This window comes from Asterias rubens, chromosome 17 (genome assembly GCF_902459465.1).
Source record: "Asterias rubens chromosome 17, eAstRub1.3, whole genome shotgun sequence".
In the NCBI taxonomy this organism is placed as follows: Eukaryota; Metazoa; Echinodermata; class Asteroidea; order Forcipulatida; family Asteriidae; genus Asterias; species Asterias rubens.
In genome coordinates, this window is record NC_047078.1 from 7,023,414 (window position 1) to 7,073,884 (window position 50,471).

Here is a 50,471-nt window from a genome sequence, read left to right on the forward strand (position 1 = left end):
GTTTAATGTAAATCTGTGCAAATTGTGTTTTTTCCCTACAAAAAGTACATAGACCCTTTAATATCAAAGTGTCTTTCCTGTGGTATCTGAAGCGGATATATGTATAGCTGTCGTGAAATTAACAGTTTCTCAAAATTGAACCATACCTTCTTAAATTATAGTTCAAGTTTTGGTTTGATCATATTTTAACTTGAAGACATAACTGTGAAATACAATGTGACTATAAAATCTTCAGAAAGACTAGAACAAATTGGTTGAAATCGAAATACAATATTTTTTTATATTTTTTTTACATCAATCTTAAAAGAAAATGCTTCCCCTGACTTGTGTTGCACTTCAAGAAATTTGAGAATGCTCTGTTCAAAGACTTTTAAGGAGTTTTGATTCTAAGTTAAAGGTTGATTGCACAGTACAACTTTTGCAAAAGATCTTGCGGGGGAAAAGAGGAACTAATGTTTCTATTGAAGTATGGAGTAATATGGAGAAATATGGTTCTTAATTGGACTTGCCAAACTGAACTTAAAGGATCTATGTAACTTTTGTAGGACAAAAAACATCATGTCCACACAGATGTAAACTAAACTTACACAGTTTGAATATAATGATAGTAGAAAGCTTACCTAAAAATACTACGTGCTGAGGTGCTGTAGTTTTGGGGAAATGAGTAAAACAATGTCATGACAATAATTTTCGTCTCATGAGACGAAAATTATTTTAATCATTTACAAACGTATTTTCATGACATTGTTTTACTCATTTCTCAAAAACTACAGCAACTCAAGTAATATTTGAAGGGAAGCTTTCCACTATCATTATCTTCAAACCCTGTAAGTTTAATGTAAATCTAGGGACATTTTGAAAAGGTACCCAAATCCTTTAAAGTAACACGTTGACTTGGATCGGTCGAGTTACCGTTTGTTATAAAATGCATATGGGTAGAAAGATGTTATAAAAGTAGAATACAATGATCCACACAAACATGCCTCTAAACTGCACGGGTTTCCGTTTACCTCGTCGACAAACACGGTCGGCCATTTATGGGAGTAAAATTTTTGATTCCCATCAATGGCCGACCGTGTTAGTAAGCACAGTAAAAGGAAAACCACGCAATGTTGAGGCAAATTCGTGTGGATCATTGTATTCTACTTTTAAAACATCTTTCCAACCATTATGCATTTTATGCTCATCAATGTACCCATAACTAAATAAAGAAAAAAATTACCTATTTCAATAAGAACAAAGATCATGTTTTTAACAATAAGTTGTCTTACTTTTAGTTTTAAGTAATTAGTAGTATTAGTTTAATCCTGTTTAGATATGTAGTTTAAATGAATAAACATTTCTTGCTGGCAAATGTAATTGTAACCTTTTGTCAAAAATGATATTTTTTTTGTCTGTGCTCTTGGTGCATGTAGGCCCTACTTTCCAAGAATTAGTTGCGTGTCAGTGTTAAGATTAAAGGCCCTGAACACCATTGGTAATTACTCAACATATTGCCAGCATAAAACCTTTATGGTAACGAGCAATGGAGAGCAGTTGGTATAAAACGTGAGAAACGGCTGACTCTGAACGTAAATGTTTGAGAAAGAGGTTTTCACTCAATAATAGACTTAAGCTGTTCGCCTTTTATTAGCCTATCTGAAAGCAAAGTAATGCAACATTGTGTGTTTTTCTTTCATTATTCTCTTCAAATTCGATGACCAATTGAGCTAAAATGTTCACAAATTTGTTGTATTATGCATATTATTTTGGATACACCAATTGTGAGAACACTGGTCTTTGACAATTTACCAAACGTGTCCAGGGCCTTTAAAGGTATGGGACACTATTGGTAATAACTCCAAATTAGCATACAAACTAACTTTGGTAACAAGCAATGGGTAGAGGTTGATAGTATAAAACATTGTGAGAAACGGCTCCCTCTGAAGTCTTGAGTTTTCCAGAAAGAAGTAATTTTCCACTAAAATATTTTAATTCGATAACGAGACCTCAGAATTCGATTTTGAGGTCCCGAAATCAAGCATCTGAAAGCACAGAGCTTTGTGTGACAATGGTGTTTTTTCTTTCATTATCATCATGCTACTTCAACGACCAATTAGTTCAAGTGTTCACTCAGGTTTGTTATGATACATCAAGTGAGAATACTGGTCTTGACAATTACCAAACGTGTCCAGTGCCTTTAAGTGATGCTTGGATTTCATTGTTGGCTTGCCTGCCTGTAACTAGCTGTACATGATGATTCAGATCGTGTACTAATTCACAACTTCCTGTCACATTAACGCACACAGTAAGTGCATTCGAAATACCTGTTAACGTTCCTTCTTTATAACTGGAACGGGTCGTTTTTACTATTCTCTGACTTTGTTCTGCCAGTAGTAAGAACTTCAATGTCAACATTTTGGTAAGTGTTTATAAGAAGTCAATTGCTCTTGTCTAGTTGCAATAATTGATATTATACGCTCCGGCGAGGGTCGAAGCATCGACGCGTTGCAACTATTGTAACTTATACATTTTGTCTTGCTCTATGTACAGTTCATTCTATACTAGCATTGGTTTAGGCATAGATCAAATTGTTGTATGAGTTTAGGTTGCTCTTTGGGGTAAACCATGGTGCAGTATAGGCATATTAATTTTAAGACACTTTTCCTAAAAGGGTTTGCCCCAAGTGTTCCGGGTACTGTTGGCTGCAGATAGTGCCACATAGTTTTAAAGCAAGTCTCACTGATAATTCAAGCGTATCTCTGCATCTGGAAACCAATGATTTTTAACTGCTAATAGCATACACTTTGAGGTGTGATTATTGTGTTAGTTTAAGAATTGCATATGAACTTAAGTTGATACAAAAACTAAACCAATGACTAGGTCAAGAAAAAACAAAGTGCGGAACAACTGAAAGTAAGTGGTTCTAGGAACAAAAGTGCAAGTCCATGGCTTCACAACTAGATTTCATAAAATAAAAATTCAAACAATTAATTGTAGGAACATTTGTTAATTGGGGAAGTTTATTTGTTTGTTTTACTGCCCCCAGGACTGATTTTGAGGACTCGTTTGTTAAATTCACTCCAAGAGATTGATTAAATAAGAGAATGAAAGTGTAGAGACGAGTTTTTACGCGGCCGTTTAAAAACCGGCAGGGTCGTTGCATGCTGTCTGATAAAAGCCCGAGCCGAAGGCAAGGGCCTTTATCGCACGACAACGACCCTGCAAGGTTTTAAACGAGTCACTACGCTTTTATTCCCATTCATAAATGCCCTTTTGTTAAAAATAGTTTAAAAAAGACAAATATTCGAGGTTTGAAATATGTTTCACAAACTTTGTGAAGAGTCTGTTGCGCGTGGGTTGTGTGTACGCACGCAATTAGAAATAGATTACGCGCTGTTAGCTATGAATTGCGCGTTCCGCGTTATAAACTTGCGCGTACGACACCGACACGCCGAAGCCAGCTTAATTGTTATAAACAGCTCCAGCTGGTCATTATCAAAGGTTTTAACACCCCCATGGACACGCTCTCCACCAATTGGAGTAGAGAAACTGTCTGGGTGTATATGAACTGTTCTTTAATTTGTGTCTGTTCTCTTTTGCAATATTTCAAAGGTACATATATAGGACGTCAATATAGGCTCCCACCATGGGGAGTGCTGCTACTGAGAGTCTGTTATCAGCAGCTATGAGTGGAGAAACAAATAAACTCAGACGATGTATACAACAGGGAGCCAACGTCAATGCTAGGGATATACAATTATTGGTATGTATTTTAACATTTAATGTATACAGCGGGATCTTTAGAATAATATTCATTTCGGTTTTACCCCAAACACTGAAGTGTGTTAAGCAATGTATAGGCCTGCTTTCTCGAGTTCTGTGCAAAAAAAAAATAACAGGCATATATAACTCAGGTGGGATTCAAACCAAAAGACCTTTGCATTTTTAGAGCAGTGTCATACTCTCCTAATGTAAAAGAGTGAATACTTCACTCTCTGGTACGAGTGTCACTCTTTTTGAGTGAATTTTGAATGAATTTCAATCTAAATCGAGTTGAATAACCCACCTTTCACTCCAAAAGAGTTGTCCACCATAATGACTCTTTGCAAGAGTGGTATGGCGGACAAAACAAGTGGTTTTTCAATTTTTTACATTAAAGGAACGTTACAGAATTGGTAAGAAACAAAAATCATGAAGATCACAGATTTACATAAAACTTACATGGTCTAATGATGATGACAGTAAAAAACATCCATTGAAATATTTCTGTCTGAAATGTCATATTTGATGAGAAATAAAACATCTAACTACGCGTTTCGAGTTTATCGCTCAGTGAGCGTTTTATTCATTTTTATCTTGGCATCAAATCAATGCAAAATTTGTAATCGGTTTTCCACTATTCTTTCGTGACCCAGATGGCCGATCGATCTCAAAGGATCTACAGGTTTGTCAGTTTATGTATTTGTGGTGGATTACTTAAAGTGCTTACACTGCCAGCAACTGTTTGGTTTGCAAAAACCAATTCTGTAATGTTCCTTTAAGAGAGTACCAACTAGACCACTGAAACATTGTCAACGTTTATTAATGAGCTCCAGTGACCACCTTAAAATATAGTTCAAGACCCCTTGCTCATAGAGATATCATTTAAATGAATGTCATACAAAGTTTTTAACCAAGTCTGGTGAATTTAAGATTAGTTTTCTTGCCATTGTCAAGAGCATTACAATGTATAGTGTCTGTCAGACAAGGGCCCAATTTCATAGAGCTGCTTCTAAGCACAAAAATTTGCTTTGCATGAAATTTCTTCCTTGATAAAAATAGGATTACCAACCAAACTTCCAAGTATTTTTTCAGGATGTGCAAACAACAGCTGAATACCAGTAACAAGCAATATGCAACAAATGGAAATTGGTTGGTAATCCTGTTTTTAGCAAGAAAGAAATTTCATGCATTTTTTTGTGCTTGGCAGCTCTATGAAATTGGGCCCAGATGTGCTAACCCCAGGAGAGGACATTCATTTGAGGGGACATGGTTGTCTTGTGCATAAAGCGCTCGCCTCTCACCAAGGTGACCCTGGTTCGATACCTGGCCAGGGCCATATATGTGAGTTGAGTTGTGCGTTGGTTCTCTGCTGTGCCACCCACAATGGGTTTTCCGGACCATCAGGTTTTCTTCCCTCGGGAAAAATCAAATACTTTCGATCTCAGGCAGTGCTCCGTGGTTGTGTGGCTGGCTGCCAAAGGGGCCCTTGCTTGCTTGCTTCCTCGAACACGTTGTAGCCGCGCCCTTGGCAATTCGGCTCTTAGCTGCGAGTAAGGATGAGCACCTCCTAAATTATTAAAATGATTATGAACACTCTTACAACAACTCTTACTGACATTACTGGCATGTAAATTAGAAGAACAAAAGGGAAACGATATTCAAAATGATTGAGATTTTGCTTTTCTTTGGTTAAAGTAATACTTTTGATTTGTATATTCAGTTTGCCAGGACTCCATTGCACTATGCTGCTGGTAGTGGCTATGATGCTATCTGTGATATACTAATCCAGGCAGGTGCAGGGGTAAATGCTGTTGACAAGGTATGTGAGTTACTAATATTGGGGTCACACTTGGGTGATGATCCCCCCCCCCCCCCACCTCTCGCAAAAAAAAAATTGTGAAATATCTTTGTTTCGTCTGATGCCCCAGTGGCGTGTCATTGCCTAGCGGTTAAGAGCGTGTCATGGCCAAGCGGTTAAGAGCAAGTGATTCATGCTCTTGTGTTCAGCAGAGTGTGGGTTTGAGTCCCTGTGAGTCGTGACATCTATGTCCTTAAGCAAGATACTTAATCATGATGCGTCGTCCTTCTGATGGGACATAAAGCCGTTGGTCCTGTGTGTTGTGTAACACACGTAAAGAACCCAGTGCACTTATCATAAAGTGGAGGGGGGGGGGGCACGAACATCAATAATGCCATTTGTTGCGCAACTGAAGTTTGGTTGTTTATACACTCTAATAATTCCCAAAACATAATACTTGTTTCTGAACAATGTCAGGTTTTATAACCAGGAATGTTGTGTATGTCTCTGCTGTATATAGAATGGGAGGAGTCCTTTACACTATGCTGCTAAGAGTGATCATGTGCACATCTGTAAAGCCATGCTACAAGTATCGGCATTGCTAGAGCAGACAGATCAGGTACAGTTATATCTCATGAAGTTGAACTAAGAAAACTTAACTACAACATAACTTAAAGGCTGTGGACACTATTGGTAATTACTCAAAATAATTATTAGCATAAAACCTTACTTGTAAAGGAGTAATGGGGAGAGGTTGATAGTATAAAACATTGTGAGAAATGGCTCCCACTGAAGTAACAGAGTTTTCGAGAAAGAAGTTATTTTACACGAATTTGGTTTTGAGACCTTAGATTTGTCTCAAAATCAAGCATCTGAATGCACACAACTTCGTGTGACAGTGGTGTTTTTTCCTTCGTTATTATCTCGCAACTTCGATGACTAATTGAGCTCAAATTATCACAGGTTTGTTATTTTATGCATATGTTGAGATACACCAAGTGAAAAGACTTGTCTTTGACAATTACCAATAGTGTCCAGTGTCTTTAAAGGCAGTGAACACTATTGGTAATTACTCAAAATAATTTTTAGCATAAAAATTTACTTGTAACGAGTAACGAGTAATGGAGAGCTGTTGATAGTATAAAACATTGTGAGAAACGACTCCCTCTACTGAAGTGATAGAGTTTTCGAGAAAGAAGTAATTTTCCACAAATTTGATTTCGAGACCTCAAGTTTAGAATTTAAGGTCTCGAAATCAAGTATCTGAAAGCACACAACTTCATGTGACAAGGGTGTTTTTTTATTTCATTCATATCTCTCAAAGGTTTGTTATTCCATGCATTTGTTGAGATACACCAAGTGGGAAGACTGGTCTTTGACAATTACCAATAGTGTCCATTGTCTTTAAACCTGGCAAATGGATCCAGGTGTCACAGGTTTAAGGCTACAGCTAGGGCTAGATCTGTCAGTGTTGGAAAATAGGCAGACTCAGGCGATTTAGCCGTAGCTGTAGCGGAAGTTTTTCATTGTTGTTTTTTACTTGATGCTATTTTTATAAGAAATATACAATTAAACTAAGATGTTAATGTTGAGTTCATTTTCATTTGTTAGTGCAAGGATTACAATCATGATTGAATGAATGTGTCCCGAGTATAACAACTTAAGCCGTTCCCTTTTGGGATTCAAAAATCTTTTTTTTCCACCCATGCGGGAATGTTTTTAGCCATTAACAAACTATTTTGTTATTGAAACTCAGTTTCGACAGCCATATATAAAGATGCTTTCTTGAATACATTAACAGTTTTTAATGGCACTGCTAAGCTTCTGAAGCACAATATTGTGGCGAAACAGTCGCATGGGGCGCAATTGCTGACCTAGTTCCAGAGCTATCGCCAGCGGTGCCAGGCACATGTACTGTGTGTGCACGACGCGTGATCCCCGCGTGGGGATCACATGGACAGCATGTGCTGACCACAGGCCGTAGCAGTGGGTATTTTTAGGCTACATTTTAGTTGGCTTGGAGGAAAGAACAGATTCAGAGAACAGGTCAGTAATTGCGAACCCAGGGCTCGATTTAAGATTTATGTTAATATGAGAGAAGGAATTAAAGAGAATCATTAAAAGGAGTTAATCATCAAGAGAGAACAGGGAATCAAAATAAACCACTATCATTATCAATGAGATATTTTGCTTGAAAACAGTTATTTCTTTTATTGTGCCAGTTATTATTATTGTAAAGCTGCAGCAAAGACTTTTAGACCGCTCGAGTCGACGTTACAATATTAAGACTGTTGGAAAGCCATAATGGCCGACTATCCAACCACACCAGGGGCCTTTCTCAAACTCTGGCTCGGGCTCAGGCTTCGTGTGCTAATGTTCGTGCAATACACCCTGATCCCCAAAAAAGCAGGTTAGAGGCCCAAGCTGCATTTCCACTGCATGCGCGGCGCACAAGCCTAAGCCTGATGAGAGGAGCCTAGGCTTAGCTTTGAGAAAGGCCCCGGGGGTCGATTTCACAAAGAGTTAGGACTAGTCCAAACAAATTGCATGGGTAGTCCTAAGTTAGGACGAGTAACTGGTCCTAACTCGAGATAAGACTAGTCCTAACTCTTTGTGAAATCCACCCAGGTCTTTATCTCAAACTCAGAAGATAGAACTGTTGCTGGTCGGGCTGATCTGTCCCTTCATTAGAATCAACTGTAAATTAATCAGTTAAATTTTCCACATTGAGTTGTATTTATAATTCATCACATTGTACATTGAATTCGGATTGATTTTGATATTCTGAGGGGTTTGTGAAGTGAGGACCATTAAATTGCAAATGGTGCTACTTCATATTTTACCATTGAATTTTGTATCAATTGGCACAACATTTATTTGGGTTAATATAGTCAGTCACAGGTATGACTGTTGCTGGAAGACTACTATGTTATACAGTTGTACTGATTTTGCTGTGTTTCACCTTAAAGATTTCAATATTCTTGGCCTTGCCTTGCCTCCACACACGTATTTCCCACTAATTTTGTTTCTTTTTCTGTTTTTTTTATATATATATGCATTACATTGTAGTATGGTAATTTGTGGAAATGTGTCTGTGGAAATAAATGTGAATTGAATTGAATTGAACGGAAGTGCATAATAAAGGGTTCCTAAATAATTGTTATCCTCATCTATCCTGATTTAGTTTGGTGATACCCCTTTGTTAACTGCAGCTTCTTGGGGAAGTAGTGGTGTTTGTCAAGCATTGATATCAGCAGGAGCTAATGTCACAGCTAAAAACCAGGTACAGTAACGGCCTGTTTATAGTCAAGCGCGCGATGGTCAAGCGATGGAAATCTTGACGCACGACGAAAATACACAGTTTATAGTCATCGCTGAGGCATATAAACTGTGTTTTCTGGTGACCAAACTGTCCATCACAAATAATTGTGTGAATGAAACTGCTCCCTCTTACCTTACTGAGCTTATCACTCCTTACCAGACTAATCGAACACTTCGTTCCAGCTCAGATACAAGGATTCTCACCAAACCATCTGCCATTGGCTTTTATGCAGCTGCACCAAACCTTTGAAATCAAATCTGCATACTATTTCACTGGCTGATTTCAAAACATCCCTTTAATGGCAGTGGACACTATTGGTAAATTACTCAAAATAACTATCACCATAAAACCTCACTTAGTAACGAGTAATGGAGAGCCGTTGATAGTATAAAACACTGTGAGAAACGGCTCCCTCTACTGAAGTGATAGAGTTTTCGAGAAAGAAGTAATTTTCCATAAAATTTGATTTTGAGACCTCGAGTTTAGAATTTAAGGTCTCGAAATCAAGCATCTGAAAGCACACAACTTTGTGTGACAAGGGTGTTTTTTTCTTTCATAGTTATCTCGCAACTCCGACGACCAATCAAGCTCAAATTTTCACAGGTTTGTTATTTTATGCATATGTTGAGATACACCAAGTGAGAAGACTGGTCTTTGACAATTACCTATAGTTTCCAATGTCTTTAAACTCAGCTTTTCCATACTTGTTTTGCTTATAGGCTATTTGTTTCATTCTCATTTCTTTGTATTGTTAATTGTTTGATTGTTTAGTATTGTTGTAAAGCATTGTTGTATAAATGCTTAGGTTAATATTATAATGTGCTTGATGACTGATTTGTCTTTTACAGCATGGTCATAGTGTTTTACATGAGGCATCAGCTGCTGGCCATGTGGACACTTGTAAGACACTCATTAATGCAGGAGCTAGTCCATTTGCATTGGATCAGGTAACTATTACATCAACAATTCGACCCATTTAAAGGCACTGCACACGTTTGGTAATTACTCAAAATATATATGAGCTTAAAAACTTATTTGTAACAAGCAACGGAGAGCTGTTGATAGTTTAAACGTTGTGAGAAACGACTCCCTCTGAAGTAACAGAGCTTTTGAGAAAGAGGTTATTTCTCACTAAAAAATAATAAAAGACTTTAGGCCAGAAGCCTTTGAAAGCACACTATTTTGTACAACAAGGGTGTTTTTTCTTTCATAATTTTCTTGCAACTTCATTAACCAATTGAGTCCAAATTTTGACAGGCTTGTTATGTCATGCATTTGTTGGGACACACCAAGTGAGAATACTGGTCTTTGACAATTACCAATAGTGTCCACTGTCTATAAAGGAACACGTTGCCTTGGATCGGACGAGTTTCATGCCTTTAAGGTAAACCGTTGGTTTCCCAGATATCACTAAAGAACTGGAGGGATTCCATGCAGGAAGAATAATCGATAATATTGGAATACACAATATGAGAAATTGACACTTTACTACAAAAAAACACAATCACTTAAAGGCACTGGACTCTATTGGTAATAACTCAGAATGAATGTTATAGCATAAAAACTTACTTGGTGATGAGTAATGGAGAGCTGTTGATAGTATAACACATATTGTGAGAAACAGCTCCCTCTCTCACTCAATTATCAAAAGATGTCAGGTCTGAATCCTATTATTAGGCATTAGAAAATATACAAATTTGTACAATAAGGGTGTTTTTCTTGACCAATTGAGTCAAAACTTTCACAGATTTGTTATTTTATGCATGTTGGGATACCCCAAGTGAGAATACTTTTCTTTGACATTTAGGTGTGTGTCCAGTGCCTTTAAAGCACATTCTGAAGAAGGGAATCTTTTTTATGGTTGTTGGAAAACCGTGGAAGTTCTTTTAAAGGCAGTGGACACTATTGCTAATTGTCAAAGGCTAGCCTTCACAGTTCGTGTATCTCAACATGTGCATAAAATAAGAAACCTGTGAAAATTTGAGCTCAATCTGTCATCGAACTGACGAGATAATAATGAAAGAAAAAAACACCCTTGTCACATAAAGTTGTGTGCGTTTAGATGGTTCTAAACCTGAGGTCTCAAAATCAAATTCGTGGAAAATTACTTCTTTCTCGAAAACTATGGCACTTCAGAGGGAGCCGTTTCTCACAATGTTTTATACCATCAACATCTCCCCATTACTCGTCACCAAGTAAGGTTTTATGCTGCTAATTATTTTGAGTAATTACCAATAATGTCCACTGCCTTTAAATCACAACTTTACTTTTAATTGAACTTTTTGTGGGCCAAACAATAAAATTGGATAACAAATGTTTCATTTTCACAGACTGTTTAGCTTATAACTTAAATTAATAATTTCTTTAATTGATGTATTGTGACTGAATAATTGCGCTCTCCCTGTTTTTGGCTGAATCTATTAATACATTTCATTTATTTTCAGTTGTGCAATACACCACTGCACTCTGCAGTTTCCAGTGGTAAAATCAACACATGTCGTATATTACTGGATAAAGGATCAGATGTCAATGCACGTAATAAGGTAAGTGTAACCATTAAATCATGGTTGGAAAGGCTGCAAAACTAACGTCTGGATGAGAGGGGGGGGGCTGGAGTTTTAAAAAATAAATAAATGCCAACACCCCCCCCCCCCTCCAGACTTAACTTAATCCTAAGTAAGAACGAGTAACTCATCCTAACTCGAGATAAAACTCAAGTCTTAACTCTTTGTGAAATCGATCCCTGGTTGTATAGTAGAATGCAATACTTTCCCAATTCTGCTGCTGACCAACAGAGCTTTGGCTCTGTGAACTAGATCGCTCGGCCACAACACACCACAACCCTGTGAAAGCGCTCACATTTTGTTACAGAATTGTTTTTTTACCCATGATCATGGAACATTTGTTTATAAATGTTCTATGCATGTTTAATACTCGTTCCCCTTCATGCTTCATGTACACACACTTTTAAGTTGGTTGAATAGACTAATTGCTATAACTGAACCAATGGATTGCACATACATGTAGTGTCATCATAGAAATAGAACCCGGAGAACGCTGAGCTCGACCACCCTCTGTGTCGTCTGTGGACGCGTCGTACCAATTCCATCATCAATACCATACAATTATCATCGTGTGACACGCGCGTATGGCAAAATGAGAAGATGTCAGGGCACATAGACCATTTCTAGTGTTTTCATTGGTCAATGATGATGTCATTGTATGGCAAAATTGTATGGCAAAATATTTTGCCATACACGCGTTACGAAAATGGTGTGTGCGCGTCCATAAAAATGGTCTCACAACGAAACCGCACGCACAATGAGACACTCAGCGTTCTCCCGGTTCTATTTCTATGAGTGTCATCGACCGCCATTTAAAACTTTGCAAAATACGTGCTGTGCCAACTACCAGCCAATGATAGCCTTTCACACGTACACATTTCAACAAAGATTGATTAGAATTTGAATTAAAATTAGAATTAGAATGTTTTATTGTCGTCCGCATTATAAATATACCGAAATTCAGCTTCCATTGGCATAGTGTGGGTTTGAATCCCGGTCGTGACACTTGTGTCCTTGAGCAGGATACTTTACTATAATTGCTTCTTTTCACCCAGGGGTATAAACGGGTACCTACGAGGGTAGAGGTTGATATTGTGAATGAAAAGCTTTTGGAGTGCCACGGCAGCTCGGGGCTGTATACTCCCTAATGGGAGCTGAGAAAGATTAAAGGGATGTTTATTGGCCCAATGACCAGGGGCCTAATGTAAAGCGCATTGATACGGTTTATTGTGAAATGCGCTATATAAGAATTTGTTATTATAGTAAGAATAAAACAATTATTACACTGTTACAAAGATTAAAAGGACAGAAATATACACACTAAAAATAAGTAAAACATCCACCTAATAAATATGAGCATTATTATTTACAAAGATGGTGGTCAATGACATCATGGGCAATCCATCACTTCTAAGTCTGGTTTACTGATCGAGTATAAGAACTAGAGGGCACACACGCATAGATACGCTTTCCCGGGTGCGGCCATTTTCTTAAGTTAACAAAACAGCATCGCATAGCGAGTATTTATCAACACACACAACGTGTATTTCACATTCATTGCACGTACAAAGTTCATCTTACAAAATAGTGCGTGTGTCTCCTTGTGGTCCTGTTGCATTTTTGCGTGCATTATCACCAGTGCACCCTCTAGTTTTAAAATATTTAACTCTATTGAGTGGTTTCAATTCACAGGATGGTAATACTGCGCTACACATAGCCTGTACACAGGGACATCATCAAATGTGTCAACTACTACTTGACCGAGGTGCTGATATTCTTACTAAGAATCAGGTCGGTAAGGTTTTGTGCAAGGAAACTTATTTGTGGAATTGCATGGTAACGATTTCCCGAGAGAGGTTTGGGGTAACACCTTGTCCCAATTTCATAGAGCTGCTCAGCACACAAATTTGCTGAGCATGAAATTTCTTCCTTGATAAAAACAAGATTACCAACCGAATGTTCATTTGTTGCATATTGCTTGTTACTGGTGTTCGAGCTGTTGTTTGCTTATCACGTGAACATTTGGTTGGTATTCTTGTTTTTTATCAAGGCAAAAATTTCATGCTAAGCAAATTTATGTGGTTAGCAGCAATATGAAATTGGGCCCTTGTCTCACCAATATCTCTTCTTCCTCTGGAACAAGCTTCCTGCAACACTACGTCAAACGTCATCACTGGACATAATCAAGAAAAAAACTGAAAACTCATTTGCGTTGCTAGCTTCTACTGTTTTTCTTCTGTGTGTAGGCGGCTTGATCGGGTTCCCATATACATCTATAAATCCATATAACACCATTTGTGTCCATATACTTGTAGGTAGAAAGTTCTTTTGAGAACTTGTTTTATTCTACTACCACATAGTAGATTTTTCGGAATTCAGGAGACTTTTCAGTTCTGAAAAGAACTGTCCTGCTTTTTAACAACTACCTGGGCTGAATGTAGAATATCGGCTTAAACTTTAGCTTAAGTGGATCGTTATTAACTTCACTACCCCAGGGAGTGAGTTCTTGAATTGGTCTCAATGTTTCGCCTAGCTTGCTCTCTAGTCATTGTCAGGAGACCATTGAGCCACGTATCGATAACTGTCTTGTTTTCAAATAGCTTGGTGATACAGTGTTACATGCAGCAGTAACTAGTGGCAAGCTGGCAACCTGTGCAATCATCCTACAGAATCAAGCTGATATCATGTCAAGAAATAAAGTAAGTACAGAAAGCTTGTACGGGCATTGTTTTAAAGGCAGTGGACACTATTGGTAATTACTCAAAATAGTTATTAGCATAAAACCTTACTTGGTAATGGGGAGAGGTTGATGGTATGAAACATTGTGAGAAACGGCTCCCTTTGAATTAATGTAGGTTTCGAGAAAGAAGTAATTTTCCACGAGTTTGATTTCAAAACCTCAGAATTAGATTTCGAGGTCTCAAAATCAAGCATCAGGAAAGCACACAACTTTGTGTGTCAAGGGTGTTTTTTTCCTATTATTATCTTGCAACTTCGACGACCAATTGAGCTCACATTTTCACAAGTTTGTTATTTAATGCATATGTTGAGATACACCAGGTGAGAAAACTGGTCTTTGACAATTACCAATAGTGTCCAGTGTCTTTAAGATGTTGATGTTGAGCTCATTACCATTCGTTATAGTACCATGATTATACCAAGGTTAAATGAATGAGTCCTGAATGAGATTGGATACCTTTGGTAGTTGTCAAACATCAGTGTCTCAACATATGCACATATTAACCAATCCTTGAAAATTTTGGCTCAATTGGTCATCGAAGTTGCAAGACAAAATAAAAGAAAAACACCCTTGTTACACAAAGTTGTGTGCTTTCAGATAAAAATACTAAAAGACTTCAGGCCTGAAGCCTTTTTAAATTTCTCAAAAACTATGTCACTTCAGAGAAGGCCGTTTCTTATACCATCAACCTCTCCCCATTACTCGTTACCAAGTAAGTTTTTATGACAACGATTATTTTGAGTAATTACCAATAGTGTCCACTGCCTTTAAACTGTACAAACATTTCGACACCCATCAAGCCATCAATGCTTCATGGTTTACTTTTCCCAGGCTGTGTATTCCAGTTTTTATGGTTTATAAGATGTGTATGTTGAGTTACATGGACATAACCTATCAGGGTTTTCGGCGATGTCTCAAAACACTTCCAACTTTTGAAATTAAATTTACACAGGTTAGTTTATTGTATATAATATCTGCATTTAGGATAGATTAAAACAATTGAATGGTTAAAATTTAACCGAGGTAGACCTTTTAGTTCTGGTTTGCAATGAATATGAATTTTGATGAGTGTGTGATTTGCAGTTTCCAAGAACAGGTGGGTGGGGCAGATATTTGACTCCAGAGCATAAAACACAGAGCAGGGAACTAATTATCTAAAAGTTTCTTCAAGACCATTCCTAGGGGACAAACATACTGTGAATTTATATTGTTTATCGTTAAGTCAATGGACAGTATTGGTAATTGTCAACGACCAGCGTTCTCACTTGGTGTATCTCAATTTATGCATAAAATAACAAACCTGTGAAAACTTGAGCTCACTTGGTCGTCGAAGTTTCGAGTTAACTATGAAAGAAAAAACACCCTTATCACACAAAGTTGTGTGCTTTCAGATTCCAAGACCTCAAATTCTAAATCTGAGGTCTCGAAATCAAATTCATGGAAAATTACTTCTTTCTCGAAAACTACTTCACTTCAATGGGAGCTGTTTCTCAGAATGTTTTTTACTATCAACCCCTCCCCATTACTCGTTACCAAGTTAGGTTTTATGCTAATAATTATTTTGAGTACCGGTAATAACCAATAGTGGCCACCGCCTTTAAAGGAACATTACAGAATCGTCATCATCATTATCATCATCATTAGACCGTGTAAGTTTGATTTAAATCTGTGATCTTCACGATTTTGTTTTCTTACCATTTCTTTCGCATCAGGTCTTGCAGGAATCATACCATTTCTTGAAAATAAAAATTAAATCGTTGTTTGATAAATACACAGCAGTTGTTTTCTCAGGCAACTTAAAGAATGTTTTTTTTTTTTTTCTTTTTTAGAATGGTAATTGTGCGTTACATGTAGCAGCTAGTCTCGGCAATGCAGACATATGTCATTTACTCATCACAGCTGGTTGTGATGCTCTACTCATTAATAATGTAAGTCAAGTACCACTCTTCAAAATCACATCAAGTTACTGACACTATTCATATTTATAACACCCTTACCAATATTCTGCCTGTCCATTGGTTTAGAGTGCATCACATGACATGTCTTAGTTTTGCTAGACGACGACTGTGTGATAGTGCATTGGTTTGCCGTGCGCTAGTCCGAAGACTATCACACGGCATGCAGTTCCCAGACGTCTTTTGCATGTACGTGGATGATAAATTAATAGTCTGTAACCATTTCGGATTGCACGATACTACACATGCAGCACAGTAAAAGTTTTTGCAATCTGTATTCGCGTCGTCCGTGGATTGTAGCATTCAGGTCTGTAACTTAATAATAATAGTACAGTATTTAGAAATGTTTGGGGTGTTATAAAACAAATATTGACTGCTTTTACTCGTGCAATGGTTAAAACTATGACTCCCGAGGTGATCCCCGGAGCGTTCTATTTTCCCGAGGCCAAATAGAACGCTCCAGGGATCACCTCGGGAGTCATAGTTTTAACCATAGCACTCGAAGCAGTCAACATTTGTATATTATGTGACGGGGTCGTTAAATCGAAAATTGTGAAACGAACAAGGAACTAGATGTAATAGATGGTTTATTCTGTAAACAACAAAGACACAGACACAGATGTTGATTGCGTCTTCGATACACAAAATAATTACGGACTCGCAAAAAATACAAAGGATGGTATTTTGGTGAGAGGGCGGTAAACCCTAAAATAGGCTACGTCATTGAGTAAACACTACATCACAAGTCTGCTACATCATCAAAGTAAAAGGAAACTAATTGAATGGGGGGGGGTATCCGTACACTCGTCACTTTTTACAAGGAACTTATCTTTTTAAACAATTGTATTGTTATTAATTTCATGTAACTGTCATGAGCGCCTTTGATTTTTGGTTGATTTTGAGGCTGTATTGCTTCTGATTGATAGATTGATTGATTGATTGATTGATTGATTGATTGATTGATTGATTGATTGATTGATTGATTGATTGACTTATTGATTGATTGATTGATTGATTGATTGATTGATTGATTGATTGATTGATTGATTGATTGATTGACTGATTGATTAATTGATTGATTGATTGGTTGATTGATTGATTGATTGATATAATACTCTAGACATTCACCATCTTAAGACCTTGTCACACCCACCTTGATGTTTTAGCCACAGTGTACGCTGACACATAAAAAAATTCCATAAAAAAACGCTTGGGTTTTTTCCCTTAAATTTTGAGCGTATACAAAGTATATTCATAATGAGTTGTCACAATGGAAGAAATGTGGAGTGAATACATTTATAAAGCTCTCCATCATGAAGTTAAATCATCTTAAAGGGAAGGTACACATTTGGTAATTGTCAACTGCTCACTTGGTGTATCCCAACATATGCATGAAATTTTAAACCCCTCTGAAAGTTTGAGCTCAATTGGTCATCTGAGTTGCGAGAAAATGATGACAGAAAAAACACCCTTGTTGCACAAAATTGTGTGCCTTCAGATAGGAATGAAAGACTTCTGGCTAGAAGTCTTTTATTATTTTAGTGATAAATTACCTCTTTCTCAAAATATATGCTAATTCAGAGGGAGTCGTTTTTCACAATGTTTTATGCAATCAACAGCTCTCCAATGCTTGTTACCAAGTCAGTTTTTAAGATAATATTTGTTATGAGTAATTACCAAACGTGTACCTTCCCTTTAAATGCTAAATAGGTATAACACAATGGGGACTCTTGTATAGGCGTTTGCAAAGTGTATAATATGCTCAACTTTAAGTTAAGAACAAAAAGTGACACTAGTATTAACATTCAATTCATGCTGAAGTTAACAGTAAATTGACACTTATTTTGGTATGAACATTCATAAAACTACATTCATAAATATCTCAGACAGTTTCGCTATTCCTATTGGTGGAGATCGCGTCACGTGGGTGTGTAAAAACCTTTGTTTATGACCGGTAAAAAGTGTTAGTTCATGGGCGTGTTTAAACCCGCCGAAGCCTGGTTCTTTACAATTTGCCTCGACTTCGTCTCGGTAAAATTATCAAGAACCAGGCCTCGTTGGGATTAAATCACTAGTTGATAGCCTCTTCACCACACATTGATTCCCTTATAAAAACATGTTTACAATTGTATAGTTTTTACAATTTGAGCTGTTAATATATATATATATATATATATTTTTTTTTTTACTTTTAGAAAATAATGAAGGTATAACTTTATATTTTTCATAGTAAAACCATGAGGACTTCAATCAGAAGTCATGCCAAACCAGAAGAATATATGGACATTTAAAGGAAATGCAAAAGTTTCCTCCCCTCTTTTAAGTGAAAAATGTTGCCTGTGGTTCATGTTTAGAATTTGTTTGATAACCTTTCAAAGCGCACTAATTCAAGTTTATTAAGTAACAAGATAACCTTCAAACTACATTGTCACATTTCATTCAATCAATCAATTACATGTAACATTTATACGGCACTATATTTCTTTGATCATGGCGCCATACATAAGGTGTTGTCAACAGGTGATATTTGAGAATTCAAAAAGTTTAATCAAGACATGTTCGTTTTGTCCACAATCCTAAATACAAAGTTCAATGGTATGGTATTTCTATGTTACATTCAACTTATTTTGATTGTAGTCACAAGTGGTACCTGCTCAACTATCTGTGAGTCAAATATTTGACCACTTATATTCAGTAGGATTTGAAACTTTGCATGGTGGAAATACGATATGGAAAGGTTTGCGGTAACACCATGTAATGACTATCTCTAATGAGTTGGACGATCAGAGCATACTGATCGAAACGTTGAGTTGAAAACAACGGTTCTTTTCAGAACCACCCCAACTCATTAGAGATAGTCATTACAGGGTGTTAACGCAAACCTTTCCATATCACTAATATTCAGTTTATTCACTGCATTCTGTCCTAAAAACTAATACCGCTGCCCCTATTGAATTGGATTGTAGAATTTTTTCACTATTTGAATTATGCAGTCTCTTTGATTTGAGTGTTTGATTACTAATTGCATTATCTTGTCTATACAAACCAGGAGGGTAAGCCACCGAGTGGTCTGCTACCTCGTAAGGCGGGTAAAGCTGCTAAGATCATCACTCAAGCAGAGAAGGTATGAGTCACTTTCTGTTTCAGTTCACAGTGAAAATCGCTCAGCTTTACGTGTAGACTCGGTTACTGGTTTAAACAGTTTGACCATGCAGCCCAACTTACTCGGAGTGTCGTTGTCGTTGTCTTGTAGAGAGTGGATTATTTAATGCATCTTCCACAAGCCCTATTTACCCATTTCACCTGACGTCATCATCAGAATAATCTTGGATGCGCCACTTTGGTGGTCAATGCCGCTTTGGTGTTATTCAGTGAAGTTCGCATTTTTAGGTGACGCGGCGTTTACACGTAAGCCTACTGACCACCAACATGGTGAGCGTGGCATCAGTCGCCTCGTGTGACGCGCGTGCAAGGGGGTCAATAATGCTATATTAATATTGTGATTTTCATGTTACAGAAGCAAAAGTATGACAAGTTAGTCCAAATGGGAACTGTTCCCATTGATGTGGTCAAACTCTTCTTAATTGGTGATCCGAAAGCTGGTAAAACCACACTGCAGAAGGCACTCATCAAGGTAAAGTTGACATCTTTGTACTCTCTTAATGTAAAAGAGTGAAAAATTCACTCTCTTCTCCGAGTGGTGTCATTTTCGCTCTTTTGAGAGTGAAAGTCAATCTGTGTCACTCTTTTTGAGTGAAAGTGGTATGAACTTGAATAAAGAGATGTCTGCCATGGCTCTTTGCAAGAGTGGTATTGGGGACAAAATGAGTGGTTTTTCAATCTTTTACATTAAGATGTAATTATATTACCATCCCCAGGAAAGTGCTGAGTGTTAAAGACACTGGACATTATTGGTAATTGGCAAAGACTAACCTTCTCAGTTGCGAGATAAAAATGAAAGAAAAAAACACCCTTGTCGCACAAAGTTCTGTTTCTTCAGATGCTTGATTTCGAGACCTCAAATTCTAAATCTGAGGTCTCGAATTTAAACTCGTGGAAAATTCCTTCTTTCTCGAAAACTACGTCACTTCAGAGGAAGCTGTTTCTCACAATGTTTTATATTATCAGCCTCTCCCTCCTTACTCACAATCAGGAAAGATTTTATGATAATAAGTATTTTGAGTAATTACCAATAGTGGCCACTTCCTATAAACCAATTGGGCATAACTCAGTTTAATCAGAAGTATTGTATTACTGTCAAACTTGGAAAAAAAACTTCCCAGTCAATCCCATAGTCACATCATTTGACTGTTGTTTTCATTAAAAGGAATTTTGTCAACTTGTTTGAGAAGAAGAAACTGAAATAAGCGTCTTTATAACTAGCATTTTTTGTTCGTTTGAAAAAACAATTGTTAATGGCTTGAGGTTTGGACCCTAGCAGAGTCTAGCAAAGTCTTTCCCAAAGGCTAAATGACAATCATATGTACTTCAACATCTCTTTTTCTAAACTTTATTTTTTGTTTCATCCAGAAGCCTCACTGGTGGTTGCCTGGTAACTGGCAGAATTTACCAAGTGGTTACCATGACTACGAGGCAACGCCAGGGATTGAGCTGAGTAAATGCAATGTACCCGGAGCTGGAACCTTTGCATTCTGGGATTGCGCCGGGCAACTAGAGTATCATGTGACCCATGCTATGTTCCTCGGGGCACAGAACTGTATTTATGTACTTGTGTATGACATCACTAAACAAAACCAGTATGGATCGGTAAGTTGGATATCAGGAATAATAATCACATCATGATGAAAAATAATAATAATAATAATAAAACAATATTTATATAGTGCAATATGTTTTAAAAATTCCACAAAGCACTTAACAGCAAAATGAAAAGCATTAACAGCAAAGTGAAAAGCCAGTAATAGCAAAATGAAAAGCATTAATTAAACAGCAAAATGAAAAGCATGAACAGCAAAATGAAAAGCACTATCTGATGAAGTCAAAGTTGCTCGTCAAAGGTGAAAGCTATGGTTCTCACTCAATTTTTTGAGTTGTCAAATAAGACTTGTTCTTGTTTGTTTGTATCCATATATCACATAATCGGAAAATACATGAGTCAGGTACAAAATGTGACAAATAAAAGGCACCAGGAAAACCCAAGGTTTATACAGACCCTAGTCGCACTTCAATACGCCTCTCTTAATACTTATGCATGACAACATAATTCTTACCCAAAATGAGGCTATGGGCGCACGTTCCCCATCACTTGTAGTGGCTGTGCCCATCGCCTTGTTTTGAGTTAGCATTGTGACGTACCTCATGCATAAATATTAAGAGAGGCGTATAGCTAAATAGGTCAAACTTTTACACAATATCTGCTCTTTGCCCAGTTGAGGGAACAGTTTACATTGTGTTGTCGCCATTCAAGGGGTAACATCACATTTGTTTTTAATATAATAACTAATAAGTTTTACAAAAGTTCAAAGCGCTGTACTGAACTACAAATAAACACAAATTATAATAACTTAGCTTAGCATAAAAGTTAATGAAAGTTTTGGTTGACATAAATGATCGTATTATTATTATTTGTACAAACAGAATAAATGCAAAAAGTAGGCCTTTGTGTTATTCCCATTCTGACTGCAGTTACGAAGATGGTTGGCCTTTGTGAAAGCTGGACATGATTACGCCTACCAGACTAAACCAGACGTTGTTCTTGTTGCTACTCATCTAGATCAACTGACCAGCAACATGGAGGGTAACCAATCAATCAATCAATCATAAATAATTTGTATAGCGCCTACATCAATAGTTTACTTAAAGGCGCTGAGGCACAGAAGAAATAAAAAGGTGTGACAAAGTCAAAGGAACTAAACAGTCTACACGAGCATTATTCAAACAATTATTTGACGAGGTTTGAACATTTAACAGGTTTGGGTTCTTTATGACATGAAACTGGGCTCGAGTATGTCATTCTTTATTTAAAGGCACTGGACACTATTAGTAATTACTCAAAATAGTTGTAGCATAAAAACTGACTTGGTAACTAGGTGCAATGGAGAGCTGTTGATAGTATACAACATTGTGAGAAAAGGCTCCCCTGAAGTAACGTAGTTTTTGAGAAAGGTGTAATTTTTCACTCAAATATTTGAATTGAATTTGAGACCTTAGCTGAGGTCTCAAATTCAAGGCATCTGAAAGCACACAACCTGTACGACAAGGGTGTTTTTTCTTCCATTGTAATCTCACAACTTTGAAGACCAATTGAGCCTAAATGTTTACAGGTTTGTTATTTTATTTATATGTTGAGATACACCAGGTGAGAATACTTGTCTTTGACAAGAACCAATAGTGCCAAGTGCATTTAATGAAATCTGTGTTTGACTTTATTTCTGTCACCATAGGTAAAGCTCTGGCTGCATCAATGCTGAAGCAGATTCAAGCAGAGTTTTCCAATCATCTCAATGTATTGAATGATGTCATCGCTATAAATAGCATGAAGTATGGATCTAAGGCGATGGTTCGACTAAGGGACACACTCGAGTCTCTTGCATCTCGTATTAAGGTAAGGAAAAGTGTCGTTAATAATAATAATAATAATAATAATAATAATAATAATAATAATAATAATAACAACAATAATAATTGTATTGTATTGTATTATGTTTTATTCCAAACTGGACCACACCCCATATCCCTGGGCAGGGCAACAATATTATAAAAACAAAATACATTTAATGAATAATAATAATAAACGGCTTTTATATAACGCCCTTAACCCCAAAAGGGTCCTGAGGCGCTTCACAAAGGTTACAAATATTAAGCAAATACAGACCAATCTAAGGAAAACCAATTTAAGAAAAACAGATTAAAAATGCTTAAGAAAATTACAAACGACCAAAGAAAATTATTAAAAAGTTAAGCAAGTAAGAACAATGCTGGACAATTTAAGATAACAGATTGAAAATGTTGAAGAGAATTAGAAACGACAAAAGTGTTAAAAATATAAACGGACAGTCTCAGAATTGATGAAACACAGGTACATAATGTGTTTGTAATGCGCCAAATCTATCTAAAAAGATGTTCAAGGCGCAGCAGAGACAATGGGCTGAATGAATAAAAACTAGCATTTGCTTTTACTAGCCTTTTACTAAAATCATTATAAATAAAAGTAAGCCTGAATGTGCTAGTAATTGGTCAAACTAGTAAGTAAACGCAAGTTGCTTGAGGGACTCTTCTTATTGAGATGTAAATAAAACTGACCTTTTACTATTGTCCTGTAGCATTTACTTGCAGTTTTACAAGATACTGGGCGGTATAAAGGCCAGCATTGGCAAAAGCTTGATAAGTAAAAGATCAGGTATGAGCATTTGCTCAAATCTTTATAAATAACCTTTTACTGGAAAAACACTGTTTACTTGAACGGATTAGTAATGGCCAGAGAAAAGCACAATAGCGGGGACTTCAGGAGTTTAACATAATGGCTTTTTCAAAAATTAAAAAGAAATTGAATTTACGCAATTGTCAAGTTAAAATTAATAATGAGCCCATACAGCGAGTGACTTATACAAAATTTCTTGGGGGTTTATATTGACGAATGTCTTTCATGGAACATCCATATCAAAGAATTAGAAAACAAAATCTCCAAAAATATTGGTATCATGAGTATATTGAAGTATACACTCCCATCGAGCATTCTGCGTACCTTATATTGTTATTATTCTTTCATACCTATAATAATAATAATAACAATAGCCACCATTTATAAAGCGCAAAAAGCAGCGGCATCGAAGCGCTGTTAACAAACATTAAAAATCTTAAGCAACAAAATAGACAATCTAAAAAATACCTAATGCTACATTAAAAGTTAACAAACAATAAAAGACCATTAACATTTACCTCTCTTATTGTAACATTATCTGGGCCAATACATACAAGTCAAATCTGGATAAGTTGATTAAACTTCAGAAAAAGGCTATTCGCGTTGTATGCAAGGCCTCCTTTCTCAAGCACACCACTCCCTTGTTTAAGAAACATAAGCTATTGTCTCTTAAGAATATAAATGTATTTCAGCAAGACGTTTTTATGTATAAGTTTGTAACGATCAACTTCCTAAATCATTACTCAATCTTTTTGTTTTTGACAGCACCGTACATGATTCCATTACTAGGTCGTCAGCTAAATTACATGTTCCCCTATTTAGATCAACTCTTTCCCAACACACAATTTCTTTTACTGGACCAAAAAACTGAAATAATCTTCTACCACCAATTACTAATTGCCCCTCAATTAGCTCATTTAAATACCGACTAAAAACAGTTTTAATAAATTCCACATATAATTAATTGATTTGCTTTTTTATACTGGTAGTTGGCTTAGCCGTTACTTACCTACCTACTTACTCGTCTATGTTTTCTAATTTGTATTGTTTGTTTAATTGCTGTCCCTTTGTTTACTTCTCATAAATGTTTACTTCTCATAAAAATCTCAAACTTTCGCTTGAATACCCAGTCCGCACTGATGAAATGTCTTCAGTAGTATCTTCTGTATCATTTGAAAGCATAAAATCATCAAATTTTTTCCACCCAAAATCTGAAAAATCGACCCATGCCGGCATCACAGATTTTTGGGGATTTTTGACCAAAAACACAAACTCACAAAATTCTTTAAAAATCTCAAACTTTCGCTAATTTACCCAGTCCGCACTGCTGAAATGTCTTCAGTAGTATCTTCTGTATCTTTTGAAAGCATAAAATCACCGAAATTTTGTTCACCCCAAATCTGAAAAATCGACCCATGCCGTCATCACAGATTTTTTTGGATTTTTGACCAAAAACACAAACTCACAAAATTCTTTAAAAATCTCAAACTTTCGCTAATTTACCCAGTCCGCACTGATATCTTCAGTAGTATCTTCTGTATCATTTGAAAGCATAAAATCACAGAATTTTTTTTCACCCCAAATCTGAAAAATCGACCCATGCCAGCATCACAGATTTTTTTGGATTTTGGACCAAAAACACAAACTCACAAAATTCTTTAAAAATCTCAAACTTTCGCTAATTTACCCAGTCCGCACTGATAAAATGTCTTCAGTAGTATCTTCTGTATCATTTGAAAGCATAAAATTACCGAATTGTTTTTCTCCCCAAATCTGAAAAATCAACCCATGGCGGTGTGGCAGTTTCAGTTATCCGCCGTGTTCAGTTTTCCGGGTGACGTAGTCGGACATATCAACCCGTTGTTCGAACGGTTTTAGCTTTCCGGCGTGTTCAGTTTTCCGGGTGACCTGTCAGATACCGCCGCGAGTACCCTGGCGAGTACTGTAGTTCTCTCAGCAGTGACCCCCAAATTGTTTATATTACGATTCTTTTCTGTGTAGTCACATAATCTCTTGCCCCATCTTTACATGTATTCATGGGTACAACTTTAGGCAGGTCACACTCTGCTTGCATAAAAAACAACTCATATGATCCACGTGTTTGCCGCTAGTTGTACTCGACTTGTGGACGCCGCCATGACAGCTACTGGAGGGTAATGGATGACTCAATTCGGCACTAAAAATGGACTACTTTCGTTTGCTGTGCGCAGGCATCGCATGACGTAATGCTACCGTATTTGGTCATTCGGAAAACTGAACACAGCGGAAAGTTGAAACCGCCACACCGGCATCACAGATTTTTGGGGATTTTTGACCAAAAACACAAACTCACAAAATTCTTTAAAAATCTCACACTTTCTCTAATTTACCCAGTCCTCACTGTTAGAATGTTTTCCGTAGTATCTTCTGTATCATTTGAAAGCATAAAATCAACGAAAGTTTGTTCACCCCGCATCTGAAAAATCGACCCATGCCGACATCACAGATTTTTTGGGATTTTTGACCAAAAACACAAACTCACAAAATTCTTTAAAATTCTCAAACTTATGCTAATATACCCAGTCGGCACTGATGAAATATCATCAGTAGTATCTTCTGCAACATTTGAAAGCATAAAATCACTGGAAATTTGTTTACCCCAAATCTGAAAAATCGATCCATGCCAGCATCACAGATTTTTTGGGATTTTTGACCAAAAGCACAAACTCACAAAATGCTTAATAAATCTCAAACCTTCACTAATATACCCAGTCCACACTGATAAAATATCTTCAGTAGTATCTTCTGTATCATTTGAAAGCATAAAATCACTGAAAATTTGTTCACCCCAAATCTGAAAAATTGACCCATGCCGGCATCACAGATTTTTTTGGATTTTTGACCAAAAACACAAACTCACAAAATTCTTTAAAAATCTCAAACCTTCGCTTATATACCCAGTCTGCACTGATAAAATGTCTTCCGTAGTATCTTTTGTATCTTTTGAAAGCATAAAATCAACAAATCCTTTTCACCCCAAATCTGAAAAATCGACTCATGCCGGTGTCACAGATTTTGGGGGATTTTTGACCAAAAACACAAACTCACAAAATTCTTTAAAAATCTCACACTTTCTCTAATTTACCCAGTCCTCACTGTTAGAATGTCTTCCGTAGTATCTTCTGTATCATTTTAAAGCATAAAATCAACAAAAGTTTGTTCACCCCAATTCTGAAAAATCGACCCATGCCGGCATCACAGATTTTTTGGGATTTTTGACCAAAAACACAAACTCACAAAATTCTTAATAAATCTCAAACTTATGCTAATATACCCAGTCCGCACTGATGAAATATCATCAGTAGTATCTTCTGCAACATTTGAAAGCATAAAATCACTGAAAATTTGTTTACCCCAAATCTGAAAAATCGACCCATGCCAGCATCACAGATTTTTGGGGATTTTTGACCAAAAGCACAAACTCACAAAATGCTTAATAAATCTCAAACCTTCGCTAATATACCCAGTCCACACTGATAAAATATCTTCAGTAGTATCTTCTGTATCATTTGAAAGCATAAAATCACTGAAAATTTGTTCACCCCGAATCTGAAAAATCGACCCATGCCGGCATCACAGATTTTTTTGGATTTTTGACCAAAAACACAAACTCACAAAATTCTTTAAAAATCTCAAACCTTCGCTTATATACCCAGTCCGCACTGATAAAATGTCTTCCGTAGTATCTTCTGTATCTTTTGAAAGCATAAAATCAACAAATCCTTTTCACCCCAAATCTGAAAAATCGACCCATGCCGGCATCACAGATTTTTTTGGATTTTTGACCAAAAACACAAACTCACAAAATTCTTTAAAAATCTCAAACCTTCGCTTATATACCCAGTCTGCACTGATAAAATGTCTTCCGTAGTATCTTCTGTATCTTTTGAAAGCATAAAATCAACAAATCCTTTTCACCCCAAATCTGAAAAATCGACTCATGCCGGTGTCACAGATTTTGGGGGATTTTTGACCAAAAACACAAACTCACAAAATTCTTTAAAAATCTCACTCTTTCTCTAATTTACCCAGTCCTCACTGTTAGAATGTCTTCCGTAGTATCTTCTGTATCATTTTAAAGCATAAAATCAACAAAAGTTTGTTCACCCCAATTCTGAAAAATCGACCCATGCCGGCATCACAGATTTTTTGGGATTTTTGACCAAAAACACAAACTCACAAAATTCTTAATAAATCTCAAACTTATGCTAATATACCCAGTCCGCACTGATGAAATATCATCAGTAGTATCTTCTGCAACATTTGAAAGCATAAAATCACTGAAAATTTGTTTACCCCAAATCTGAAAAATCGACCCATGCCAGCATCACAGATTTTTGGGGATTTTTGACCAAAAGCACAAACTCACAAAATGCTTAATAAATCTCAAACCTTCGCTAATATACCCAGTCCACACTGATAAAATATCTTCAGTAGTATCTTCTGTATCATTTGAAAGCATAAAATCACTGAAAATTTGTTCACCCCGAATCTGAAAAATCGACCCATGCCGGCATCACAGATTTTTTTGGATTTTTGACCAAAAACACAAACTCACAAAATTCTTTAAAAATCTCAAACCTTCGCTTATATACCCAGTCCGCACTGATAAAATGTCTTCCGTAGTATCTTCTGTATCTTTTGAAAGCATAAAATCAACAAATCCTTTTCACCCCAAATCTGAAAAATCGACCCATGCCGGCATCACAGATTTTTTTGGATTTTTGACCAAAAACACAAACTCACAAAATTCTTTAAAAATCTCAAACCTTCGCTTATATACCCAGTCTGCACTGATAAAATGTCTTCCGTAGTATCTTCTGTATCTTTTGAAAGCATAAAATCAACAAATCCTTTTCACCCCAAATCTGAAAAATCGACTCATGCCGGTGTCACAGATTTTGGGGGATTTTTGACCAAAAACACAAACTCACAAAATTCTTTAAAAATCTCACACTTTCTCTAATTTACCCAGTCCTCACTGTTAGAATGTCTTCCGTAGTATCTTCTGTATCATTTTAAAGCATAAAATCAACAAAAGTTTGTTCACCCCAATTCTGAAAAATCGACCCATGCCGGCATCACAGATTTTTTGGGATTTTTGACCAAAAACACAAACTCACAAAATTCTTAATAAATCTCAAACTTATGCTAATATACCCAGTCCGCACTGATGAAATATCATCAGTAGTATCTTCTGCAACATTTGAAAGCATAAAATCACTGAAAATTTGTTTACCCCAAATCTGAAAAATCGACCCATGCCAGCATCACAGATTTTTGGGGATTTTTGACCAAAAGCACAAACTCACAAAATGCTTAATAAATCTCAAACCTTCGCTAATATACCCAGTCCACACTGATAAAATATCTTCAGTAGTATCTTCTGTATCATTTGAAAGCATAAAATCACTGAAAATTTGTTCACCCCGAATCTGAAAAATCGACCCATGCCGGCATCACAGATTTTTTTGGATTTTTGACCAAAAACACAAACTCACAAAATTCTTTAAAAATCTCAAACCTTCGCTTATATACCCAGTCCGACTGATAAAATGTCTTCCGTAGTATCTTCTGTATCTTTTGAAAGCATAAAATCAACAAATCCTTTTCACCCCAAATCTGAAAAATCGACCCATGCCGGCATCACAGATTTTGGGGGATTTTTGACCAAAAACACAAACTCACAAAATTCTTTAAAAATCTCACACTTTCTCTAATTTACCCAGTCCTCACTGTTAGAATGTCTTCCGTAGTATCTTCTGTATCATTTTAAAGCATAAAATCAACAAAAGTTTGTTCACCCCAATTCTGAAAAATCGACCCATACCGGCATCACAGATTTTTTTTGATTTTTGACCAAAAATCCAAACTCACAAAATTCTTAATAAATCTAAAACTTTTGCTTATATACCGAGTGTGCACTGATAAAATGTCTTTGGTAGTGTGTTCTGTATCTTTTGAAAGCATAAAATCACCGAAAATTGCTTCACCCCAAATCTGAAAATTTAACCCATGTTGGCATCACAAATTTTTGGGGCTAGTGGATCAAAAACCCAAACTCACAAAATTCTTAGTTAATCTCAAACTTATGCTAATATACCCAGTCCGCACTGATGAAATATCATCAGTAGTATCTTCTGCAACATTTGAAAGCATAAAATCACTGAAAATTTGTTTACCCCAAATCTGAAAAATCGACCCATGCCAGCATCACAGATTTTTTGGGATTTTTGACCAAAAGCACAAACTCACAAAATGCTTAATAAATCTCAAACCTTCGCTAATATACCCAGTCCACACTGATAAAATATCTTCAGTAGTATCTTCTGTATCATTTGAAAGCATAAAATCACTGAAAATTTGTTCACCCCAAATCTGAAAAATTGACCCATGCCGGCATCACAGATTTTTTTGGATTTTTGACCAAAAACACAAACTCACAAAATTCTTTAAAAATCTCAAACCTTCGCTTATATACCCAGTCCGCACTGATAAAATGTCTTCCGTAGTAACTTCTGTATCTTTTGAAAGCATAAAATCAACAAATCCTTTTCACCCCAAATCTGAAAAATCGACCCATGCCGGCATCACAGATTTTGGGGGATTTTTGACCAAAAACACAAACTCACAAAATTCTTTAAAAATCTCACACTTTCTCTAATTTACCCAGTCCTCACTGTTAGAATGTCTTCCGTAGTATCTTCTGTATCATTTTAAAGCATAAAATCAACAAAAGTTTGTTCACCCCAATTCTGAAAAATCGACCCATGCCGGCATCACAGATTTTTTTTGATTTTTGACCAAAAACAGAAACTCACAAAATTCTTAATAAATCTAAAACTTTTGCTTATATACCGAGTGTGCACTGACAAAATGTCTTTGGTAGTCTGTTCTGTAATTTTTGAAAGCATAAAATCACCGAAAATTGCTTCACCCCAAATCTGAAAATTTAACCCACGTTGGAATCACAAATTTTTGGGGCTAGTGGATCAAAAACCCAAACTCACAAAATTCTTAGTTAATTTAAAACCTTTGCTTCTACATCCAGTCCGCACTGATCAAAAGTACTCAGTAGTCTGTTTGTATCATTTCAAAGCATAAATTCACCGAAAATGGTTTTACCACGAATATGAAATTGATCAATGCCAGCATCACTTCATAGTTCATATTTCCTCAAAGCTATTTTGACAATCTATACATCATATGAAAAGGGCTTTTACCTATTTCACAAAAATGGATATGTTGGTGACCTTTTCTTAGCTTTTGATCTGCCTAAACCAGAAGTGACTGTAAAATGCTTTGAAAAGGCATTATTTTTGGGCCTTTTTAGGTTGAAATCTGACACCTTTTGAAGTTTTACCATCACATTATACAAGACTGATGTCTGTCATGATGTCTGTGTCAGAGTTTATGATAATTGTTTCAAAATTGGTATACATAACTTCCTTCATAACAGCAACATACCTGTTGATTCTTGATGACATGTGGTATGCTCTACTTTGATTGAATAGTGGAGTCGAGTTATAACATACGTGTTTACCGCAAACCTAATAATTATATAAGTCTCATCTAGAGGGACTAACCAAACCTTTTATTTATTTTCTACTTTAATTGATTAGGGGAGTCAAGTAATGCCTCGTAGTTGATATACTTACGTCTTTACCACAAACCTAATAATAATAATAATAATAATAATTTAAATAGATGTTAAATTTGCATCGGGATAAAGAATATTAATTTTTTATTTATTTTTTTTTTTTTTTTTGGGGGGGGGGTTTTTACCCATATACACCGATGTGTGTAGCACTGTATACTCAGAAATTTCCCCGAGTCCTGTGAAAAAAATCACAGGCATTTTACTCGGGTGGGATTCGAACCCACGACCCTTGCAATTCTAGAGCAATGTCATACCAACTAGACCACCGAGATTGCCCGGTAGCTAGAGGCAGTTCGAATCCTATGTTTAGCAGCGGGTACTGCAAACGATTTAAATAGATGTTAAATTTGCATCGGGATAAAGAATATTAATTTTTTTTTTTTTTTAATAATAATAATAATAATGATAGTGGCCTCTTATAATAGAGCGCTCAAGTCCGGCAAGCATGATGCTCTGGGCACTTATACAAATACAAAACAAAACAGAGTACAATATATCTATACACCCAATGATTATGGTTTTCTCTCTTTCTCTGGTTGCATTTTGTATTCCATGTTTTTAATACAATCGTTGTTTTTGTGCTAGTCTTATTGATTGTATTCCTCATCCAGTCCGGTTTCCGTGTGTTTTTGATGGCGTGTTTTAATCCCACCTTCTATTTGCTTTATGTTTTTAATTGTGCTATTTTGTATTATTGCAATTCATCCATGTTTGTATTCCACCAGTCCTGTACATGTATGTTTTTTTAATATCTTTTAAAAACAATAATAATAACAATAATAATGTTTTTACTATTTAATTAGTGTTAATCATGTGCAATTTGGCCTGTGGGCGACGAAATGTGATTCCAATAAAATGAAATGAAATCTATACAACAATGACACTATAAAAGACTAACTAAGGAAGGTGCAGGGTAATCAGTTGAAAAGTGTAGATCAGTTGATCAGAAAATGAATTACGAAGTGAACAGATGAGTTTTGAGTAGTTGCTTAAAAGAACTAGCGGATGAGGCTTGGCGGAGAAGAAGAGGGACCTAATATATAAGTCTCATCTAGAGTGACAAACCAAACCTTCATTTATTCTCTAATTTAATTGAATAGGGGAGTCGAGTAATGCCTCGTCTATGTGAAGAGATCAGACGATTGAAGCATACTTGGTATCAAACCAACTATCCGGTCATTTCATGGACACAGTTCTGTTGTAAAGTGAAGACTGTTAACAGATCAGCTGATGATAGTTTGCATCGAACTGCAGCTGTCTTTCTGACTGCAATGAGTGAGGTGTGATTAATAATGGATCTTACATTCATTTAAAGACACTGGACCCTGTTGGTACTGTCAAAGACCAGTCGTCTCACTTGGTGTATCTCAACGTATGCATAAAATAACAAACCTGTGAAAATTTGAGCTCAATTTGTCGTCGAAGTTGCGAGAGAATAATTGAAGAAAAAAACGCACTTGTCACACAAGTTGTGTGCGTTGAGATGGTTCTTCGGGACCTCAAAATCTAAATCTGAGGTCTGAAATCAAATTGTGGAAACAATTTTCTTTCTCGAAATCTACGTTACTTCAGAGGGAGCCATTTTGCACAATGTTTTATACAATCAACAGCTCTCCAATGCTCGTTACCAAGTATTTTTATGCTTACAATTATTTTGAATAATTACCAACAGTGTCCAATGCCTTTTAGAGATAAGAAGAGAGTTTGATGAAGAGAGTGTACTCATTGTCCAATTGTTCCCCTTTAGAAGTCTGTGCACTTTAAAGGGTCTGGGTCACACAATGTCCACAGATTTGCATTAAATTCACACAGTTTGAAGATAATCATGGGAGAAATGAGTGAAACAAGTCACAAAAATAATTTGTAGAACGTACGTATTTTCGTGACAATGTTTTACTCATTTTTCAAAAACTACAGCACCTCAACAAGTAATATTTTTCGGTAAGCTTTCTACTGTCATTATTTTCAAATGGTGTAAGTTTAGTGTAAATCTGTGGACATTGTGTTTTGTGTTACAAAAAGTACCCCCCCAAAAAGTAGCATTCTCAAAAAAAAGTAGCATTCTCCAGAAGACGATCAGAGCATACTGATCGAAACGTCGAGTTAAACCAACGGTTCTTTTCAGAACCACCCCAACTCATTTAGAGATTATTACATGGTGTTACTGCAAACTCTTCTATATAAAAAGTACCCACATTCTTTAAGAATTCTCTTGAATTCATTGTACCCAACTGATTGTTCTATTGACCTCATAATTCAACATGTACCCAAACTCAGTGTATTTGGCATTTGAACTATTTGTATTTTGATTTCAGATCTACTACAAGAAGCAATGTGATGAAATGGACTGGGTTGTATTAGAGCCACGTTGGCTGTGCTACGACATTATTGGTCGACTGTTTGCAGGGGATGACTTCCCTAGCAACATCAGCCGTCTTGACAACAAGCAATTGTATTCAATATCAGATATAAGGGGGTTACTGCAAGATCTAGCTGATGCCGATATTCTTATGGATCTACTGCAACATCTAGAGCTGGTGTTCCGCTATGATGACACGCGTTATATAATACCAGCTCGGTTACCAATGGATTTAGATCCTGTCGTTTGGAGTAAAGACCCACGTTTCACCGAGTATTACGGGCGTAGAATCGAATGTAAAGACGACACTGATATATTTTCCCCTGATGTGTTTCCATGTCTACAAGTGCGCATCATGAGGTGTTTCTGTGATCTTCAAAGTGGAGTGTGCATCTCTAGACACTCCCTTAAGTTTTCTCGAGACATCGAGGGGCTAGTTCAACTGACAAGCTACCAGAGAGCGATTCATATCTGTGTTCGTGGTAGATCTGGAAAAGTAGATCGCAGTGCTTGTTACACACAACTAGAGTATGTGTTAGGTATGGTGTTGAGTGAAATTGAGCATCGCTCACCAGGAACCGCTATCAACATCTGTTACCTCAGCCCAAGATCCTTGCTACAGCATAACGACTTGGAAGATATCTCCTTCTACACCGAGGCTGACATCCAGTCTGCTAAGCATCGTGTGGTTGTCCATCCTAAGACTAGGAATACTGAACTAGTAACTGATGTACTGTGTGTGGGTTATAATAGCACCTTCCTGAGACGTGATGGATTAGAGTGTAGTAGTACTTGGCTGCTGGAAGAAGATCTGGTAGCTCTCTGTCGATGTTTGGATATTATTCATCCTCTAGGGCAGGACTACAGAGGTCTGGCAGAGGCGCTGGGTGTAACCGAGTCTGAAATGGACTACATGTATCATATCTGTGTACGCAGAGATACCTCACCAACGAGGGCGCTACTTGAGCGAGTTCAGCCCAGTGTAGGTCATCTGAGAGCTATTTGTAAGCACCCTGGTCTGGTAGGCTGCAAAGAGGCAGTTAATGTCATTGATAAAATGCTGCAACGATTAGGACATCAGGTAAACATTTATTAAAGACATTTTTAAACACCCACAATTATTTTTATCATATTTTTTTATATTTTTATTTTAGCCACATCCAATAGCACAAGAGCCAATGACATGATGGATAAAAACATTAAAATCTGAATGATCGGAAAAAAGGTTACCAATTTGACCCAAAAAAAACATGCTTGGTGGTCATCATAATATAGTAGAACAACACAGCACAACAACAAAACGATAAAACGTACTTTAATTAGTTGATCAAAATGAGCATCTGCAGGGCTTACTGTAGTGTGTATTCAGATGCAGAAGGAAGGCACTCCTCAAAGGCTAATGGTTAATTTCATTTTCAAGAATTATTAAATAAGTTGAGGTTACTTCCTTCTCACAGGTGCCTGATAGTGATGCTAGCTTCAATGTTGGTGAGTTTTGTTGTGTACAGTATTAGTGTTTATCCTCACTATTATTATTATTGATGGTTTTGTGCAGGTTCTGCATTTAATTGCATTTTAAAGACAGTGGACACTATTGGTAATTGTCAAAGACCAGTCCTCTCACTTGGTGTATCTCAACATATACATAGAATCACAAACCTGTGAAAACTTGAGCTCAATTGGTCGTCGGAGTTGCGAGATAATTATGAACGAAAAAAACACCCTTGTCACACAAAGTTGTGTGCTTTCAGATGGTTGATTTCGAGACTTCAAATTCTAAACTTGAGGTCTCGAAATCAAATTCGTATAAAATTACTTCCTGAAAACTACTTCATTTCAGAGGGAGCCGTTTTTCACAATGTATTATACCTCTCCCCATTAACTCATTACCAATTGAGGTTTTTTGCTGATAATTATTTTGAGTAATTACCAATAGTGTCCACTGCCTTTAACTGTATTTTCTTCAAGGTTTTTATTTGATAATTGTTTGTATTTTAATTGGGTTTCTTTTTAGTTGTTAAGCGCCCAGGAACATGTTTCATGGATGGGTGCCATATAAATTTCCATTATTATTATTATTATTATTATTATTGTTATTATTACACATGAACCTAGCTACATCATCTTGAAGCTCAATTAATTCATCCTATCAAACCTATACCCAGCCGTGACACTTGTGTTCTTGATGAGCAAGACACTTTAACCATTGCTTCGTCCTTCGGATGGGAAATAAAGCCATTGGTCCATCTTATTGAAAGAGAAGGGGTTGGCCCAGGTGTTCCTGGCTGGTGGCTGCTGCATGCATGAGTAATCACACGCATATTACTCATGTGGGATTCGAACCATTGACCTTTAAGACCTTATGAGATCTTTGTTTACCTTACAGAGGAAAAGTACAAACCGGATCAGCTCAGCATTAAGGTCCTGGTCTGGAGAGAGGACTTGAGATATGAGGCTGGTGCCTTACGCGAAGTCTTAAACCCTGAATCCTTACTAGCTTTGAACCCATCATTGTTTGATATCAGCGATAGAGAGGAGATTGAAGCCACTCAGAGGACATTAGGAAGGACTAAAGCAGTGGATAGGATGCTCTATAAAGTTATAAGGTCACAGGATATGCAGTTGTATCGTGACTTCAGTGTGGCTTTGGAAGGACAACAGAATACTACAAAAGGTAAAGTTTTGAGGTGGAAAGAAGCACTGATTCAAATTTAGGCACAGGTAGAACGATGAAGAACCTAGAAGGCTTAAAGCCATTGGACCCTTTCGGTAAACAGTATTGTCCAAGGCCCACACTTCGTGTATCACAACTTCTATAACAAATAACAAACCTGTGAAATTTTAGGCTCAATCGGTCATCGGAGTCGGGAGAAAATAACAGGAAAACCCACCCTTGTATCCGCGCGTTTCGCCGTGTCATGACATGTGTTTAAAATAAATCCGTAATTCTCGCTATCAAGAATTTGATATTGTTTTACTGTTTTCTCAAAAAGTAAAGCATTTCATGGAATAATATTTCAAGAGAAGTCTTTCACCACTACCTTCTGTAAACCCTGTAAAGTTATTTGTAAATCTGTGAACTTTTTTTTTTTTTCTGTACCGAAAGGGTCCAATGGCTTTAAAGGCAGTGGACAATATATTGGTGATTACTCAAAATAATTATTAGCATGAAACCTTTCTTGGTAACGAGTAATGGGGAGAGGTTGATAGTATAAAACATTGTGAGAAACAGCTCCCTCTGAAGTAATGTAGTTTTCGAGAAAGAAGTAAATTTCCACGAATTTGATTTCGAGACCTCAGGTTTAGAATTTGAGGTCTCGAAATCAAGCCTCTGAAAGCACACAACTTCAGGTGACAAGGGTAAATTTTCTTTCATTATTATCTCCCAACTTTGATGACAGATTGAGCTCCAAGTTGCACAGGTTTTGTTATTTTATGCTTATGTTGAGATCCACTGAGTGAGAAGACTGGTCTTTGACAATTACCAATAGTGTCCATTGTCTTATTTGAATAAAATGGCAAGTCGTGATCTTTGCTGAATTTCATTTGAAATGTTTTAAATCAATAAGGAATATAGTCATATGACTATAAATAGATTTATATTGTGAAGAAAAAAACAATCATTTGAATACCCATATCCAGCACTTTTCTGAAAGATTCGCGAAAAGTTTTGTTACGTCATCACTCGTGTTACGACATAAGTGGGAGCTCCAGATTTGTACAGCCGCTTTGTTGCAGCATTGAGGTATGACAAAGCAAACTCCTAAGCATCACGTCAATAAAGCATTGTCATTTTGGCGCACTCCGTCAACGGCAGAAGTGTTTTTTAGTTTTTCAAAACCTTGAGGTTGGGGCCTGAGTTTTTAATTGCTAATTCCAAAAAATTCAGAATGTACAAATATCAAAGTGACTCTTAAAGGGTAAACACACACATTATTAACAAAATAAAAGAGCATTCCTGTCAAAAACAAATTCGCTCAAGTAACTGTTTAAAATGGTCATATATCTGGTTCAAAGCATTAACACTCTTATCGGTTTTTATCGATATTAATCCATTTCAACTTATTATTTTGTTTGTAGACCATATGCATTATGCAAAGTGAGTTTTGGCAGTTAAAGCCATTATACACTTTCGGTACAGAAAACAAACAAAAAGTTCACAGATTTACAAATAATTTACAGGGTTTACAGAAGGTAATGGTGAAAGACTTCTCTTGAAATATTAGTCCATGAACTGCTTTACTTTTTGAGAAAGCAGTAAAACAATATCAATTCTCGATAGCGAGAATTACGGATTTATTTTAAACACATGTCATGACACGGCGAAACGTGCGGAAACAAGAGTGGGTTTTCCTGTAGGTTTGTTATTTTATATATAAGTTGTGATACACGAAGTGTGGAACTTGGACAATACTGTTTACCGAAAGTGTATGATGGCTTTAAGAAAAACAATGTTCAGCTAAAATTGTTTATACTTGCGTAAAGTTTCGTTTGTTAACAACTGTCACAGGAATAGGCAAATGTCTGGATGTTTTATGAATATTCATTCCTTTCCTTCAGAGACGCTGCATAAACTTATTCAAGTTCTTTTAAACTTTGTGTAAATATTCACGAAGGGCTTGGTGCCAGGACCCAATTGGCCATGGTTGTATGGGGGTCAATATCAATTATTCATTATGCGTAGTACTGAGTAGTTGTGATGATGTGACATCCGATTTTGCCAACTGATTTATTATTCATATTGTTTCATTGCTACTTTAGGTGTTGAGACATTGACGGAGATTATTCCTAACGCACAAGGTTCTTACAAAGATTATAGTATACCTGCTGCTAAGCCGTTACAATCACTCCTTGATCCTCACAATGTAAGTCATTTTAATTTTTATTTTATTTTAATTCTTCGGACAACAAAAAGCAAAACAGTAAAACAATCCCAGGCCGTCAAGGCAAAAGTCCAAAAACTGTCATCAAAAAAGAAGTTACTCAACTTGTGTTGAACTGATGTTATTAAAAAAAATATATAAATTATATAGCGCTTTTTCACACCCAAAGGGTGTCTCAAATTGCTTAAAAATACTACCCCTGGTCACTGGGTCTTAAATCACTCCTTAAACTATCTCAGCTCCCTGGGGAGTATACAGCGTTGTGCAACAAACGCGCTACTCGGCTAAATCAATCACAAGAACCATCTCTGCCCCCACAGGTACCCATTCACTCATGGGTGTAGAGAAGCAAGTATAGTCAAGTGTCTTGCTCAGGGACACAAGTGTCACGACAGGGATTCGAACCCACACTCTGCTGAACAGAATCACTAGAGCTTGAATTCGGTGTACTTATCCGCTCGGCCACGACACCCCAACTGGTTCCAGTTAGTTAAACCCAGTTATTTAAACCCAGTTTAACTAAAACCAGTTGGTTAACTCGTTTTAAAATAAACTAGTTAACCAGGTGGTTTATTATGGAATTTTGACAAAACCCTTGGTTTATACAATTAAACATAGTTAACATAGTTTAACACAGTTCAAACCATTTGTTTTATATGGAAAATGGACACTATCCATGCAGTAAAACAATTTGACCCTAGTTATCTGGGTTCAACTGGTATTTGGACATGGCGACTCATGCAAACCTCCACTGCCTTTAACAGTTCTTTTTCCTCCTTCATACATGTAGCGTCCTGAAGTTCTATTTTGAAGTTTCTTTTTCCCCCCTTTTTTTTAGTTTCCTGTTTTTGCTGACTGTTGTTTTATAGTCTATAGTTATATTTATTGTCTGCTTGTTTTACCTTTAATCTGTAAAGCCCTTTGAGCGTCTTTTTAGTGGATTTTAGCGCTTTATACATGCTTTAGTTTGAAGGTATTTTGCTGGAGCAGATAGACATTTGTACCGCGAGTTGGATTCGAGCCAACAGGATATGTATGGTCGATTAAGAATAGCTTTAGTATGGTCGATTAAGAATAGCTTTACTGCAAAATAATACCTTTAGATGATTATAAAATAGAGTGATTTATATTTTGTTTTGTTTTTCTCCAAATAGAACTACTGTATGTGGAAGGACACTAAGGGATTGGCATACGTCTTAAACAACAGCGATTTCAATGGTAGACGAAGGAAGGGGTCAGAGGTTGATCTTGGTAATATATGTCATGTTCTTCAAGAACTAGGATATGTACTACAAGTTCACACCAATTTAACTGCTAAGGTAATGTAGCATTACATCTTACTCATTCTTTATTTTATTATTTTTTATTATTGAATATTTCAACAGGAGATATCAGACAGCCGATTGGTGACTATTGATCAATTAGTTATTGTATTGATTATTATTGAATATTTCAACAGGAGATATCAGACAGCCTAGGAAGATTTAGGAGCAGGTTTGAATGTGATGACTACTGCTCTGCGGTTGTTGTATTAATGAGTCATGGTAATACTGGAGTAATTAAAGGAATTGATGAAACCAGCATCCAACTCAGAAATATCTACTCAATGTTTGAGGGTCACCGATGCCCCGCTCTCCTCGGTAAACCTAAGCTGTTCTTCATACAAGCCTGCAGGGGAGGTATACTTGTTTGATATCTCTGCATGATCATCTTGGAGCTTGCATGTCAGGGAAGTGTCCTGGCCGAGCGGTTAAGAGCACCAAATTCAAACTCTGGTGTTTCTGATCAGCAGTGTGTGGGTTTGAATCCCCAGCCGGGACACTTGTGTCCTTAAGCAAGACACTTAACCATTGCTTCGTCCTTTGGATGGGGTGTATAGCCGCTGGCCAGATGTATCAAAAGTGTACTTAAACACTGTGACCGGAAAGTCTGTCAATCCATAGGAATGAAGGGATAAATTTGAACCATAAGCAGCCTTTAAGGTGAATGTGAATTAAGTCACTCCATTAAAATTGCACTAGTTCGAGCATATAATACTCTAGGGTCAGTTTTACAAAGAGTTAGGACTCGTCTTATCTCAAACTCGTCCTAACTTAGGATTAATCTTAAGGTTTGCATACTACAGTGCAGGGTTGGGACTTGTCCAAAGTTTTAAGATTAGTCTTAAGTTAGGAAGAGTTTTGTGAAATCGACGGCTGATCATTTTGTTGATTATTATTTGTGTGTTTTGTTTCAGATCAAAGCATTCAACTAGTGGAAGCAGACAATGATATTTGTGTGTCAGATACTGAATGTCACTCAGATGATGATGATGATGATGATGATGTTTCTATCAATGCTGATTATTCATTTGCTAATGACCTACCAGCTAATGCTGACATGTTCTTTGCCTATGCGACAACTGAAGGTACGATATCACCTCTAGCAATATGTTAAAGACCCTGGATACTATTGGTGTATCTCAACATATGCATGAATAACACAAACCTGTGAAAAGTTGAGCTCAATCGGTCATCGAAGTTGCGAGATAATAATGAAAGAAAAAATAACTTGTCACACGAAGTTGTGTGCTTTCAGTTCAGATGCTTGATTTCGAGACCTCAAATTCTAAATCTGAGGTCTTAAAATCAAATTCGCGGAAAACTACTTCTCTTTTTAAAACTAAGTCAGTTCAAACGAGCCGTTTCTCACAACGTTTTATACTATCAACCTCTCCCCATGACTCGTTACCAAGTAAGGTTTTATGCTAATGATTATTTTGAGTAATTACCAATAGTGTCCACTGCCTTTAACTCACTTTTTAATTCTTCTAATGCCACACAATCCAGACCAAACAGACTCCTTCAGTAAAAAGAAAAAAGAAAAAAAATAGTAAACAAAAGATATTTGCAAATGGTTGTACCCACAAGACAGATTTAACTGATGAAAACCAGATGATTTAACCGATTAAAAAACGAATGAAATAAAACCTTGGATTTACTGCACACAAAGTTCTCTACACTTAAGTGTGTTTGATTCCTAGCACCAATTCCTACTGACATGTAATTAACTTGTGATTTTTATTATGTGCCTTTTTATGGAACCGTCGCTTAGTAAACTTAACTTTGGCGACTGATTTAGTTGATAGAACCAAAAGGGTTTAAAACTGAATACAAAAAACCAATGAAATAAAACATTGGATGATGACACCAAACCTTTGCAATGCTGGTTTATGTTTCTTGATGCATGATCATCAATAAGGGAATAAAAGGGTAGCTACTAGTTCTTTTAAAAGGCTAATAAAGTAAGAAACTCGAAAAAAAACTTATCTGTTTCGGATGTGCTTGTAATGAGCTCTGTATGTTTCTACCTCCATGGTTAGTACATGTTACATGTACGTGTTTGACGTCCGTGTGTTGCATGCCTGTTTCCGGTTCTGTTTGTGCGCATGCGCATAATAGTCTTGATGCAACACGTTCTGGTTTTTCCTTTCACACACAGCGCCTGCATTGCCCATAACAAGAAACGTCTTGCATCAAGACTAGCGCGGAGTAGCCAATCACAACCTGTGTAAACACTGGTCATTATCAAAGGTTTTAACACCCCCACGTGACGCGCTCTCCAGCAATAGGAATAGCGAAACTGTCTGAGGTATTTATGAATACACCTTTACAGCTGATATATGAAAGACATGTTTGTGTTTAATCCTCAGGAAGTGTGTCTCTCCGCAGTCAGGTCGAAGGTTCTTGGTTCATCCAAGCATTATGTGAAGTGTTTATACTAAGTGCATCGGAGGATAGTATAGACACTCTTATGAATAAGGTAATGATGATACTGAAACCACTGCATGCTCAATATACATTGATATAATTGTGCTGCCATGTTGGATGCTCAAACTATGATGAGATAGTTGAGAAGCGCGATGCACGACGACAAACTTTTTTTTGAGTACAGGAACTGACCTATGTACAAAGGTGTATGCTGTCACAGTTAACCCCATGCAACCGTGACGCGAAAGACAGTTTGCTAACTCGAGAATAAAAGTCTGTTCAACAAGATATTATATTTACAATTAATTTACATTTATTTACACCAACTGGGGAAACTGCCCCATTTCTGGAATTTGTACAATGAATAACTATATCTTAACTTCACTGAAATTAATAAATGAACTCCTATTAATGAATGAACTCAAAACACTTCGTCTCATTCTTGTCAAATAAAACTTATCCTTAAATCAGCAATGTGTGTATAGGTTTCCCTTAAAGTTCAAATGACAACACACCCCAGAAAATATTAGAAATCAAAGGGTGAGTCTCCTTAGACTATAATCGATATTGTGTGTATATATATATATATAATTAAATGATTTTGGATTGAACAAAGAAAAATTGACCAGAGCGGGATTTGAACCAACGTTGGTTCAAATCCCGCTCTAGTCAATTTTTCTTTGTTCAATCCAAAATCATTTAAAAATGTACCCAGTCAGTTTCCCTTGTGGTTTATTATTTGATATCTGATATAAAAAGTCGCATCCCCTTAAGGTGATCCCCTGTCTGCCGCTTCCCAGGTTGTATCGTTACCCGGGTGTGATCCCTGGCTACACGGCAGTTTGCGGTTTAATGGCTTCTGACAGGCACCCCCCGAACAAAGATATTGACAAAATTGGGAGACCACCAACATAGGGCTAGATATGTCAGTTGGTAGAGCGCCGGCACGTTAAACCGGAGGTCTTTGGTTCAAATCCCGCTCTAGTAAATTTTTCTTTGTTCAATCCAAAATCATTTAAAAATGTACCCAGTCAGTTTCCCTTGTGGTTTATTATTTGATATATATATATATATATATAAGAAAAGGCGCTTTAACAAGTCCTCTTACTTTTGCAACGCTTTGCTTTTTGCGTCTTACTAACACCACTCTACTACCTTCAATTAAATGTCTCCAAATCAAGTCAATCAAAAGTTAATCAAATTTACACTTAAACAAAAGTGACCCTCCGGTCTGGCATCCTGCCTCAATTCAACTTCAACTCCGATTTAAACTCTGACTTCAACTCCGATTTAAACTCTGACGTCAACTCTGACTTCAACTCCGATTTAAACTTTTACTTCAACTCTGACTTCAACTCCAACCAAAATGTTCAAAATATTGGGTGAATAAAATTGGCCCACCGTGAAAATGTCCAAAGGTTAAACTGTCCTCCGGTACCAATACAGCGTCTGGCTCCACTCTTCCTCTAACACTTTATGTAGGCACGTGTCATAGACTCTCCGGGCTTCCTCTTTGTCCGTCTCAGAACTTCAATTAACGCTTCTCACTCTATGAAGGTATAGTCCCTTTAAACTTCTAGGAGATGGTTAGATTCCCACATCAACAACATGGCCATCTATAAAATAGTTATTAAAACAGATACAATAATGCCTGATGCTCTCTTTCCTTTTGATAAATACACATGCACTTCTCAAATCATTTCTTTGTCTGATTTCTTCTTCCAAAAAATGGTGAACTACAAATTCGCATATTTCAACTTACGATTTTCTCCTCGTTACCAAACTTAACCTGCTGATCTCTGCCGCCTCAGTTCTCTGCCAATCAGTTGCTTAAAATAACAGCCTAAATACTCTGTTTCTGATTTAGCATTGAAATTGCAGTAAAACAACAACCTCAAAGGTTATAATTGAAGCGCGACACTTTTGAGATATAGGCAATACCTATTCGAATTCTCTCTATCTTTCTCTCACTCAAAATTTCATGATCCTTCTTCCATAAGAAACCTATGTGAGACTACTGCCACTCCCTAAAGTCTTGCATACCACAACTTCATGCAAAGTGGCTCAATCCTTCAGTTCACAACAATACATAAATTATTCACACCAACCTGTGTGACTAAACAAGTACAAAGGAAAGTGAAGGCACTGACCTCTGCACTTATATTCATAAACCAAGTAACAAAATTAGCATAAAAACAAGAGTTCACAACCTTTGGGGAGAAAAATACATATTATTCATTAGTGGATTTGCCCCTGTAAACTTAAACATACATATTCATTAGTATATCTGCTCCTGCAAATTAAACATCATACATTAGAATGGGGGGGGGGTAATTCTGACATATGCTCTGTACAAATTGTGTATGCTCTATGTGTTCATTTCAGGTGTAGTATAGTCACAATTTTTCAAATTTCTCTCAAGATAAACAAAATTGAAAGACGAGACTTGGTAGGAAGGATGTCATGTCTCATAATGGTATTTATAAGCCTTTTTTGTAAGAAGGTTAGAGACTTTTATTTTCCCCGTCTTTGTAAGATTACACAAAATATGCAATTTTTTTTAAAATCTGTTCTTCTTTACCAGGTTACAAACAGAGTGACAGGTCAACGAGGGGAGATTCGAGACCCTTTGACCCGGAAGTTAAAGACGGCTTCACAGACCCCAGAATGCATCAAACGTATGCGTAAGAATATGTACTTCCTGCCTAAATATCCCAACACTACACCCAGAGGGTCCACTTGGCTTTAGTTAAAGCTATACAGGAATGAAACCAGTCATTGGAGGTAGGTTTAGACTACTTCTTCACAACTCAGAAAAGCAACAGAACATTTCAACAACATTTTGAAAACGAGCAAAGCAACATTTATAATTTAATCACATGTACATAGTACGCTTTTGATTTCTTACAAGTTACATGTTAAAAATTGTTTACAAAACATGATTTGTACAAAGCTTAATACATTAAGTATCTTTGCAAATGAACGTTGCTATGGTACATTATTAATAGGCCTTCATTAAAACAAAGCTGTATATATGGATTTCAAAGATAAAACATACTTTTCCCCATAAAGAAAAAAAGAAACAGCAACATAATTGTACATAGTCTGTCAAATAATTTTGTACAAGAAATTGATAATGATTGATATATAATGCTGAAATAACTGAAGTGTACTGTATTGAAGACTCCAATCTGCACTTTGACAGCTTCAGGTTTAAGGTCATTTCTGACTATTCTTTTCACAAGTGTGACAAGCTAGTCTTGATTCAACACTAGAATTGTGTATCTGCAGTTTTTTTAATCATCTGCTAGCGATGTCTAGTATAAGGTATTAGGTATGGATTGGAGATTGGCCTTTGAAATGTTCACAAGGCCTTGTGAACATTTTCAAGACAAATATGAAAAGTTCAAACATGAACATTTTCAAGAAAAATAGCCTTGCGAACTTTTTCAAGAGAAATATGATCAGTTCAAATATGAAAATTTTCAAGAAAAATTTGGTAAGTTTACAAGGCCTTGTGGACTACTTCAAGAGAAATATGATAAGTTCAAAAGGCTATAGCCTTGTGAACTTTAATCAAGAGAAGTTCACAAGGCTATATAGTCTTGTGAACATTTTCAAGAAAAATATGATAAGTGTTTAGCCTTGTGAACTTTTTGAAGAAAAATTGTGTAAGTTCACAATATAAGATAAGTTCACAAGGTCACAAGGCTATATATAGGCTATATATAGCCTTGTGAACTTTTTCAAGAAAAATTGTGTATGTTCACAAGGCCTTGTGAATTTGTCAAGAGAAATTTGGAAAGTTCACAAGTCTTATCATTTTATTACAGAAAATGTTCACAAGGCTATAATAGCCTTATAGCCTTGTGAACTTATCATATTTTTACAGAAAATGTTCACAAGGCTATATAACGTACCTTATTGACTTGTGTATGGTTGTGTAGTTTCCCATTGACTTGTGTATGGTTGTGTAGTTTCCCATTGACTTGTGTATGGTTGTGTAGTTTCCCATTGACTTGTGTATGGTTGTGTAGTTTCCCATTGACTTGTGTACGGTTGTGTAGTTTCCCATTGACTTGTGTATGGTTGTGTAGTTTCCCATTGCCTTGTGTATGGTTGTGTAGTTTCCCATTGACTTGTGTATGGTTGTGTAGTTTCCCATTGACTCGTGTAGAGGCCATAGCCTTGTAAACTTTCTTTAAAAAAATTCTTTAAATTGTTCACAAGGCCTTGTAAACTTATCATATTTGTACAGAAAATGTACAGAAAATGTTCACAAGGCTGTTCACTTGTGTATGGGTATAAATTTATCTTATTTTTACAGAAAATGTGAAGGCTATATATAGCCTTGTGAACTTATATAGCCCAATGACTTGAAAGCATCTGAAAGCACACAACTTCGTGTGACAAGGGTGTTTTTTCTTTCATAGTTATCTCGCAACTTCAACAACCAATTGAGCTCAAATTTTCACAGGTTTGTTATTTTGTGCATGTTGATATACACCAAGTGAGAAGACTGGTCTTTGACAATTACCAATAGTGTCCACTGCCTTTAATAAGTGTTCGTATCAAGCCATGAAAGAAAAATTTAACATTTTGAATGACTCTTATTTTCTTTTGTTGCTCTTACAGATTTACCTTCAAAGTTTGCTCTTCCGGCGTCTGCACCTTCACCCTCTGTTCTACCTCTCCCTGGTGCCTCCTGGCAAGGACCTCCAGAGGTTTCTCACGGAGGTAGGTCAAAGGTCACAATAATAATTGGGGAAAATGAGTGGATCTTTTTTAATGCTTGTGTTTGTGCGATGAAAGTAATTTTTCTCAGTAATTTTTTCAACGGATCCAGTAGGGTCATATTTCGGTCGTCAAAGTTGCGAAATAATAATGGAAGAAAAAATGCCTTTGTCACCCGAAGTTGTTTGCTTTCAGATGCTCGATCGATTTTGATACCTCACATGTGAGGTTTCGAATTCAATTCAAATATTTTACTGAGAAATTAGGGAGCTATTTCTCACAATGTTTTATACTGTCAACAGCTCTCCATTGCTACCAACTATTTTGAGTATACTTACCAATAGTGTCCACTGCCTTTAAGAATCCCCCAGAGTCAATAATCCTTTAAGAATCCCCCAGAGTCAATAATCCTTTAACAATCGTCCATTATACTCCCTGGAAGTATGGTCCTTCAATAACTTTATATTAACAGCTCCAGACCAGACAGAAACCATATTTATTATATTATACTTATTGACCAAACCAATTCAATTCGAACATTTATTTCAATGTTGTAATTCATTACAAAAAAGCACATTAAGTTGAAATTACCCAAGTAACACAGTAGCATGAGATAATAAATATATTTGGTTCACAATGAGTCAATAATAATCGGCAGAATGACAACATTTAGGTGTAAGGTGAAGCAAACGCTTTTGTACCATAACCTATGGACAAACAAACATAAAACCACGGAACCGTGACAGGACAAAGGACAAAGGAAGCGGACAAGACAATATGAGACAAGGCCAACACAAGTTACACCTTATTAATAATAGACTATGAATAAGAGTCAAGGAACTGCGCTCTTAGGTTTTTAACAAACACAGATAGAGGAGGTGAAGATTTAAGAGAATCATTTAAACTATTCCAATATGAGATGCCCTGATGGACAACACTGTTTTTAGACTTTGATGTTCTATTAAATTGGACGATTAAATTACCCTTAGCGCTACAAAACCAGGTCTGGAAGAACATATCAGGTGAAATGGATAAAAAAGTGGGCAGTGAATACCAGGTGGGCTTATTCGGAGGGCGTTTTTTTACCGTGGAAGAAAATATCTCATCCTTTACATTCCATACTTATCCTAATCTATGCTAACATATATTTTGAGTAATCACCAATAGTGTCCAGTGCTTTTAAAGGGAAGGTACACGTTTGGTAATTGTCAAAAACCAGTATTGTCACTAGGTGTATCCCAACATAAGCATAAAATAACAAGCCTGTGAAAATTCGAGCTAAAATGGTCATCGAAGTTGCGAGAAAATGATGAGAGAAAAAACACCCTTGTTGGACGAATTTGTGTGCTTTCAGATAGGAATAAAAGACTTCTGGCTAGAAGTCTTTTATTATTTTAGTGAGAAATTACCTCTTTCTCAAAATCTACAATACTTTATACTATCAACAGCTCTCCAATGCTCGTTACCAAGTCAGTTTTTAAGTTATTGTTTGTTTTGAGTAATTACCAAAAGTGTACCTTCCCTTTAAAGCACAATATATGTTATTTCATTTGATTCTACAGAGGAATTGGCTGATCAGCTGAATGTCAAATGTAACATGAACCCTATGGTTGGCATTGGACTTAGACGTGGACTCGGCCGTGGTTTTATAAGAAACACCAATCAGTGACAAGAAAAGAACTATCCATCCCCCAAAAAAATCTGGTTTTTTTTTTTTGTTTTTAAAGAAAGTTCAATGAGTTATTAAAGGACACCGAGTGAGAGAGCAGACTGCTCCTCATCTTTGACTTCAATTAAATAAACATTCATTTATGTTTCATTTTTGTTATCCAACCATGCCCTATCTTTTATCAAGCATTCGCCACTTTCAAGCTAAAAAGACACTGTACACCTTTGTTAAAAAAAACACCCTTTTTGCACCAATGTGTTTGCTTTCAGATGCCTAAAAAGGGGCTTCAGGGCTGTGTATTTTTTGATCAGTGTTTTGTTTTTCACCTTCATCTATTTGATTTTTTTTACACTGTGCATTTGCCTTGAGCTATATTTTTAATAATTAATTTGTTGTGTTCGGCTCTCCCGCAGACCTTTTAGTTCACAGATGTGAACTTGCTATTCTGTGTCTTTTTGGAGCATTGCCTACAAGCTCTGCTTCTAAAATGGATCCCTATGCGGTGTCAGTTTTTCTTCTTGATATATCGTTACTGTATTCTTTAGTGATGTCTTTTATTTGTTAATACTGTGAACAAAAAATTAAACCTTGAACCTTGAATTGTGTAACCTTCATTTTTTATGCTAAGCAAGATGTTTCTACAACACAACCAGCCAAAGATTGCAATCCATACATGTAGTACACGAGAGTTAGCTGGTCTCTACTCTTACAACGGGAAACCAGCAAAAAATTGCAAAACATAGTAAATGAGAGTTAGCTGGTCTCTACTCTAACAACGGGAAACCAGCCAAAGATTCCAATACATACATGTAGTACTCAAGAGTTAGCTGGTCTCTACTCTTTCAACGGGAAACCAGCCAAAAATTGCAGGACATAGTACATGAGAGTTAGCTGGTCTCTACTCTAACAACGGGAAACCAGCCAAAGATTCCACAACATACATGTAGTACTCGAGAGTTAGCTGGTCTCTACTCTTTCAACGGGAAACCAGCCAAAAATTGCAGGACATAGCACATGAGAGTAAGCTGCACCAATGTGTTTGCTTTCAGATGCCTAAAAAGGGGCTTCAGGGCTGTGTAGTTTTTTTTACATTGGGAAACCAGCCAAAAATTGCAGTTCATAGTACATGAGAGTTAGCTGGTCTCTACTCTTACAACAGGAAAGCAGCCAAAAATTGCAATACATAGTACATGAGAGTTCACAAGGCTATAGCCTTATAGCGTTGTGAACTTGCAATACATGAGAGTTAGCTGGTCTCTACTCTAACAACGGGAAACCAGCCAAAGATTGAAATACATAGTACGTGAGAGTTAGCTGGTCTCTACTCTAACAACGGTAAACCAGCCAAAAATTGCAGTACATAGTACATGAGAGTTCACAAGGCTATAGCCTTATAGCGTTGTGAACTTATCATAATTTTCATGAAAATTTTCACAAAGCCTTGTAAACTTATCAAATTTGTCTCGAACATGTTCACAAGGCTATAGCCTTGTGAACTTAGCATTTTACAGAAAATGTTCACAATAGCCTTACAGCCTTGTAAACTTATCAAGGCTAGAAGCATTGTAAACATTTTCTGTAAAAATATAAGGCTATAGCCTTGTGAACATTTTCATGAAAAACATGATAAGTTCACAAGGCTATAAGGCCTTGTATAACATTTTCTGTAAAATATAAGGCTATATTATAGCCTTGTGAACATTTTCAAGAAAAACATGATAAGTTCACAAGGCTATGGACCAGCTAACTCTCACAGACTATGTATTGCAATCTTTGGCTGGTTTCCCGTTGTTAGAGTAGAGACCAGCTAACTCTCATGTACTATGCTTAGCAATTTTTGGCTGGTTTCCCGTTGTAAGAGTAGAGACCAGCTA

At 36.6% G+C, this 50,471-nt stretch overlaps 1 protein-coding gene and 1 non-coding gene across 5 annotated transcripts; one reads left to right on the forward strand and one right to left on the reverse strand.

Moving 5' to 3' along the window:
* The first annotated feature begins 2,222 nt into the window (after positions 1-2,222).
* LOC117301841 (death-associated protein kinase 1-like) lies at positions 2,223-49,325 on the forward strand. Of its 4 annotated transcripts, XR_004520352.1 has the most exons (27): positions 2,223-2,401; positions 3,595-3,745; positions 5,465-5,563; positions 6,063-6,161; positions 8,727-8,825; positions 9,713-9,811; positions 11,309-11,407; positions 13,121-13,219; positions 14,029-14,127; positions 15,998-16,096; positions 19,173-19,247; positions 19,641-19,757; positions 20,654-20,890; positions 21,770-21,881; positions 22,528-22,688; positions 32,304-32,483; positions 33,519-34,643; positions 35,020-35,050; positions 35,949-36,236; positions 38,324-38,427; positions 39,600-39,764; positions 39,905-40,124; positions 40,682-40,852; positions 42,137-42,246; positions 44,779-44,978; positions 46,830-46,931; positions 48,491-49,325. XR_004520352.1 is itself a non-coding variant. In XM_033785834.1 (25 exons), exons 2-25 carry the CDS (start codon positions 3,629-3,631, stop codon positions 44,941-44,943), a joined length of 4,170 nt encoding a protein of 1,389 aa, XP_033641725.1. In that variant the 5' UTR covers positions 2,223-2,401; positions 3,595-3,628; the 3' UTR covers positions 44,944-45,064. The 4 variants fall into 4 exon arrangements, 2 of the variants coding, with proteins under 2 accessions (XP_033641725.1, XP_033641726.1); XM_033785834.1 differs by lacking the exons at positions 46,830-46,931; positions 48,491-49,325 and having other exon boundaries at positions 44,779-45,064; XR_004520353.1 differs by lacking the exons at positions 2,223-2,401; positions 3,595-3,745; positions 5,465-5,563 and having other exon boundaries at positions 6,132-6,161; positions 8,755-8,825.
* Trnas-aga lies at positions 31,403-31,475 on the reverse strand. Its single transcript has one exon. It is a non-coding gene; the product is annotated as a tRNA-Ser (tRNA).
* Positions 49,326-50,471: the final 1,146 nt, after the last annotated feature.

What these genes read in the sequence shown, in the direction of transcription:
- LOC117301841 (XM_033785834.1), top strand. Translation starts at nt 3,629, where the DNA reads ATGGGGAGTGCTGCTACTGAGAGTCTGTTATCAGCAGCTATGAGTGGA. An exon ending in TGCAGAAGGCACTCATCAAG is followed by an intron (nt 19,758 to 20,653) that starts GTAAAGTTGACA and finishes TGTTTCATCCAG; the next exon opens with AAGCCTCACTGGTGGTTGCC. An exon ending in TAGACACTCTTATGAATAAG is followed by an intron (nt 42,247 to 44,778) that starts GTAATGATGATA and finishes CTTCTTTACCAG; the next exon opens with GTTACAAACAGAGTGACAGG.